General features: G+C 43.7%; 4 protein-coding genes across 8 annotated transcripts; 1 reads left to right on the forward strand and 3 right to left on the reverse strand.

Moving 5' to 3' along the window:
- The first annotated feature begins 6,281 nt into the window (after positions 1-6,281).
- On the forward strand, positions 6,282-10,150 carry LOC136513024 (hypersensitive-induced response protein-like protein 1). 3 transcript variants are annotated; one of them, XM_066507026.1, is made up of 5 exons: positions 6,282-6,427; positions 8,214-8,434; positions 8,888-9,008; positions 9,170-9,358; positions 9,501-10,150. In XM_066507026.1, the coding sequence occupies exons 2-5, from the start codon at positions 8,246-8,248 to the stop codon at positions 9,863-9,865; spliced, it is 864 nt and encodes a 287-aa protein (XP_066363123.1). In that variant the 5' UTR covers positions 6,282-6,427; positions 8,214-8,245; the 3' UTR covers positions 9,866-10,150. The 3 variants fall into 3 exon arrangements, with proteins under 3 accessions (XP_066363123.1, XP_066363124.1, XP_066363125.1); XM_066507027.1 differs by lacking the exon at positions 6,282-6,427 and adding an exon at positions 7,335-7,521; XM_066507028.1 differs by lacking the exon at positions 6,282-6,427 and adding an exon at positions 7,584-7,942.
- A 147-nt stretch (positions 10,151-10,297) lies between these two features.
- On the reverse strand, positions 10,298-15,638 carry LOC136513023 (serine/threonine-protein kinase PBL34-like). Of its 3 annotated transcripts, XM_066507024.1 has the most exons (7): positions 15,244-15,638; positions 13,728-13,748; positions 13,411-13,643; positions 13,190-13,325; positions 12,342-12,478; positions 12,118-12,241; positions 10,298-11,351 (listed from the first exon to the last, which is right to left on the reverse strand). In XM_066507024.1, exons 1-7 carry the CDS (start codon positions 15,416-15,418, stop codon positions 10,825-10,827), a joined length of 1,353 nt encoding a protein of 450 aa, XP_066363121.1. In that variant the 5' UTR covers positions 15,419-15,638; the 3' UTR covers positions 10,298-10,824. The 3 variants fall into 3 exon arrangements, with proteins under 3 accessions (XP_066363121.1, XP_066363122.1, XP_066363120.1); XM_066507025.1 differs by lacking the exon at positions 13,728-13,748; XM_066507023.1 differs by having other exon boundaries at positions 13,411-13,748.
- Positions 15,639-19,519: 3,881 nt separating this feature from the next.
- LOC136511362 (small RNA binding protein 1-like) lies at positions 19,520-20,032 on the reverse strand. The gene has a single exon (XM_066505448.1). The coding sequence runs from the start codon at positions 20,030-20,032 to the stop codon at positions 19,520-19,522; it is 513 nt and encodes a 170-aa protein (XP_066361545.1).
- An 11,289-nt stretch (positions 20,033-31,321) lies between these two features.
- LOC136512703 (cytokinin riboside 5'-monophosphate phosphoribohydrolase LOG-like) lies at positions 31,322-34,867 on the reverse strand. The gene is made up of 7 exons (XM_066506680.1): positions 34,406-34,867; positions 33,478-33,575; positions 32,817-32,847; positions 32,625-32,724; positions 32,454-32,524; positions 31,592-31,735; positions 31,322-31,457 (listed from the first exon to the last, which is right to left on the reverse strand). Exons 1-7 carry the CDS (start codon positions 34,661-34,663, stop codon positions 31,362-31,364), a joined length of 798 nt encoding a protein of 265 aa, XP_066362777.1. The 5' UTR covers positions 34,664-34,867; the 3' UTR covers positions 31,322-31,361.
- Between the last annotated feature and the right edge of the window lie 24,483 nt (positions 34,868-59,350).

The following is a 59,350-nucleotide window of genomic DNA, read 5'->3' on the forward strand; positions in this document are numbered from 1 at the left end:
TAATGTATATGGTAATATAACTAGCATGCATAAGTACATGATTTAAATTCCAACGAGACGAGTTCATATAACGGTAATGCTATTTGTCGAGCGGCTGGCCAGCCGGACGGGATGGACCCATCTACCCTAGCGCCTCGTGCCTTGCACGTCTCCGCGCCTCGTGCCTTGTGTCGCATGTGCATTGCGCCACTTACGCCTCACGCTGCGCTTTGCCGCACCGCATGCCTCCCGCCCGTATTTGCGCTCCGCACAGCCGAGGTCTGACCTCAGTGCCGTGGCATCGAGCTCCATGCTAGCGTCAAGCTCCGCGTCAACGAGCGTCCATTGGAGGACAACAATTAGATGATGAGCACATGTTACAACCGTATGTTTCATGTGTTTTAGATGTATGTTGCATATGTTTTATCTGGATGTTGCAAAAGTAGATCTGGTGTTGCATATGTTGCAATGACTATACACGAATGTTGCAAGTGTATGTTTTAGCTGTTTCAAACGTATATTGTAAGTATTTTATCTAGATGTTGTATATATTGCACTAGCTATACACATATATTGTAAGTGTATATTTCAAATGTTTTCAGCCATTTCAAACGTATGTTGTAAGTGTTTTATCTGGATGCTGCATTTGTTGTAGTACCCATACACATATGTTGTAAATGTTTTATTTGTTTCAGACGTACGTTGCAGCAAATGTTTTATGTTGCAAGTGTTTCGTGAGGAGGTATGGTAAGGGAGCACATGTGAAGGTGGTCCCCTCGAGCGCAGCGTGTAACAGAACCGACCAATTATACGAGATTAAGTAAGGAAATCTTCCGCCGAAGCAGATAATTTAGCAAACTTAAGCCCGTATAACCCGGTAGTCCATGAAACCATGAAGAATTTCAAACCAATCGACATACAAACTAAGATCGTACAAGTTTAGCAATTACCGTCATATGTTACATAAAGTTCGCAATGACAGTTGGATACATCAGAGTTTAGAACATAAAGTTATTACAACCCAAGTTCAAACTGAAATAGCAGAAGCAAATAGTTTTAAAGCCACACACACACTTTTGGTTCAGATACAGTGCCAGTAGGTAGTCATCTCCAACAAAAGCATCAGATGAGAAATACGGAGTGACCATTGCCCTTGGTCCTAGTTGTCGCCCATCGCCGGGTACAGGCAGTTAATACAATAGCCGTAGTACATTTGACCATCTGCAACAACAATGGAAACAACGCCCTGAGTACGAGAAGATACTCAGCTAGACTTACCCGTCTTAAACCAAAATAAAGCGACACCAAGGATTATGCAAGGCTTTCTTTAGTGGGTTAGCTGACTCGTTTGCGAAAAGCATAAGCTATCATGAAGAAACAATTTTAAGTACTTTGCATCATCTTTATTATGACCTATCCATCTAGGTAAGCACCTATACTATAGCAATCACTTGATTAACCAATAACATCCAGTTACCAACTTAGATTTAGCATATCCCATACCATCCAGATAACCATTAGTGTTCCATCATAATTACTATGATGCTGTAGCTCGAGTCAAGTGCTCACTATTTAGGAGCGATGGCAATTCGAATCGATTCCTAACCAGCTGGTGATTTATTCCTCACATAAACCACACTCACCGATCAAGTGAGCCACAGATTACCAATGACACTTTCCAAGTAGCCGCGGGATAGCAGTCATGGACCGCACTACCCAGGGACCGCCCAACAGCTAGGACACACCTTGGGCTCACTCTTCGCGTCCCCGTCATACCCCCTTCAGCACTAGTCTGTCAATCCAAGTTTATCCCAACTTGAATAGTGTCACTAGCTTCGCGGTCGAAAGGTACTTTATTCGGCCAGCTAAATATGAGGCATACGTTCAACATGACAAGAGGGACGAGCAACGATCGGTCCTTAATCAACATAGACGGAAAACTAACAGCACCCTAGAACCTTGTCTGGTTGCCTCCAACTTTTTCATCCGGTCTCCAATTATCCATCACACATGGTTAATTCTAGGATATCATTCTTTCCATAGCTAAATTCTTCCAGTAACCACCTATAAATGTAGGTGACTGGAAATCACCGATCGCTACCCGTCTAAGCAAGGCTAAGTAGTTATTCAATCCCGACCTAACAGGGTAAAAAAGTAATAAGGTAGGCAAGGATAGTAATAAATGCATCAACGGTTTCAATCAACTCCTACAACTTAATACAATAATATATAAACTCATATATATAAAGAATTACTTTTATAAAGTAGGAGACTTAGAATGCTCCGGGGATTGCCTCATTCGAACGAACTAGGTTGACGATCCACACACTTGGGCAAGTCCTCTCCTTGCTCCTCTTCCTCTGGCACCTCCTATGCCTGGATTTCTTGTGGATCTATCCCGGTCTGCTCTTCCTAAACTACTACTAGCAACTCCTCCTACGATCCTGTATAATGCAGATGTATAAGTGCTCATGCATAGGTGCATCGGAGAGATGACATGTAATGATCATGATGCATGGAATGTAGATGAACATGTTTAACTTTATTGGACATAGTAGAAGTAAAGCTCTTCTACAAGGTAGCCAACATCATCCAAGAACATGTACTACTATACTACTACTACAACCACTGTACTAATATGCCAAGTCACCACAGCAAGCTAAGATGCTTCAAAGATACACCAAAGCAAACATTATTAACTAAACATGCATTAAAGAAGATTATTTTATTTCATTTTAAACTAGGGCTACAACAGCAACATATATTTCTGGTGCTCATAAAAATCTGAGAAAATTACAGTAGCATAGTACTACTCTAAGTAGACTACCATAAAATTTTTATGGCATTTGGATAAGTAAAATAGCCTACACAAAAATGACAAGCTATGGCATAAATATGAGCATGAAAATACTTTGTATTATGAAAAGTATCAAACAATAGTTTTAATATTTTTCCTATGTTCTACATAGTAAATAATCACTGCACAAAAATTATCATACACATGTTTTATACATTTTTTGCTTTCTATTAAAATAACAAAATTCATCAATTAAAGGCACTTGAACTACACATCAATATTTCTCTACATAACATGCATGACATGTATTTTTCCTACAAAGTACATTACTAAAGGAGATTAACAAAACTAGAACCATATTTTTCTGATAATTATTCTATTTACTAGACATTTTCTAAGATAACAGCAAATACAAGAATTAAATAAAACCCTATACAAAAGTATCACAAAAACCACATGCAATATTTTTAACAGATAGATCTAGTCACACGAAACCTAGCAAAATTTGTTTCATCAAATTTGGAGTAATATTTTTTGATTTATGAATTTCCAAAGCATTTAAATAAAATCTGTAAATCATTTCTTTTAATCTTTCTGAAATTCTCGGTTCAAAATTGCTAGATCCACCCGGATCTGAACACACACACACCGAGCGACAGACAGGCGGGCTCCCGCGTCAGACAGGCCCCACCTGGCAGCCACACGGGACAGAGGAGGCGGCAGACCGCCGAGATCTCGCCGACGGCGAGGTCTCCGGCCCAGTGAAGGTGACCAACGTGCTCTACGGCTCAAGGCGAACTCAGCTGTGCAACGGGCATGGCCAGAGGTGTATGGAGGCGACCTCGCCGGCGTGCATGGCAGCACGTCGGCTCGGCTCTCCGGCGGGAGCGCGTCTCCAGCCCTAGGGTGGCGCGGGGAGTGGCGCGCGATCACCAGGAGACCGAGAGGGTCTGGATGAGTGCAAAAACGGGGCGATAGGGGGAGCGAAACGGTGAGCGTGTCGGAGCAGAGTCCTCCGGCGAGGAGGAGCTCAACTCCGATGAGCGATTCTCGGGCGGTGAAGGCTTACCAAGGCGAAAGGACGCGAGCACCAGCTGCGCGATGGCAAAGCAAAGCAACGGCGAAGACAGAGCTAGCTCCGGTGAACTGGAGCGACCGGAACAGCCAACTCCGGAAAGCGCGCGCGGCGGAGCTACGCGGCTACGGCTGCTGCTGCGTTGCAGGCACACGAGAGGCAGGGGGACAAGGCAGCAAGTGAGAGGAGCGTGGGGTGGAGCGCGTGTTTGGTCGGCTCTTGAGCCGAGCGCTGGTCGGTGCACCGCCCTTCGCCGCCGGTGTACGAATGCCGCGTGGCGGCCGGGCAGGCGGGGAAGGCGGGCGCGGCGCGTCCGCACGCGAGAGTGGCACGGCGTGGGCCTAGGCCGGTGAAGCGACGCTAGGCCAGACGCGGGGCGTGGCGTGGCGCGGGAGCGCGAGTGCGAGCGCTGCGGGCCAGCTTTGTCAGCTGGGCCAGAAGGGAGGCGGCGGCCTAGTAAGAAGCAAATCGAATTTTTTAATTTATTTTCTATTCCTATTACATTCAAATGCAAATTTTGAGCAATTTCAATCAGTTTCAAACTTTGGCCCAAAAATAAAAGTTGTTCTAAAATTTATTCTCTACAACTTTGTCAAAAGGAGCTAGGGTAATTCTCACTAGATTTTGAATTACAAAATAAAGGTCAATTTAATTTCAAAACCGTATTTTGGAAGATTATTTTCAAAAGCAAAATTTAGAAAAATTTGAATACCAACCTTGCTCCAAAATGCATGTGAAACATTTCTAAGTCATTTGTACTCCCAAACAATCATGTTAAACATCATTACAAGCACAAACACGACCCCGGTTCATTTAAACAGTAATGCAACATACATGTTTCACGAGCATGTTTCATATGTTTCAAAGTATTGTTTCAGTTATTATTTAACATGATTATGCATGTATGATTATGATGCTTGATGATGTATTATGTTCATGATTTGTAGTGCCTAAATACTTGCGTAACACCGGGGTGTTACACAGCGGCCCCCACATGCGCGTGTGAAGCAAAACGGGCACGACAACATGCACAGTGCACAAAGCTGTATCCATTGACGTGGCAGTAGGCGTGGAGCACGAAGCTACATCCATGAGCGGACAGCAGGCGCAAGAGCACGAGCCGAAGCAGAACACGAAGTTGCATCCATAAACGCTCTAAGGTATCATTATTGAAATCGAGCGGACAGCAGGCGAGGGCGTCCAAACGAACGCCGCGTCCGAACGTCCGGGGGCCGGTCTCTGGTTCGTATAATGTTTTTTTACATAACATGTGTACATGTGTGTGTGGTTGCATTTGACTTGTAGCATGAATGAACAAAGGCAATTTGTTACTTTAAATTTTTGTTGGTCGGTAACAGCACTTGTTGGCCTCGTTTGGCTTACCTAATATCCGGTTTGGTCGGCTTATTTTTTCAGCTAGAATAGTGTTTTTCTCTCACAACATTTTAGTCAGAACAGTGTTTTCAGCCAAGATTCAGCAAGCCGAACGGGGCCGTTGTGTGTGACCTTTTGATCGCCGACGATCCATGCACGTTCACTAGTTTCAGGCTACGTGTGGCGTGCAACGAACTAGCTTGACGAGACCCGTCGATCTATGATATGATGCAACGTAATCATCGGTCTGTTCGCTGATGGGTTTCTGGACTGATAAGCTTGGCTGATGCTGGTTTGTTGTGAGAGAAAAACACTATTGATTGGCTGATAAGCCCTGGCTAAAACCAACAAGCGAACAGGCTGCACATAGAATCAGGTTCCCGTTATCCCTTGATTCTAAAAATAGGGAAGCCTCGCTTGATCGTTTCTGTGGCTTATAAGCCGACTGATGCTGTTTTATTATGAGAGAGAAACACTGTATCATGACTGATAAGTATCGCTGATACGATCAAACGAACAGGGGCATATATGCGCGCTGTGGCGCTAAATCAGGAAACAAATTGGCCCCGTTAGCTTGACTGAATTTGGCTGAAAACACTGTTCCGACTAAATTGTTGTGAGAGAAAAATACTGTTCCGGCTAAAAAAAGAAGCCGAATAAGTCGGATTATAAGGTAAGCCGAACGAGGCCTTGAACCATGGTTTCTTCGTGAGGTCGGGCTGAATTGCTGTTCGACATTGTATTTTTTTTCTTGATACTCTCTAAAAATCTAAGAGCTATAATCTATTGTTCGTTAGCTTAAAAAATACTGCTGAAGCATCCTAGAAAATCTGATGTTCTAGGATTAAAAAGTGACCATAAAAAACTTTATGTTTTAGCTCATCATGCCTCCATACAATCGTTTTTAATGAGAGGCTTATTATTTAATTGATGGTATGGTTCACCTTTAACAAATGTGGATACATGTGTAATTTTTCATTAAGTTTTTATTTTAACGGTAGTGTCTACTCTCTACTGTCACTGAGAGGATCATCATCATGTACTACTAGTGTACTACTCCCTCTAAGAACTGGAGACAGCAGGGGAGCACTATACATAGCAGAGCACTCCGCCTTTGTCATTCGCACTCTGCTCCGCTCCTTCGTCTTCGTCCTCCTCTCTTCTGCCTGCCAACTGCCATCGACGACCCCCCGCAAGGCAAGGTAAATGGCCGCACTCGCCACCCCTCTCTCTACACCTTGTTTCCTTCTTTCTTAGGTTTTGCTTACTGATGAAAAGAGTACTGGATCGTTCCACTCTGCAATTCTCAATCTTTTTCTTTGGTTCTTTGCTGCTTGCCTTCTGCCCAATCTTGCCTTTTTCTTTTGGGTTGCCCTCATCTGTCATCTCCATGGATTACTTCTCTTCCTCTTCTCTAGGGCGGTGGCGGACCTCTCCAATTCTGAATCCTTTTCTCTGTTTCTTTGCTGCTTGCCTTCTTCTGCTTTGCCTGTTAGCAGTCTCACCTCACTTGCCTGCAATCTGTCTACTGCCAAGAAAACCCCAATCTGTTCCTCCAAGAAAACCCCACTTTGCCACCTTTTTCTTTTTCCTGTTCTATAGTTTCGTCCAGAAATATCCTAGCCGCATCCTCCTCCTCTTATTTGCCGCGACGACTCCAAAGTCTACTGCAAACTTGGATTCTATCCGCTGCAGTTTCTGATTCCGACACCATCCACCCAGTCATATCCTTCGGTGTCTGGGGCCTCAATTTCCCCCCGTTTCTCAAACGTGTGGAGGTGCCTGGAATTTGCCCCCAGATATCTTCCCCTAAGTTGAGGCCTAGCACCGGATTTTTAACTTATTTGATAGCTACTGCTACGCACCGAAATTTCCAAGGTTTTCCCTTCGAAAGAAAAAGGGGGCAAAGGAGAGGTTTTTGTGTCGTATATAAAAACTCCCCGCAAGTCTTGTGAATTTCGTCAACGTCGAGGTCGACCGCTTAGCACGCAATTGCATTGCTTGTATGTTTGCTCTAATTCTTCAAGTGGGGATCAGTCAACCTCCTAGATGATGCTGACCCACCCAGTTTGCTTCCTTTTTATGTGTTTATATATGATGAATCCGTCGTGGAGACAGCTAATAACGAGGGGATAATCGAGCAGGCTTTACTGAGTTTAGTTGCTATTTAAGGTGCCAAGTGCAGATACCTTCCCTGCCTCACAAACAACGCCACCCTGTCATTTAGGCATTTCGCCCTGTCCTGACATATACCATCAGGGTCTTCTCTCCTGCTTTGCCGTTTCAACGAGGGCAGGTTCTCTTCCTGCATTCTTCCAGTCTTCATTCTGCTTTGATGTGTGCTGTAGAACTAAGTCGCTATTTCCTTCTCTTTGTTCTATATATGGTGCGGTGGATCTAGTAACTGGTGTTAGTTTCATCTTGATAACGGTAGCTGGCCTTAGTTACCTTGGGCTACACAGCTCTCCTTACTTGTTCATCCCTGTTTGTGCATTAACCTATAGCCTCTGAAGTACTGAATGTTTACAGGCGATTTAAATTCTCTTGCTTTACAGCAAGGTTTTAGTTTCTGAAGAGAAAATTAATGCCTCATGGAGTTGGAATCGTTAGGTTCTAAGCTGCACACATCATTTAAGGCCGGCGGAACTTGAATTAAGAGTGAGACTGTGTTCTAGAGTAAAGTTTGAGTTTATGGAGATGGTTACGTATTTGTTCAGGTACTGTTATGCTGTTTCCTTAGTAATCATGGCCATGATGCAACTCCATTTTTTGAGGAAAATTCATGATGCTACTTTGGAAGCACAAGTTTAGATGGTGTCCTGCTTTTCTCTGAGGAAAGGGATGCTTGTTCTCTGATTAGTGTACCAATTTGGCTTTATGATAGGAGAAAAATTGAATTGAATCATTCTGGTGCTACAGTTCTATGTGCTGTCGTGAATCATTCTGATTAGTGTACCAATTTGGCTTTATGATATATGAAATATTCAGGTGCCAGCAGAAGTGATCCGTGGACTGTAGCTATGGGCAACCTATGCTGCTGTGTTCAAGTTGACCAGTCGACTGTGGCCATCAGGGAGCAGTTTGGCAAGTTTGACAGCGTGCTTGAGCCAGGATGCCACTGCATGCCTTGGTTCGCCGGGAAGCGTGTAGCTGGTCATCTCACACTCAGGCTGCAGCAACTGGATGTGCGCTGTGAGACCAAAACAAAGGTATGTCCTAAAGTCTGTCAAGATAAATGGCCGGATGCCTGCATACCCTTCATTCTTTTTATGAGCAAAGAGGAGAGCTGTCATTTTGATGCAGTATTAGTTTGAGAGCATGAAGTTAATGATGGCCTAGTCCTTTCTGGGTTATAAAGCTTGGCAAAAGTGTTATAAAAGTAATCTAGGACACTGTTCCAGGATAGGTAGTGAAACAAACTAGATCTTTCTGAAAGCTTGTACTCTGTTGATTTGATAAGTTCCTTCAATTTATAGATCAGATGCATGCTAACCTGCCTTGAGAATACAACAATGATATGAATACTGCATATGCAGAAGCTTTTTACTCTCTGCTCAAAAAATAAATGCAGAAGCTTTGCTCACAAGTCTAGTATCTGAATGGTGATGAGCGATATTGATTTGCCAGTTATGGTAACGCTGCTAACACCTGAAGTTGTGCAGGACAATGTCTTTGTCAATGTGGTGGCATCTATTCAGTACCGCGCTTTGGCTGACAAAGCAAGTGACGCGTTCTACAAACTGAGCAACACAAGGTCCCAGATCCAAGCTTATGTCTTTGACGGTAGGAATTCTTGGAACAATTGAAGATTTAACATATCAGACACCACTTTGTCTATATCTATGTGCTGTTTTTTTTCCTGTTGTTAGTTTGTGGAAGTATATATTTGGAATTGCTCACGCTATCGTATTGCTCATGGTGGTGTCTCTGGTTGCTGTCAACAGTTATCAGAGCTAGCGTTCCCAAGCTCCATTTGGACGATGCTTTCGAGCAGAAGGACGAGATTGCAAGGGCAGTGGAGGAAGAGCTTGAGAAGGCCATGTCGGCTTATGGATTTGAGATCGTGCAGACTCTCATCGTGGACATTGAGCCAGACGAGCACGTGAAGCGCTCTATGAATGAGATCAATGCAGGTTCGTTGGTTGACGCTTAACAGGTTAACTATTATGCTAAAAAAACAGGCTAAGAACTACTAGACATAGTGACCAGCTTTGTTTTCTATCATATGCTGACACTGACACTCTAGTGGTTGCTGTTGCCCTTTCGATTTGGCAGCTGCGAGGCTGAGGGCGGCTGCAAATGAGAAGGGAGAGGCAGAGAAGATCGTGCAGATCAAGCGTGCGGAGGGGGAGGCAGAAGCCAAGTACCTGTCTGGGCTGGGAATTGCGCGGCAACGGCAGGCGATCGTGGACGGGCTGAGGGACAGCGTGCTGGGGTTCTCCGTGAACGTGCCTGGGACCACCGCCAAGGACGTCATGGACATGGTGCTCATCACCCAGTACTTCGACACCATGAAGGAGATCGGCGCGGCATCCAAGGCATCGTCGGTGTTCATCCCACATGGCCCAGGCGCAGTGCGCGACATCGCCACGCAGATCCGCGACGGCCTCCTTCAGGGCTCCTCTGTCACCCAGCACTAGTTTGCTGTTGCTGACTGGAGCAGCATGATCATTTCTGGAGCTTGGTAGCAGTATACTATATGATACCGTCAGTCAGACCAATGTGATGCTTGTCTATATTGTTCGTCACTCATCAGTGTTTCTCTGGAGCTGGGGTGATCAAGGTGTGGAACATATATAGTGCTTTCAAGAACCATCTGCTACTGCTAGGATGGTTATCTTGATGCATGGGGATTGGAGAACCTTTATCTAATCTTTTAGGGAACCGATAATACCATAAATATAATGCAGCATGAGTTTGCAGTATGTTCTTGTGTCATGTATGTTGCCTGAATTCAGATGTTGCTGCCGGTGAACATGTTGGTCCAGAATGCAGAGGGGTGAATGGAATGTGCTCAATGTTGCCAGAACGAGAAGGACCTGCCACTGTTGCCACGAGTAAGAGTGAATGAGACACATGAACAGTAATGGGGCATCATAGCACAGCATAGAGTTGCTTTCGAACACCCTAACATGAACGGTGACGCTTTGCTTACTTGCTTTAACTCCTTTCTCCTTAATTCATGTCTAACCCCAAATCCAATGATATACACAGCCACCAATGCTGTGGGGCCAATCTCAAAAAGAGAAAAAGGTGAAGGGAAAGGAAAAGGAAAAACTTTTTTAAATCTAGGGGAGCCAAAATCTTGCCCAGCTGAGCTGAGCTCCACCGTCTCCAGCTTACTAACCACACCATGTACAACTCAAGTTAAGAGCTAGTAGTAACAGCTAAACCTCTGCCACAAGAATCTAATCTGTCCGCAGATGCAGGTAACTTCCCCATCGATATCACCGTGAAAAGTCTCTTGCCCGGTTGACTATGTCACAAGGTACAACACAGAAGCAGATCACAGCATCACATCCCTAAATTACCCGCCTCTCCAATTTCCCAATCTTCAGTTCAATCATATGGGGACGATGACAAGTCAATCACCGGAGCTCTACTTGCCATTGGTCCTCGGCATCGGCGACTGCAGATACGGAGAAGGAGAACCATGGCCGTGGCGGCCATGGGAGAGGCTCCTCACCTGCTGCTGTCCGTTCCGAGTTGCAAAGCTGCTGTGCTGGCTCATGCTCCGGCTGCCACTCGGGTAGCCAAACCTTGCAATCTGCTCTGCTTGCAAGGACAGGTACAGGCCGGGTGAAGATGCCACCATGTCTTTGAGGTCAGGGAGAGGCTTGAGGATCTCCACGACCTGGCTCATCAGAGGCCTGGCCTTGGGATCCCGGGCGAGGCAGGCGCGGGCCAGCTGGGTCACCTTGTAAACGCCTTTCAGGGAGATGTTCCCACCAAGTTTAGGGTCCATCAGGCTTTGGAATCCTTGTCTCTGTTTCAGATGGGTCCGAGCCCATTCCACAAGGTTGTGCTCCCCTGCTGGTCGGTTCTTGTCCATTGATCGCCTGCCTGTCATGAGCTCCAGCAGCACCACCCCAAAGCTGTACACGTCGCTCTTGGATGTCAAGTGACCTGGAAATGGTAACTAGTTTAGCAATGCATAGAACAGTACTGAAAACTAGGAAATTCTGTTTATGAATGCAAACTATGCAGTCACTTCAGTATGGCACTCTTCCATTATCTAAAAAAAACTTCAGTATGGTACTCATTTGAATGGTGTTTATTCTATACCAGCATGTGTACAGGTATCCATTCAGTTTGTTAGTTTGAATGGCATCCAACCAAAAATTTTGAAATTCAAAGCAGAGAATTTAATCCAACCCAGTGCCACCTCAGTATCATGCTTCTCTGACCACTTAATATAGCAACAAACTTGACAGCTAGTGCACAACCTAGAGTGCACATGGGAACCATAAATATCTGTAATCACATAATACAAAGATGGTGTGGCATAGTACATGCGATAAATGTGTCGTGCAGATATAACACCTCTGCATACAGACTGCATCTTTCTTGTCAAATCACTACAATGTTTAGTCAAGGACCACCATCTCTATGTTTTAGGAACAATATTTTCAACCTAGATGACTCTGGTGGTAAGCTATAGTTGACATACCAACGGTCACTAACAGCTTTTAATATAGCTGGAGTTTTTTTGTACGAAATTAATATAGCCAGAACAGATATAGATAACACAGTAATTTGCAAATAAGTAGACATCTTGGTATACAAATTTCAGCATTTGCTCAGTAGGATGACATCAATAGTTTGCAAGTTCAAAGTTACCCAACCAACAAATTCAATTATTTTACTAAAAAAAGAACAAAGATCACCTTACCTGTCATAACATATTCAGGCGCAGCATACCCATAGGTTCCCATGACTCGCGTTGACACGTGGGTCTTATCACCTATGGGACCATCTCGAGCAAGCCCAAAATCAGAAAGTTTCGCATTGTAGTCCTGGATGGAAAAATATGTTGAACAAAGGACAAGCATGAGGATCTAAAAAAAAGTAAATGTGTTTCATTAAAAAAAGGTAAGGTATAAAGAAGATATATACTGTGTCAAGTAGAACATTGGAAGTTTTGAAATCCCGATAGATCACAGGTCTTTCAGCTTCTTCGTGAAGAAAGGCAAGGCCCCTTGCTGCGCCCAGTGCAATTTTCATTCGAGTGGACCATGGAAGTGGCACTGACTCTATTTAATCATGGTTATTGCACAAAACAACAAGTTAACTGACATCCACCATAAATATAAAAACCAAAATGAATTTCAGTGGATCAAGCATTAAACAGTACCAATATTTGGAGAAATAACACAAAAAGTCGAAAAAAAGAGTGTGTAACAGCTAACAAGTCACAACCAGCAAACTTCATGGGTCAACACATTTCAAGACCTTCCCCACCAAAAGAAAAGGAAAAGAAAAGAAAATGCGTTTCAATACCTAGCCAGCAAACTTTTTTGAGTATGATAACCAGCAAACTTCAGGGGTCATGAGCTACCATCATTGTAGCTGGCTGCAGTCACAAAATGATTTTGACAAGAAAGGGGCATATTTTCATCTGAAGTTTGTAGTCTATGACAACTGAGGAAAGAAAAAACTGTAAAAAAATATCATAAAAAGGCATATTATAAGCTCTAGTCTCAGGGTCAAAGATAGCATGATACGTGCTACTCTGTCCAGGTCAATAGATGCCAATTTTCTGAAGCAACAAATTTTCGGTCTAGCGGTGTGATCTGGCCAGTTACACGTTCCTCCAGATGGCACTTTGCACAATGCAACCATTTGTAATATAAGTTCTTCCACAATACATTGACTTTTCAAATGACCAATTCAGATAACTCATCGACTTAGGAAGCTAGCAACATATGCTTAAAATAAAGATGTAACAGATGCCAGATGCTTACTCCTGAAGAGATGGTGCTCTAAACTTCCACGGGGCATAAATTCATATACTAACTGCCTCTGGTTATCCTCAAGACAATAACCAATCAATTTCACCAGGTTCGGATGTTTCAGATTTCCTAGAAAGTTGACCTCTGCCTGAGAAAACAAAAGGTCCATTTAAGATTTGAATACAAAGAATGTTAGTTCAAACCTCTATGTATCAAAGACAAGTAAAACATACCACCCACTCTTTGTGCCCTTGCTGCCCATCGCGATTGAGAGTCTTGACAGCAACAGTTAACCCTGTGCCGGGCCTCCCAGGAGCAGTTCTGTTCTCTCCAATCCAACCTTTGTAGACACGGCCAAACCCTCCCTCACCAAGAAGACTCTCAGGACGGAAGTTTCTGGTGGCGATCCTCAATTCATTGAAAGTAAACTTCCGCAATTGGAATGATACCGTCAGCCCATCTGCAACTATAGATGGGAGTGAAATATTTTCAGAGTTGCTAGGCAATGTCGAAGCAGGAGCTATCTGTTGAACATGTTGGTTCTGGATACCATTATTCTTTCCTCTAGTTTCTGCATCCAAAAACATAAATATTAAACTACGATAATCGGCAAACCTTTGGCAAAATGAACCAAAAGACATAACTTGGACTGACTCAATGGGACTTAAAACAAAATAAGCATACTGTTTTCCAAGCATGAGGCAACAAGCTAAAATAGATGCTTTGTGAAGCTAAACAGAAGGAAATATGCCTTCATTCGTGTCATTAATGGCTTGAAGCAAAATTATGGTGCCCAGTGCTTCCTACACGTACATTCCAATTAATTCCCAGAAAATGCAGGTCCTAGCATGAGCTCGTGGATAAATGTCACAAAAGTCCAATGTTCCGTTAGTTTTGTACAGCTGCAAATGCACATCATATTTAGCACAAAGCGTAACGTATGAAGAAATCTTGTTATTGCAAATTCTACGAGCATGCCACACATTTACAATTTTAGCAATATATAGTACAAGTTGGCGAAACATAACCAATCAAAGAATAGTTCCCTACTTTCTTGTTCTTTCCATAGAAAATATAAACCTTAGAACAACATTCCAAACCATGCATACATCCCAGAAAAGCAAATCAGCATCGCCCTGCACATGAAACAGTTCCAAACCTACAGCATTGCAAAAAGGCAAGTGAAATAGACACATAGTTCAGCTTGAGCCGCCAAAGCAATAATTTACAGGAGCAGTCCAGCATGCCAGGAATGTGATAAGCACAACATTACCATCCCCTAATAGCACAATCTACGAGGCTTACACCCTAATTCCTCCAACCCAAACACCCAAAAATCACATAGGGATCATTCAACGGCACACATGGGGCACAAACACCCATGAAACACATAGGGATCATTCATCAGACAACAAGACAACAGGACACAGGGCACCCAAACCTGGAGGCCTGGAGCACAATGACCGGGATTCATACACCTCAAAACACTAAAAAATTACTGTGTGCCTGTGTCTAAGCAGTAAGCACACTATGTCACTATCATCGTGTACAGTAAACAGCAGTTCCAATGTTACATTCAGCATTGCAAACAGGTGACAGAAACAGGCCACACCTTCAGCTTGACCATCAAAGCATCAACCAACAGTACGAGACTAGCTTGCCACACATTGCGCACATGCGCAGAGGATGGACAGCTCTAGGCTCTAGCACCACAGATGGCACGTACATGGATCATACACATTGCTAACCTGGGACACAGACACAGAGATGGCATGTATGGATCATACACACACACATTCCTACTTTATAGGCCGCTGGCACACATACAAAGTATATGGATCATACACATTCGTGTTTTGTCCGTGGCAGAGACACAGATGGCGTGTATGGATCATACACAGCACAACACATTTACCGAGCTCCCAATCCCAAACCCAAAGCTGCCGCGATTCCCTCACACCGAGCGGCAACCGGCAGGCACAAAATCTACAAGCGGCACAAGCATACATACGTCCCCCGAGACACGCTGGCAGAGGAGGAGAGCGTGAGGATCGGAGAGGCATTACCGGAGACAGCACGGGCGGTCGCGGCGGCGGTGTCGACCTTGGCGCGGGCGGAGGAGGAGGAAGAGACGCAGAGGCGGATCCAGCAGGACACCGCGGCGGAACCCTGGCGTCCTCCGGTCCCCCGCTCGCTCCGCGGACTCCCATTCGGCCGGCCCGCCGAGCTCCCGACGCCCATCTCTCCTGCAACCGCTGAGCTCACACCGAGACAAACACGCCACACTGAACCACAGCAGGCACGGAATACTCCGAATCGCGAGGAGTCCGCGGCAGCCGGACAGGAATCGGAATCTCCGGTGCGGGGGAAGCGGCGTGAGGAGGGTGGCAGCCGGCGTGGTGAAGAGGAGAGCGGCAATGGCAGTGGCAGTGGAGAGCGTCGGAATGGAATGGAAGGCACAGGGTGACAGGGAGAGAAGAGAGGAGACAGGGGGGAGACGGGGAGAGGGTGGTGGATGGGACCCACCGATGTGTTGTGGGGGCGCTAACACAGACAGGCAGGCCGGGTAGGACCCAGCAGCGTCTGGGCAGGGCTGCCGGAAATCCTACGCATATGCATTTGCATTTTGGTGTGCGGGTAGTGTGAAAATGAAGGAACAAGGTGCCCTTCCTAGCTCTGGTTACGTGTTATATACACAGGAAAAAGCTCTCTGCGTGGCTTTGTATATCACGATAGAATTTACAACAAACTATACACGAGATTTCTATCTATGCATGCTCACATGCACAACCAATCGACGCCCCCAACAAACTGAGGATTGCACCGTGTTACAATAAACCTAGACATATATATTTTAACACCCCCACTCAATCTCAACCGGCCACTAGATTGAGATTGTTCCTGAACTCTTCTACTTTAGCTGTAACAAGAGGCTTTATAAAACCATCAGCTAGCTGATCAACAGAATTAATAAAACGGATCTCTAAGAGTTTCTGAGAAACCCTTTCTCGAACGAAATGAAAATCAATCTCAATGTGTTTAGTGCGAGCATGAAAAACTGGATTAGCAGATAAGTACTTAGCTCCAATATTATCACACCACAACCGAGCTGCACGAGGGTGTTGAACCCCAAGTTCATCAAGTAACTTCTGAATCCACATCACCTCTGCAGTGGCATTGGCTAACGCTTTGTATTCGGCTTCAGTACTGGACCTAGAAACGGTGGGCTGCTTCTTGGCACACCATGAGACAAGATTGCACTCGAGAAAAACTGCAAACCCGCCTGTTGAACATCGGTCATCAGGGCATCCGGCCCAGTCGGCATCACTAAAAGCACTGACCATCATGGACTGAGAAGGCCGAAGCTTAAGACCCAGGTTCAAAGTCCCTTGGACATACCGCAGAATGCGTTTAACGGCGCTCCAGTGCACCTTAGTCGGTTGATGCAAAAACTGGCACACTTTGTTCACCGAGAACGAGATGTCAGGTCTAGTCAGCGTCAGGTATTGCAAAGCCCCCACTACACTCCTGAATCTAGTAGCATCATCAGGGCCTAGCTTCACACCATCTGTAGCACTTAACTTCTCAGAGCTCGCAAGAGGAGTATTGATCGGTTTGCACTTGCCCATACTAGCTCTCTAGACAACATCAGTAGCATATCGCTGTTGAGACAATAGGAGACCGTCCCTTGATCTCTTGACTTCGATGCCCAAGAAGTAATGAAGATCACCTAGATCCTTAAGTGCAAAGTCCCGTTCCAAATCTTGGAGCAAAGCATCAGTAGCATCTTTGGACGAGCTAGCCACAATTATGTCATCAACATAAACCAAAACAAAGATTGTATGCCGACCTTTCTGATAATAAAACAAAGATGTATCTGCCTTGGATGGAACAAATCCCAAGGTTTCAAGCTTACCACACAACCGAGCATACCAGGCGCGAGGTGCTTGTTTGAGACCGTAGAGTGCTTTATCGAGTTTACACACCCAATTCGGCCGATCCTTGTCAACATATCCAGGGGGTTGACGCATGTATACTTCCTCTTCAAGAACTCCATGCAAAAATGCATTTTGAACGTCAAGTTGCCTGAGGGTCCACCCCTTTGAAATAGCTATGGACAAAATAAGACGTATGGTTGCCGCCTTGACAACGGGACTAAAAGTATCTTCATAATCAATTCCATACCTCTGCTTGTAACCTTTAGCAACAAGTCTTGCCTTGTAACAATCAATGGATCCATCTGCTCGTCGCTTCACTTTATAGACCCATTTGAAGTCAATTATATTTTTGCCGTGTGGTGGATGAACCAAATGCCAAGTCTTGTTGCGACGAAGTGCTTGATACTCACTGTCCATGGCTGCACTCCATTTTTCATCTTGAAGAGCTTCACTAACAGTGGAAGGTTCCTTAGACGTAGCTGCCAGCATGCACCATCTCACCGTGCCATCGGTGTACTGCTTGGGCTGACTGATCCCATAAGAAAGGCGTGTGATCGGGCGAGGTGGCACAGTAGGAGCAACCAGATCCACAACCATAGAAGATCTGGAGGGGAGAATCTCCATCGGTAGAAGATTTCCAGCAGCGACAGCAGACTGCAGCTGCAGTCCTACACCTGTCGGCGGACCCGTGGCCGCAGACGATCTTCCTGCAGCTGGCGGCGAACTTGTAGTCCTGGATGCTGCCGCAGACGATCCCGCTGAAGACCCGACCAGAGGTGTTGACGCGCCTACGCGTGAATCTACTAGCGATCCCGAGGCAGATTCGGCGACAGGATCAGCTTCGGATCCCGCATTCGCATTAGCTTGGTCTCCCCCGCTGAGACACATGTGATGGTGAGCGAACGACGCCATTTTTCCATCGTTTGATGCCAGATTTGTTCCTGCATCCAATTGACAACCAGGGGAACTTGACACAGTATTAGGCACGGAGTTAGTAACATGTTGATCATGCAATTTTGCATCCCCAAAAGAGGTGGAACTAAGAAGGGATTTAGGAAGAAGAGACATTTCTGCTCGCAACTGTGCACCGGCGTTAGGATGAAGTTCAGAGAAGGGAAACACATTCTCATCAAACACAATGTCATGAGAAATATACACACATCCTACAGAGGGATCTAGACACTTAAACCCCTTGTGTGAATTGCTGTAGCCAAGGAAGACACACCGTTTAGAGCGAAATTACAATTTCGTGGTGTTGTATGGATGAAGGTTGGGCCAGCAGGCACAACCAAAGACTCTGAGGAAGGAGTAGTCGGGTTTGTGACCATGGAGGTGCTCGTAAGGTGTGTCACTATGGATGACTTTTGAAGGAAGGCGATTTATAAGAAATACAGCTGTAAGAAATGCTTCATCCCAAAATTTTAATGGCATAGCAGCATGAGCAAGTAGAGAGAGTCCTATCTCAACAATGTGCTTGTGCTTGCGTTCAGCGGAGCCGTTTTGTTGATGTGCATGGGGACACGGAATAAGATGTTCTATGCCTATGCGCCTAAAAAAGAATTCAAGGTTTGATATTCACCTCCCCAGTCTGTTTGTACCTTCAAGATCTTGCGACCAAATTGTCGCTTGACAAGGTTTTAAAAATCACGAAAACAAGAGAATACTTCTGATTTATGGCGCAATAGATAGACCCAAGTAAACTTTGAATAATCATCGATAAAGCTTACATAATAGCTGTTTTTGCCAACCGACATAGGTGCCGGCCCCAAACATCAGAGAAGACTAAATCCATGGGACTAGTAGAAACACTAGTTGACTTGGGATAGGGTAGCTGGTGGCTCTTGCCCCGCTGACAAGCATCACAAATTTTAGCTTTATTCGAGTTTCTAACAAAAGGAAGATTATGGTGGCTCAGAACTTGCTACACCACAGCAGGAGATGCATGTCCTAGCCTAGCATGCCATAATGACGATGACAACTTGGATGCACCAAGTGCTTGCTTATTGTAGGATGACTTGAGGGGATAGAGGCCCCCTTCACATCTGCCTCGTAGGAGAGTCCTCTTGGTCCCCTATTCCTTGATGGAAAAATGATTTGGATGAAATTCCAAGAAAGCATTATCATCACGAGCTAAACGATTTACAGAGATAAGACTTTTACTTGCTTGTGGAACATGGAGCACATTATTAAGATGAATATGGGTATGTGGGGAATGCAAAATGCTATGACCAACATAACTAATCTCCATACCTGTTCCATTTGCCGCATGCACTTGCTCGTTGCTGGAGTACTTGTCATGAATGGTTAGCTTCTCGAGCTCCCTTGTGATGTGATCAGTGGCACCGGTATCCATATACCAGTTGGTGTCCATGCCATAGTTGGAGGTTGCTGAAGCAGCTATCTTCTACTGGGGGCCGGTGTAGGAGGTGTCAAACCTCTTGAAACAGCGCACCACCGTGTGCCCCTCTTTGCCACACAACTGGCAAAACACGCCAGATTGGAAGCTGTCGCGACCGCCTCCGGTGCCACCATGGCCTCCCTTGTGACCACGACCGAACCCACCTCGACCGCCTCCACCACGGCCATTGCGAGGGCTATTGTTGGCGTTGCTGCCACCGCAATCGTTCTTCATCACCATGTTGGCCGAGGATGGAGCTCCCCCGCCTTGCATCTCCACACGCTGCTCGAAGCTGACGAGCTGTGCGTAGAGCTCTGGTACGCTGATCGGCTCGACTCTTGCCATGACCGCCGAGACGATGAAGTTGAAGTCATTGTTGAGTCCGGTGAGGATGTAGGAGACTAGCTCCTCGTCCTCCAGCTTGCGTCCCGCCGATGCCATCTCGTCGGTGAGACCCTTCATCTTGGTGAAGTACTCCGCCACAGTTGACGCTCCTTTAGATGCTGTGGCGAGCACCATGCACGTAGCGATCACATGCGCTCGAGACTGCGAGGCATGCAGTGCCTGGATCGCAGCCTAGAGCTCCACTGCGGTAGATGCGGACGATACCTAGGAAAAGATTTCCTTGGACAGAGACGAAAACAAGTAGCTAAGCACCTGGCTGTCCTTGGCTACCCACTTCTTGTACTCTGGATTGGGCAGCGGGTCGACCTGCTTGTCGTCCGCCGTGTCGTCTGTAAGGAAAATGGACCCTAAGCCCATTTACTTTGGATTTTGGTGTTTGATGACCAACACAACCAAATTGGACTAATGAATGTGCAAGTGTTTGTTTTATAGTCCAATAGGGTACAAGACGTGACTTGGATGAAGGTGACGTGATGATCTGATGATCAACACCTTAAGCAAGATCTTTAGAGCACAAGAAAAGACCTAAGATAACAAGCAAAGTCCAAGCATGAAAATAGAAACCAAGCTGTACGCAAGATCATGAAGAAACGAGCTCACAGATGTGACTGGACGCAAGGACCAGACGTTGGAAGCGCGACTGGACGCTGGACCGATGGCTCAACAGACAGGTGACCGGACGCGAGGACCAGACGCTAGCGGCAATCGACTAGACATAGGAACACAGCGTCCGATCGAGTACAGAAAGGTTCTAGAGCGGCATATCTGCGACCGGACGCGTCTGGTGGTAGACGACTGGATGCTGGCTAGGGTCCGATTAGCATATTGCTGGCTCAACGGTCAGGACGACCGGACGTGTCTGGTCAGGACGATTCAGCGTCCGGTCAGTAGCAGTTTCATGGGAATTCGACCCTAACGGCTACTTTCTCAGTGGGGCTTATAAATACAACCCCCAACCGGCCATTTGAGAAGTGTGGAGCTGAGGAAACATACTAAAGGTGTTGATACATCATTTTAGTGATCTCCACATGCATAGTGCTTAGTGTTTTATTAGGTGATTAGCATAAGTGCTTTGCGAAGTGCTTAGATTGATTAGACCACCGCTTATGCGCTTGCTCTAGGTTTATGCCTAGTGTTTAGTAAGGTTTGCATACCTCTTGCCACCCCGTGCTTGCGAGCACAAGTGTTGTACATCAGAGGGGCTTGAAGTCTTGCGAGATCACACCAACCGCGTTTGTGGTGTGGCCGCCACCGTGTACCGGAGGGAATAAGGCCTATGGCGTTTCGACCGGAAGCTTGATAGTGAAGACGGTGGGGAGCATCCGGGAGATGCTTGCCGAAAGGCATGTCGGAGACCCACTTGCACGTGGGGAAGGCCCGAGGCTATCCATGGAGTTACCCGACCGAGAGCTTAGCCCTTGCGAGGGATTCCTTGTGAGGGGCTCCAACGAGGACTAGGGGGAAGCTTGCGCGTTTCTCGATACCTCAGTAAAAATACCAGAGTCATTGACGGGAGTTTGCATATCTCTACCTTGCTCTTTAGCTTCCGCATTTACATTGATCACTTTACTACGTTTGAGGTAGAGATAGCAACATACTAGTAAAATCATAATTGCACATCTAGATAGCTTATCTATTGCATATGTTTTGCTAGGGTTAGAAAAAGAGGCCATAGTTTAGAGTTAAAATTTTAAGTTGTCTAATTCACCCCCCCCCTCTTAGGCATTGTCATAGTCCCTTCAATTGGTATCAGAGCCGGTTGGCTCATTTTTGGACCTTTGGCTTAACCGCCGTTGAGCCGATGCTATTGTAGAGTGGTTGGGATGGATACCGCTAGGCCTCCACAATTTGATGGCACTAACTTTCTCTACTATAAAGCTAGAATGGCTTGCCACCTTGAGGCGGTTGATTTAGATGTATGGAGAGTCACTCGTGATGGGATAAAACCCATTAAAAATCCCAAAAAGCCCACAAAGAGTGACGAAAAAGAAATGTATTTTAATGCTAGAGCTAAAAACTGCTTGTTTGAATCATTTAGCATGTATGTGTTTAATCAAGTATTCACCTTAAATACGGCACATGAAATTTGGTTAAAACTCTAAGAGCTCCATGACAGCACAAGTAATGTCCATAAGCAAAAATATTATCTAGCTAAGCAAAATTATGATTCCTTTGCTATGAATGATGATGAGCTTGTTCGTGATATATATTCTCGATTGAATCTAATTATCAATGAGCTCCATTCAATAGGATTATTAAAGCTAGATGATGCAGACATCGTGAGGAAGATCATCTCCATTCTACCACAAAAGAAATATACAAGCATCATCACCATCCTTCATAACATGGAGAACTTGAGCACCATGACCCCGGGCATTGTCATTGGCAAGCTAGTGGCATTTGAAATGTCACATAAGATGGGTCAAGGAGAAGCATCTTCATCAAGCAAAGGCAAAGCTCTCGCTTGTAGTGAGAAGAAAAAGATGAAGGGCAAGAAAGTTGAGTCAAGCTCAAGCTCAAGCTCCTCAAGTGAAGAAGAAGATGATGATGATGATGATGAACAAGAATCAAGTGATGATGATCAATCTTCCTCCTCCACCTCCGACCTTGATGAAGAATCAATCAAACTTATCAAAAAGGTGGAGAAGATGATCGTAAGGCTCAATGTCAAGGGTATGCCCATCCAAATTCAAGACCTCGTTTTCACTAATCAAAGAAACGAGCAAAGAAAGAGAGGATGCTATGGATGTGGCGAGTTGGGGCACTTTGTGGAAGTTTGTCCAAACAAACCCACACCCAAGGCAAAGAAGAAGGCATGCAAGAACAAAGCCCTCACATCAATAAGGTCATGGGATGATTCTTCAAGTGAAGAAGATCATCACAAGAGGCGAGGGCGCAAGCACTCATCATCAAGCTCTTCTCGTGTGTGCCTTATGGCATGAGGTAATGAAAGCTCATCCTCTAGTGAAAGCAATAGTGATGATGATTTGCCTTCGTATAATACAATTGTGCAACAAAATCTTAAATATGCTAAAGTTTGCACTAGTCAACAAAAGAAGCTCAAAAATTTAAAAGAAGAGCTAGGTAGTTCACAAGAAGCATACAAGAATTTGTTTGAACAATATGAAAACTTTGCAAATCTCAATGTTGAACTATCTACTAAAATTGAGCAACTTGAGGCTAGTGCAACAACAAATGAATGCACAATCAATGATAAGCAACTTGAAAAGAAAAATGAAAAATTAAAAGAAAAGTTAGCTAGCTCACAAGAAGCATATAATAGTTTGCTTGCTAAAATGGAAACCATGTGCAAACATTATGATGAGCTAACTAATAAAGTTGCTAATCTTAAAGCCGTTAATTCAACCCTCACCAAGGCATCTAAAAAGAAAAGTTCTATCTCTAACATGTCTAAAAAGGATGCCTCTACTTCTTGTAATGATTTATGTTTAGACTCACCTTTGTGCAACCAAGTTTGTGTTAAGAAAGTTAGTGTAGATACATGCACACAAGAGGTTGCAAAGGAGAATGAGCAACTCAAGCAAGAAGTAGCTCGCCTCACCAAGGACTTGACTCAAGTGAAAGGCAAGGCGAAGCAAACCCAACTTTATCAAGATAACACCGTCAAGGGAGTGAAGAAGCTTGATGAAGGACAAATCATGGTTTGTTATGTGTGTCACAAGGAAGATCACAAGTCCTATGAGTGCAAGGTGAAGAATGGGGGAGGAGCAAAGAAGAAGGAGAAAAAGCAAACAAGCAAGCTCTCCAACACCTACACCAACAAGATGGACAAGAAGGCCTCCACACCTTATCTCTTGAAGAAGAAGAAAAATGACAAAGTGGTGGCCATCAAGGTGAACAATCAAGCCAACAATGAGGTCAAACGCTTTTGGGTGCCAAAGGAAATCATTTCAAACATGAAGAGCACCAAGAAGGTTTGGATCCCGAAAGGGAAGTGAGAAGTCCGTCGGACTCGAGGAATTTGGAGACTTGGAAAAGTTTGAGTGCATTTCATGGGGTGCATCACGATGGACAAAGTCATTGCCAAGTAGGTTAGTAAATACTATGGACCCAAATTCCCCTTCCCATGTTAGGTAACTAGATGTCATTACTTTCAAATTAGTATTCATTTCAATTGGTTTTGTTTTTCAACTGATATACTCTTAAAGCATCTAGTTATATTTCATGCCTATGATTGCATTTACATGCTTAATCTTTTGTCATGCATTCAATAGGTATATCATATGGTAGGCTTGCTCGGTTTCATTATCAACCCTTGGAGCAAACCTACATGGTTTAAAATTGTTTAGAAGCACGGCACATAGCTTGCTTTACCATTATTTATCAAATATGTGCCAAAGTCCAAATTATAGATAATCTCTCCCAAATATCATCTTTCAAGTGGTATTTTAATTCTTAAATCAATGTGCACAAATGGTACAAGTATTCAACACTTGTGTGCACATATTTAGGGGGAGTAATTCTACAACTTGGATGCTTTGAGACTATCACTTGTTCAAATGGTATCAATTTTTCAAGCCTGTCACATGTGTAGTAGTCTTATTGTAAGGAAATTGGAGTCCCCAGAGTTAAGCATCATTCTTCAATTGGCATAATCATGTTGATCTCATTTCATATTTATATGCTTTCTCCATGCATTATATAGATTAAACTCTCTTGTACAATAAATTGCTAACTATGCATATGCCTTGCTTTCTATCATATGTATGCATATATTTAGGGGGAGCTTAGTCTATATAATGTGAGAGTCAAATTTTGTGATCCATTTTACTCAATATTCAAAGGATCATGAAATTTGACCCTCCCTTGTGCTACTAATATCTTCCTTTTCAGTGTTTGATGCCAAAGGGGGAGAATTTGAAGGACCAAAGGCAAGCATCAAGTAGATGTCTATAAGTGGTAATGGTCTGAGAAAGAGAGGAAAGTGAATTATGGATTAGTCTAAGTAATAGGGATTAGTCTAAGTAATGGGAGAATTTTTAGAAAGCTAGGCTTTAATCCATAATATCACATGGGGACATTTGCAAGGGCAAGACAAGCTTTTAAGTAAAGTTTCATTTGGTATCTATCAATTAGTATCATATAACCTTGCTCTTTGTATTGCATCCTAGCAAGTAGGTAGTTTTTTTTAAATATCAAAATCTCTATCATTTGCTTGCTTTGGTCGTGTTGTCATCAATCACCAAAAAAGGAGAGATTGTAAGGAAAATGGACCCTAAGCCCATTTACTTTGGATTTTGGTGTTTGATGACTAACACAACCAAATTGGACTAATGAATGTGCAAGTGTTTGTTTTGTAGTCCAACAGGGTGCAAGACGTGACTTGGATGAAGGCGACGTGATGATCCGATGATCAACACCTTAAGCAAGACCTTTGGAGCACAAGAAAAAACCCAAGATAACAAGCAAAGTCCAAGCATAAAGATAGGAACCAAGCCATACGCAAGATCATGAAGAAACGAGCTCGTAGATGTGACCGGACGCAAGGACCAGACGCTAGAAGCGTGACCGGACGCTGGATCGGTGGCTCGGCAGATAGGCGACTGGACGTGAGGATCGGACGCTAGCGGCAACCGACCAGACGCAGGAACGCAGCGTCTGATCGAGTACAGAAAGGTTCCAGAGCGACATATCTGTGACCGGACACGTCTGGTGGTAGGCGACCGGACGCTGGCTAGCGTCCGATCAGCATATTGCCAGCTCAATGGTCGGGACGACCGAACGCATCCGGTTAGGACGATTCAGCGTCCGGTCAGTAGCAGTTTCGCGGGAATTCGACCCCAACGACTACTTTCTCAGTGGAGCTTATAAATACAACCCCCAACCGGCCATTTAAGAAGTGTGGAGCTGAGGAAACATACCAAGGGCGTTGATACATTATTTTAGTGATCTCCACATGCATAGTGCTTAGTGTTTTATTAGGTGATTAGCATAAGTGCTTTGCGAAGTGCTTAGGTTGATTAGACCACCGCTTATGCGCTTGCTCTAGGTTTATGCCTAGTGTTTAGTGAGGTTTGCATACCTCTTGCCACCCCGTGCTTGCAAGCACAAGTGTTGTATATCAGAGGGGCTTGAAGTCTTGCGAGATCACACCAACCGCGTTTGTGGTGTGGCCGCCACCGTGTACCGGAGAGAATAAGGCCCGCGGCGTTTCGGCCGGAAGCTTGATAGTGAAGACGACGGGGAGCATCTGGGAGAGGCTTGCCGAAAGGCACGTCAGAGACCCACTTGCACGTGGGGAAGGCCCGAGGCTATCCATGGAGTTACCCGACCGGGAGCTTGGCCCTTGCGAGGGATTCCTTGTGAGGGGCTCCAACGAGGACTAGGGGAAAGCTTGCGCGCTTCTCGATACCTCGGTAAAAATACCGGAGTCGTCGATGGGAGTTTGCATATCTCTACCTTGCTCTTTAGCTTCCGCATTTACATTGATCACTTTACTACGTTTGAGGTAGAGATAGCAACATACTAGCAAAATCATAGTTGTATATCTAGATAGCTTATCTATTGCATATGTTTTGCTAGGGTTAGAAAAAGAGGCCATAGTTTAGAGTTAGAATTTTAAGTTGCCTAATTCACCCTCCTCTTAGGCATCATGGTCCCTTCATCGTCGTTCTTGCCGGCGGTGTCTAGGAACTCCAGCGACGGTTTCGTGGTGGGCTTGATGAACCCCGCGAGTTGGGCCCCTTTGAGAGCCGACGACACCTGAGCATGCCACATGCCGTAGTTGCCTCTGGTGAGCTTCTCCGTCACCATGGGAAGGAGACCGAAGGAGAGGGCGATGGTGGCTGGTGTTTGCGCCATGGGTCCCTAGATTAGATGGCTCTGGTACCATGTGAAAATGAAGGAACAAGATGCCCTTCCTGGGCTCTTGGTTACGTGTTATATAGGTAGGAAAAAGCCCCCTGCGTGGCCTTGTACATCACGGTAGAATTTACAACAAACTATACACGAGATTTCTATCTATGCATGCTCACATGCACAACCAACCGGCGCCCCCAACAAACTGAGGATTGCACCGTGTTACAATGAACCTAGACACATATTTTAATTGGTAGGGCCCTGCTCCATTGGTGGCGGACTGGCGGCGGTCCTGTTACGGCGACCTCGTCGGCGGCGATGATGACTGGGGGTATTAGGGACGTGGCAGTAGGGAGTCGACCAAAGTGGGTGAACCGGGGGGGGGGGACAAGATGATGCGATGATGACTGAAAGTATTGTTGGCTGGTTTGGTGTGAGAGAAAATTACTGTTCGTTGGCTGATAAGCCATGATTTATAAGCCAAATACGACCAAACGAACAGGCTGCTTAGGTGTACGTGTACTTCCTCCATCCACAAAAGAATGTAATTATAAAAAATGTATAGCTGAAACTAGTTCAAGTTTGACTAAGTTTATTTTAAATAATATTAATATTTATGTCTCTAAATAAATTTGTTATGAAAATATATTCTATAACTAATCTAATGGTACTTATTTTGAATCTTGAATGTTAATACATTTTTATATAAATTCAGTCAAAATTTAAATAGCTTGACTTCTCGAAAAACGAGAGTTGCATTTTTTTTACCAAGGAAGTGCAACGTTTCAACTCTGAATAGGAGAGAGTGTCAGGTACTGCACCGTCAAATGCCAGATAGATCATTGGAGAAATGCAGCATGTTCGCTTGTTGGTTTCAGCCAGCCCAAACCAGCCAGCCAACAGTGTTTTTCTCTCACAATAAACCAGCACCAACCAGTCCAAACTAGCTCAGAAACTAACCAGCGAACAGGCCAAAGATCCCTATAGGTGATGGTGCCACACGAGATGATACATCTGAAAATGTGATGGCCGGAGCAGAGCTTAAGGATATACCATAGGAGGAATCCACTAACTACCAAAAATGTGGTGGCAATAAAGATACGCTTTATTCTCAGTTTACTGGGAAGACAGAATCTCCATTAACTATGCGAATGGGCCTGTAGCTAGTGGTAGGGTTGTCAAGTAGGATACTATCAAGGTTTAAATTCTGGTTGTCATATTTTTTTTTTGATTTTTTTTAAAAATTTACGGTACACGTATGCATGCGCCTATTTTCCGTGCACAAGTGTGTGTGGTGTGAGTGTGGAATGTGGCAGGGTGTGTGCGTCTGCAACCACGTGTGTGGTGAGTGTGAAGTGTACGCGTCCAAATCATACCCAATAAAAAAAACTATACCTGATAAAAAAAACTGTCAATTGTTCGAGGCTTTCAACTTAAGTAAGGGTGCGTTTAGATCAAAAAAAATTTGGATTTTGGTTCACTGTAGCATTTCGTTTGTATTTGGTAATTAGTGTCTAATTATGGACTAATTAGGTTCAAAAGTTTCGTCTCGCGATTTCTCGACCAACTGTGTAATTAGTTTTTTTTTCGTCTACATTTAATACTCCATGCATGTGCCGTAAGATTCGATGTGACAGTTACTATGCAAAATTTTTTGGCAACTAAACAGGACCTAAAGTTTGCAAAGTTCATGACTGCACTGTTCGTGAAAAGTCTTACTGTGCTGGGTTGGAACCTGAACCGGAGCAGTCCAACAAGCAAGCTCTTGGTGCAGAAAACCATGAAGGCTTAGTCTGCGTTTAGTTCACGAAATGAAAATTTTTATATGTCACATTGGATGTTTCGAGGATGTCGGAAGGGGTTTTTGGATACTAATAAAAAACTAATTACATAGCTCGCTTAAAAACTACGAAACGAATTTATTAACCCTAATTAACCCATTATTAGCGCATGTTAGTTACTGTAGCATTTATAGCTAATCATGGACTAATTAGTCTTAAAATATTCGTCTCATGATTTTCAACCAAACTGTACAATTAGTTTTTTTCATCTATATTTAATACTCCATGCATGTGCCGCAAGATTCGATGTGATAGTTTGGGTTGAAAATTTTTGAAAACTAAACCAGGCCTTAAGAAAGAGTTAAATGCACCGTAGGTCCATTAACTTTTGGTGGTGTATCATCCAGGTTCATCAACTTTCAAACTGTATTTTTTGGTCCATTAACTTTTGGTGGTGTGTCATCCAGGTCCATCAACTTTCAAACTACATTTTTTGGTCCATTAACTTTTGGTGGTGTGTCATACAAGTCCATCAACTTTTAAATTGCATTTTTGGTCCCTAAACTTTTTAACTGGTTCACTGTAGATCCATACCCTTTCGTTTAGCGAATAGATCTGACATGGTATGCCAAAAAAGCAGCCACCGTAGAGTAAGTGATGAGTCCATAGCGTGCCATAGGGTACCTACTCTACGGTGACTGCTTATTTGGCGTGCTATGTTAGATCTATTTGCTAAACGACGAGGTATGGATCTACGGTGAGCCAGTTAAAAAGTTTAGGGACCCAAAAATATAATTTGAAAGTTGATGGACCTGAATGACACACCACCAAAAGTTAATGGACCAAAAAATACAGTTTAAAAGTTGATGGACCTAGATGACACACCACCAAAAGTTAATGGACCCAAAAATACAGTTTAAAAATTGATGGACTTATATAACACACCACCAAAAATTAATGGACCTACCATGCATTTAACTCCCTTAAGAAATTTGCCATGCATGCCGGCAGTTGACAAAGGGATTGAAGATTGGCACTTTCAAAATTTATGAGTTGAATTCTATCACCAAAATATTCTAAGATTTTGTCTCTATCAAAAATTGGAGTGATTGAAATTTTGACGTGACTGATCCTCGAGTGTACAGTACACATTGCAATGGCGGCCTCCAACCGAAGCATTTGCAGACAGAACTAGGCAATCGGCTTTATCGCATTCAACTTGGTCTGCTCGATTTATTGGTCTGGCAACTGCTCATTTTCTTGATTGAGCGAATTAAATGCTTACAAACGTTTCGAATTTAGAATTCGCGCAACGATTTTGGATTTGTGTTTGTCACAGCGTGCCATCTTCCTGGGCCAGACGCGTTGACGCAAAACAGGCCCAATTTCTTAACCTCGTGGGTCACAGTCACAGGCCTCTCAGGCCCAGAAGAGTTGTGGGTGGCACATTTTCCTGGTTTCAGAAAAATGGGCTAGCCATTTTCCTGCTTCAAGAGAAATGTGTGGGGACAAAGGAAGAAAAAAATGCTTTACACATGAGTTTGGGCTTCTAGAAACACTTGGAAAGTAGGAATTTTGGGCAGATAATAATGCTTTGTCTGAGGATAATACAAGAGCATACTACCAATCACGCAAATTGGTTATTATTATTACAGTACCTGGCAAGCTCAAAGAGGCACATGCATGGTCAATCATGCGTGTGCAAATACAAGCGCAATCACAGCTGGAGCTCGTTAGAAACCGTTGCGCCCAATCAGGATGGAAATGGACACGCACGGCACGCAGCATAACTAACACCACGTGCAATACAAAATTCAGCAAAGACCCAAACACCATGGAGACGCATCACGTACGACTTGCTAATACCTGGCTATAGCTTCGACGACAATAATTAATAAGTATATAAATAATAATGTATGTACTACATATTTTTTTTTTCTTCCAGGATCAAAATAAGATGTCTACAGCACTAGTGACTGGACTGCTTGCTAATACTCATCATTCTAGAAAAGCAAGATCTACGCCACTGGACTGCTAATCATGATGCTATGCTAATACGCCACCAAAACGCGCCAGCACATAGAATAGAAGTCACCAGCACAGCACGCTGGTGTCCCCTTGATTCCTTCCAAGAATTACCCTTTGGTTAGACTTACAGCCTGTCCGTTTGGCCGTGGCTTGTCGTAAACAATCGTAAATTTTCAGCCGGAACAGTATTTTTCTCTCACACAAACCAGCCAACCGTACTTCTTCACGAACCAGCAACGATACGAACCAGCCAACCGAACAAGCTATTAGAAGATGAACAAAATATTTGTGGCAGGCTACGGTTATATATATATATATATATATATATATATATATATATATATATATATATATATATATATATATATATATATATATATATATATATATATATATATATATATATATATATATATATATATATATATATATAGAACTACTATCCTGTAGCTGGCTACAGAATAACTTATTCTGTAGCCACTTTGAGTTATGATAATTACTATGTTAATTTACGAGATTATAGTAACTCCTTACTAAGTGGTTTAATATAACGTTATGGTAAATATCCCCATGTGTTATAGTAACCCAACTATCGTAAATATGTATTGACATTATGGTAAATTAGTATATAAAATTATAGTAAATGGAGGTGGCTACAGAATAACTTATTTTGTAGCCGGCTACTGAATAGCCTCTCCATATATATATATATATATATATATATATATATATATATATATATATATAAAATATGTATATGTATGTGACACTAAGATATGACGCAGCAGGGTGAGGCTGGAAGGTGAGATGGATCATCAGGATGAGGTGATCCCAGACTCCAGCTCAGGGACCAAGCTGTTGGGCTTCTGCTCCTCCCAGACCAAGCCGATGTCATACTCCGGGACATAGTCCTGGCCAAAAACAAAACCGATCGATTGAACTGAACAATCAGTGAACTAATAAGCAGTTTCATATTATCACTCTAGGAAGTAGGAACGTTGGATATAAACAAGAGCGATGTAGCTAGCTAGGGGTTGGGTCAAACCTCCAACTTCATAACTAGCTCCTTGGCTGTTGGGGCTGAGATGATGATGCGCCTCGCTGCCTCCGTGATGAAGCCTTCGTTGACAGCCAAGTCGATGAAAGACAGAAGAGGGTCATAGAATCCGTCAACGTTCAGAAGGCCAACCTGGTGATGACGAGATTTTCAAGAAATTACATGAAAGCAGTAGTAATATTGGACATGATTGGTGAATGATCCATCATATACCAGCAGAATCGTATCTGATGATATCACCACATGAATAAATAGCAACTTTGCGTGGGGGCCATTGAGCTCATAATAGAGACGGATAAGGGATACAAGAGAGAAGCATAGACTTGACCGTTCTAATCCTCCCACAACCCCACCCATTTTGTATCTCACTAGCCAATTATTTAGCATACAGAAGACCAAACATTGCCTTGTGCATGCAACACGTCATACAGTATTAAGATCCATCATTCCATTAGCCGTGTGGGAATATTCATAAACTATGATGAATATCTTATTAGAGTGCGATATAAAAGATGGAGAACGCAGATCGCATGCCCTAGGTCTCGACAATATTCCGATGCAGTGACGTCCACAACATGTTGACTAAACTATCGTTTCAATAATTTGATGGCTAGCTGTGGCGGTAAGGATGAAACCCTTTTAGTCACATGTGAACAAAGCAAGATGGGAGCATCAGATCACAACGGCTCTAACGACATTTTAGTAAACAAATCTGCACTTATGACACCTACGAAAGCAAAATGTGTCGACACAACACATACAAACAAGTGGATTGCCTCCAGATGAGTAACAATGGATGAATTTTATTCTAGAAGCACCTAGAATGGACGAAAGAAGGTTCGGACTTTACCGGCTTCTTGTGGATCCCCAGTTGTGCCCAAGTGATGATCTCAAGCAACTCCTCTAGAGTTCCATAGCCACCTGCCAGTTCAATGGAAGGGAAAACAATTACACACGCATAATCAGTTTTTCTGAAATGTTAACTAGAGAATAAAATTGGGTAGGACTAGTATATATATACCTGGTAAGGCAACAAAAGCATCGGCAAACCGAGCCATCTCAGCCTTCCTCTCGTGCATGCCAGAAACGGCTCTAACTTCGCCAACAGGTTCTCCAGTAACCTGCAAATCCAGCAATAGAACACAGTAGTTAATTAAAGTGTAATGGACTAGTAGCAACAAAGTACATATGTAGGCTTTTGGACTAAACTCACCTCTCTGGGCATCAGTGATTTTGGAATGATCCTGCCAAAGAGAAGAGGGGAAACAGAAAAGGCTCGTTAATTTCTGGCAAAAGAGGTCAAACAAGTACAGGAGCAAGCAGCTGATCCTTTTCCGTGTAAAGAAACTAAGCCCGGACAGACAGAAACTAAGCCCGGACAGACACTTGAAATGGGCTAGACCGCTAGAGAGACGGTGTGCAATAATTTGACTCCACAACGAGAGGGGCAAAGAGCCGGCTTGCATGCAGCCGAGCACCCTACCCGCCCATTTGGAGCATGGAACCAACTAGCCTTTCGAAAAGAAGAGCGAAAAGTTGCTTCCACTTCGGTGAAACGAATGCAATCGGCATGGCTTGCCCCCTGCTCCCCCAACGGGCAATGGAGCGCCCAGACGACCCCAACAGCTGGCTGACCGACGAAATAAAGCTGGCATTTCTGCAGCCAAGGCTGCCGTTTTGGTGCAGTGAGTTGGTGCCTGGAAACAAAGCGCCCAGACGGGCAGACCCCAGGACCAGAGAGCGCCATGGCATGCAAAGACCACCACAAAAGCACCAACCAAACAAGAACGGCAATGGCGGGATAGCCGGATAGGAAGGGGAGGGGAGAGAGATGAGAGATGGCGATGGCGATGGCGATGGCGATGGATACTAACCCCATGACATGGCGACCTCCGGCGTGTACTGCGTGGGAGACCGATCCCATGAGGCCGATGGAGCCCCCGCCGTAGACCAGGTCTATGCCCCGCTCCACCTGCACGGCCATTGCATTGCATTGCATTGAATTCATGGTGAAACAGAAGGAAAACGCAATCATCATCAGGAAGAAACAAAGCTCGCTCTACTGCTTGCCTAGTCAATTCGTTCACGTCCATCGAAGAAACAAGACGAAATTGAACCGTGGTGCAGGCAAGCGATGCAAATGCAATGCATGAGGGGAGCCATGGAGAAATTTGTGCGCTCGGGCAAGCAAGCGATGCCAGGGCCACCACAGGGTGATGACGCGAAGCACAAGCCCCAAGGGGAGACGGGAAAGGAAAGGAAATGCAGATGGCAAGGCGTCGCACTGGCTGTCGGTCTCGTCATTGTGGAGCAGCGATTTTCCTAGCTAGTACTAGTATAGCTGCAGGCTTGCTAGCGCGTGAATCGGCGGGGTGGTGGGATGCAACGCTGCTGCACGATTCCATCACCCCACACAGGCAGGCAGGCAGGCAGGCAGGCAGGCAGGCAGCTCATGATGAACAGGCAAGGCCAAGTAGTAGTCGATGACATGAGGCCACGACGTCGATGATGCTCTCACGCACACACAGCTCATCCTCATCGACGAGACTCCCAAATTAACAAGTACAATAAGCTCTAACATGCATATTAAAGAGAGGAACAAATCGTGCGCCTCCAAGCACATCGCAAAGAAATCGATAGGCGAATGGAAGCGCAACACCCTCCCACCCTCCCATGGAACTGAACACAACGGGAGCTAGTGAAACACCGCAAAACATGGCTGCGTTCGTTCTAGTACTGCTAGTACACGAGGAGGAGAAGTGGTGTGGATCATGCACGGCACGGGATGGGCGTACTACGTACCAGCTGGTTGCCGAGTTCGATGGCCGCGTCCTGGTAGCTGGGCTTCTTCCCCTTTGCGCTGCCGCAGTAGACGCAGATCCGCCGGAAGCGGGACCGGCGCTCCGCCCCGCCGCCGCCGTTGCCCGACTCGGTCGTCACCTCCACGCCCGCCGCGGCGGTCCCGGAGGCGGTGGTGGTGGACGACGCCGCCGAGGCCGCGATGACCGGAGCCGGGGCGGGCGTCTCCGATGCGACGGCAACCGCCGTGGCTGGCGTCATGGCGACGGGACGCGCAGCGAGCGACTACTAGCTACTAGCTAGGTCCCAGTAGCGATCTGCTGCTCCCGATCGACCGGTGCTGGTGAAGGTAGCGGCGGGTTGTCGGAGAGACTAGACAGAGATTGGACCGGGAGGCGATGCGCGACGCGAGTCGGCGGTTGAGAGGCAGCCGTTGCTGCGTGGTGCCTGCAGGAGGGAGAGGGAGTCGCGAGGGGCGCCGGGAGGACACTGGAGACACAGGCACGTCTCCCCTCCTCCGATTTATAGGCGTGCCGTGCCGTTGGCGCCGCACGCCGTTTTGCTTTGGGTGGGCTTGCCTTGCGGTTGCCTAGGGTTGCTTCTCCTTTGCTTGGTCCGTGGGACCCACACGCTTGTCCTATTTTCTTTTTTGTTTCCTTCTTCTTCTTCTTCTTGTGCGTGCGTGTGTTTCATTCTTCAACCACAGCAGCATGTTTCATGTAGGAGGAGTTTTCTTTTATATTAGTTGACATGTGCGATGAATCAAATAAACATAATGGTATACATTTTTTTTTATTTTCCATGTTTATTATATATAAGTACTACTAGTTCCTTTCAAAAAAAATATATATAAGTACTAGTACAAAAGATTTAGCAATACGGGCCAAGAGTTTAGTTACTACTCACTCCGTTCTAATTTATAGATAGATCGTTTTGTCTCTTCTACATACACAATTTTTATTATATATATCAAGATATACTGCCGCATTGGAAAAGCTACGTACCTGGAGTATGAAAGACAAAACGTAGTGTCACACGGTCCATAGACTATTTTTTGCCTTATAACATAGACTATTTTTTGCCTTATAATTTGTACACATGGTCCATTTGTGGTTTGTGAACTAGGTAAAGACACAAATGATGCGGCGAGGCATTTTCGCAGAACTGACAAAGACACAAATGATGTGGTTTGTTTTTTCATAGGCTATTTTCATTTAGGTTGATTTATTCAGGGACCGAGCGGCAGGGAGTATAATCTTGTGATGCAGTCATTAATTTCCATGGGATTAAGTGACATGGAGCGAGACTGAACTCAAAGGCAGGGCAGGTCAATCGATGGGCTGCCATGTGAGGAATCGGAGTTGGGGGTAGGCAGCAAGAATTGGGGATAGTTCAGATGAATGATTGGAATTAGGAAATTAGGGTTCATACGAATTGTTCATGCCCTCTTCTCACTACTCTTTCCTCTCATATAGTCTATCGCCTACTTGCTCCAGGATGGGCCGGCATAGCGGACACTGGGCTTCGGGTCGAAGCGGAGGCAGCTGTGGGATGGACCTAGCTGCCTGCTGACATGCCATTGTCGTTGCTGAAAAGTGCAGTACAGTCGATCATCCCAACGATGGTACGTACTGCTGCTCGATCAAGCTAGAGGCCAATTGCATGCACGCAACGCGATTAACATCCAGAGATTATAGTAGCACAGCACGTAATAAATAAACAAACTCTGTCCGAAGCAACTTGGTCGTGTTCGCTTACGCTGAAATTTGGCTTACGCTGATGTCTATACTGAAATATTGTAAAAGAAAAACTTTGTTGCATGGCTGTGAACGACGTCGGCCGTTACGAGCGAATGAGCCAGTAACGGCAATGATCCTGATGCTGTCCAGTGTCCACCAAAGAAAGGAAATGCCTGAATCCGGCCCAGCCGAAAAAGACGGACCTTGCGGGGGAGCACGAGGGCTCCTCTGCCCCTATGCATGCATGCGCACATTAGTTAATTACTTAATCATATAATTATGCATGCACACTAGGGTTATTTTAGCCGTAAATAAATAAGTGAACTCAAGTCAATTACTGTTCCAAACTTTAACTGCACGTCGTCACTTGTGTGTTCAAGTGTTGCCTTTACACAGTAGTATAATATATATTTTTTATAGTACATTTATAAGCGATACGAGTATATATATTTTTCTTGAAAACTGGTGTCACGAGACTAGTACGCATTTGTTACATAGTGGACAATATATACTGTAATTAAAAATAGAAAAAATTTGAAATCTATATAGCTGACTACTGATAAGCTCAGAGATCGATCGAGCAAGATTAGCACGCATCTTAGTATATATATAGTACGTACTCCTCCTCCTCTATGGCTGTACTTTCTCATTGTCCCATTATCATCAATCAGTTCGAATTGAAGCTACTCATACTTTTGAGCCGCCCTGACCCGGATGGGAGGTGGTTAGTCCAGTCAATGCAATGTCGTGCAAGATCAGGATTCAATCATACATCCATGGTTAATTAATTATAAAAATAAAATTCAGATCGGCTGGGGTACGGTGGCTGGTATAACTCCGGCACCCCATTTCTTTTCTTCTTTACTAGTAGAAGATAAAATATAATAAAAACCCTCTGCTAGCTGCTTCTCCAGACGAAACCAACGCCTACTTGCAAGCGCTTGCTTGTTGGAGTTTCCTGCTCGATCAGGTGTTGTTGGCCTGGTGTTGGTCATCCATCGTCCCCGTACCCCATCCCCATCCCCATCCCCTGACCAACTCCCAAGAGTTGGGAGTCTGTCTCAGTCCAATGCAACTCAACTGCTGCCACTTGCCTTATCATACTCCACGCCGACTTCCCCAACTTGGCGATTCATCAGCAGGTTCAGTTCCTCCCCCTGAACCCTGAACCAAACAAAATCATGCTCACGGTCCCGGCTACATATATATACTCCCACCATCCACAAAAGGATACAACCTAACTATATATGAAATCCACGCCGGTCAAATTAGTTCAGATTTAATCAAGTTTATAGTAAATAGTATTAGCGTTTATGTCTCTATATGGAAATATATTCTAGGGGTATAACGAATCTAATGATACTTATTTTGTATCATGAATGTTAGTACTTTTTTTATATAAATTTAGTCAAAATTTAAACTCGAGAATTTTATTCTTTTGTGCACAGATGGAGTACTCAACATGCTACCTAGTGCTAGTGGGCTAAGCCTCCTTTGGAACAGAAAGACCCAATCCACGGGTTCCCCCCACCTTTTCCATGAGCAACCCCCTTGGCTCCGGGCCAAACTAGCTCGACATTATTTGGAAGACCTCATGGAAGGGCCGAGCGACCCGACCCACGTGATATCTCCGGGGCAATGCTTCCCCATCGCTGTTAGGGTTCGGGCGTGGCTTCCTCAATCGGCGTGTATAGACGCTCGCAAGTTGCAATGACCAACACGCCACCGCCCTAGGAAGCACCGCCGCTGTTGTCTTCACCTCCAAATAGCTAACAGGGGAATGCCATTCTAGGAAACAATTGTCCACTGAAATCCCGGTGCGGGGCGTCTCTTCGCTGGGCTAGCCCAGTTCTGCTTCCAAAGGAGGCATGAGTTAACCAACAATGTTTACCATAGTAGAGTAGCATATACAATGTAAAAGTTTAGTTTTCTGGTTCACGATGACGACTAGGCCTCCTAAGGCCAGTTAAGTTTGTTTGGAACCCAGGATGAGTGCTTGCATTTTTTTGGCTAATTATTCTTCATCAGCAGGCGACGTGCCTCTTGAAAATGATGCACGTGGAGTTTAATTTGGCATCGCCACAAAGGTACACAACTGTCTATGTGTGGGGAGCGGTGAGCTCGCGCCGTGGCAACGCCCTAATAAATTGCTCTTGCATTATGTGATCTTGGCTTGGAATTTAGAACTCAAGTGCGAAATTCTTGTACGAAGATTCTAAGATGCAAGGACACACATTCCGTGTATATACGTACTCCCTCTGTCCCGAGAAGAATGTAATTCTAGGTTTCAGACAAGTTAAACTTTTCTAAGTTTGGGTAAGTTCATAGGAAAAACTATCAACATTTCTGTTTTTAATTAGATTTACTATAAAGTATATTCTAGAATTAATCTAATGATATTTATTTAGTGTTATAAATGTTAATAACTTATTGCATAGATTTGGTTAAATTGAAACTCGTTTGACTCCTGAGTTTTTTTTTTTTTTTTTGGACCGAGGGAGTATAGTTGAGTGGCGCGTCGACAAAATTGAAGTGCAAGAGAGACAGTGAGGGAGAGGGAGAAGAAGTACGTAGTTGGTCCGGTAAATAAAGCTGACGTACGTACTTGACATCATCACCATCACAAGTAGAGGTAGTGAACGAACGAAAACGGATCCGTGTTCACATCGACGTATTAGGAGTAGGAGTAGGAGTGTACTCCATGTACAAGTGAGGTTGGCACTTGGAAGGTGGTATTTTTAACCAACACGGATTGGCCGAATCAGACAAGGTACGGTCGCTGTCAGTATCGGCCTACTCTATCAGTGAAGGAGCTGATGAGCACGCACGTTCTGGAGTATACTCCGTATACTAGGGTCTCGTTTAGTTGGCGAAATTTTTAGAAAATGTTATTGTAGCACTTTCGTTGTTATTTGGTAATTAGTGTTCAATCATAGTCTAATTAGGCTTAAAAGATTCGTCTCATGAATTTCGTCTAAACTGTGTAATTAGTTTTATTTTTTATTTATATTTAATGCTTCATGCATGTGTCAAAGATTCGATGTGACAAAAAATCTTAAAAAAATTTGTAAAATTTTGAGAACTAAACAGGCACTGGTTGCCGGTTGCTGCTGCTTCGTAGCAGCATGCATTGGCAATGCTTCTAGTCTAGCCGACCCGGCCTGGCATTAGCTAGCAGCTCGCGATAATATAATGAGCACGAGATTACATGTTTATTACCTCATGCATGGCCTCATGCTAATAATAACAATAATCATTCGCCACCTTACATAACTTCTCCCTCTCTTTTTTTTCTTTTGTGCGACGAAGCTTACATCTCTTCTTTTTTGTTTGTTTGTTTGTTGCAGGTTACGACTGTCTCTGTTCTAAAAATGATGTAATTCTAGCTAGATTTGTAGTATCTACTAAAACTATCCAAAAGAGAATTTACAGTAGTTCTAAATTCCAAGTCAATTTATTTTTTCTATGTGCATAGATTTTGTTATATGGCTAGATATAGTACATCGTATGTAAACATATATTTAAAACTAGTACGAATCTAGGAAAACCAAAACAACTTAAATTTTGAACGTAGGGACTAGAAGGTAGTATTAAGATTGCCTAAATTGAAGAAATAAAAAGAACTATGTGGCAAATTTGTGAAACTAACGTTGAAAATGACAAATATCCGAAGTCTACTCTTAAGCATGGCAGATAACCAATTTTCTCTAAACCTACTCAGGCTAACGCTTCCATTGCTTGCTTACTAGTAGGTCGCCAAATAGTGCTGTAACGTAGTACTCCTCTGTCCGACGAAGAAAGATCTTATAGCATTCAGTATTTCTGAGAAAAACACATCATAATACTGTGTTTGACACTGTATTTGAGCTGTTGAGGGAGCAATGGTTATCACTATCCACTCTAGTACTTTTGAGGGGTAATTTACTTGGTCGGTGAACAGTTGATCAAGTTGTTGATGAATTTCGTTGCTGTAGAGGAGAAGTATGTAGGGAGGGAAACTTGTGCGTGCGGTTTTGTCTCAACGACTCTCCTCTTGCGATTGCGACAAGACAGATATAAATGAAAGCTCTGTTTGGCAGGATTTATTGCTGCCGCGATTAATTTGTTATGAGAGAAAAATACTGTTCCATAATTAAAAAAAAAGTAAAATTAATTATGGCTTATAAACTCAAGCGAACAGATATGTCTCCGCGAGCACGCTACTAGTAGTCAACAAGCAAGTCGTCCAAGCAAACAGCTAGCGTGGGCGAATTACTTTTTAATTAATTAGTATATTCGCATATACTGATTCAACAATGCTATCTGCATCTACTGTACATACTCCCTTGGTCCCATGGATTTTTTTTTTTTTTTTTGCTTTTGGAACAAGTCGAATTTTCTTAATTTTGGCTGGTTTTATTGAAGAAATGATATCAACATTTTTGTCTCCTAGCTAATAAGATTATATAGTACAAAAATATATCACAGAATTAGTCTAATAACCATATACTAGTAGATGTACCTTTTTATATAAAATTGGCGAAATCTAAAATCATTGAACTGGCCTCTTATTCTTAATAAAAATGAGGAGGACTCGTAGTGAACACGGTGATGGTACGGTAGCTGATTACGACATGTACGTGCTGATGATATATATGGTGGAGAAATCTCCATTGCATAAATAATTAGCTAGCTACAGTATATTACTATATATATTAAGCTGAAATGGAGGAGCACGTGCTGGTGTACTCCTCCTAGTCGTAGAGCAAGCAGAGAGCAGAGAGCAGAGAGCAGAGAGAATGCTGTGCTTGCTCGTCTGGTGTGTTGGCTGTTCCCACTGCATCTGCATGCCCATTGCCGGTGAAGGTGATAGCGATAGAGTATAAAATATTAATCTTACGACGTCTAACAAGTATCATTATATTGATCATGAAGAAACTTTTATAATAAATTTATTTATTGATAAAAATATTGATACTTTTTTTTAAATAAGTAGTTCTTTTTTTAGAAAAAAATGATTCAACGAGAAACATGACGTGCGTCTATTGTTGAGTTCTATGGACTAGAACTACTTGTTAGTCCATGATAGTTGGATTAGATTCACTAACAACTAGTTAGGGCTTTGGTCAAACTTTAGCCCATCCTTTAGTCGTGCCTTAAGGACTAAAGTTTAACTAACTAGTTGTTAGTCCAAGAGATCCAACTATGACCTTATTTCACCACGTCCTCCCAACCAAACAACTTCAACAATGGAAGATGATGAGTGAGGTAGTACGAGGACTGGAGATCAGCAGCTAACAATGAAGCGAAGCGAAGCGATTGATCCAAAACACTCCCACCCTAGTACGTACCAGCGGCAGGCGACCTTGCTCCATTGCTCATCAACCCCCAAGCAAGCTCCGTAGCCATACGTGGCACCAGCACAAGCATATTGCTGCCTCGTCTGGTCTGGTCTCGTGCTGCACCTGCATGCCTCTTCCTTCAGCGCCCGGCCTTAAATGGCTCGGAGCAGAAGAAAAAGGTCCCAAAAATGGAAATGGGTGACGCGGTCCAAATCTCTGGAAAAAAGTGTATTTTGGCAACAAAGGAGACGGTACAAAGGCCGGGCCCATGTTGTGGGCCATAAGGCCCGGTACTTCATCGAATATGAGTAACGACTAACGGCCCACTTGCAAAGCAAAGAACAAACAGAGAACCAGCCCAACAATATCTCTGTCGACCTTCGCTTTTCCCACTACCCAACCTTGCTATGTAATCCCTCCGCGTCCTATAATTACGGCCCATGTCGGTTCTCTCTCCCTCTCTCAAAAAAATTACATGTCAAAAACCGTGGGGGGATCCCCGCCCATCTAGTATTTTACGTAGATTAACAGTGGGATATATTAGTACCAAACAGCACATGATTCGTGCAACATGGCCCACAAATTTACCTTTCTATTCTAGCTTGCGCAATATGGCTCACAAATTTAGCATTCTATTCTAGCATGTGCAGTCAAGCAGAATTGCGCAAGAACTAACAATTTTGCTAAGCCCAATCTTTGTAATGGCAAATAGCCAAATATCTCCATGTACTCTGGGGCGAACCTAGGAGAAAATTTGACTGGAGGCACATTAACGTTGAAATCTCAGGCTAACCTTACATTTCTTATTGTGTGAGGTCTTTAGTATTCACCTGTGTGGGGGCACCAATGGTGACAAGTAGTCTCAAATCACTGACAACAATTTTTGAGTGGCGGCCCGTGCCTTCACCCAGTACTACCTAGGTCCGCCCCTGCATGTACTGCTTATTCTATCAACGTCATGTTCGTTTCGCTGAAAAGTACTACTGAATAGTGTTGAAGAATATGGCGCAAATATTAGCATAAAAAGATATGAAGACACTATGCACGTTCCATCATATCCATAATCCATAAATTTTGAAAACAGAAACACAAGATGCAGCGACCACGTAACTTATACAGCATAAACAAGGAGGAAGTTGTTCAGTCTTTCGCTTTTGTTGCATCCAATCTTGATGCTCTTGCACATGCAAAGCCACAGGAATGCAAGGGGACAGATGCATTTGCAGCTCCAAGACATGTCAATGGTGCTCCAGCTGGAAACAAAATCGTTATTTCATTTAACAAAGCACACCTAGATTACAAACGTTTGAAATGAAAACCAATTTTGGTACATCTGAAAGAAAATCATCAATACTCCTATATAGAAAAACCACCTGCAGATGGCATTTGCACCTAACCTGAAGAGAGATTTCGAAGACAGCGAAACTGACTGTTCATACACGAAAGTATGTTCAGCTACCCAACAATCCGAAGAGACTAGAACAAAGCTAAATTACATTTGATCAAATTCCAAGATAGTAGTAAACATCATTTCACGTCTTCTCTTTTAGTTGGCATGCAGCAACACCCATCACACCTTGATTTTAGGTCCAAGGACTTTGTGTATGTGTAATAATTCAGAATAACAGGGGCTCCTCCAATTTGATTTCACTATACAAAATAAAATAAAACATACATATAAGAAAACCGTCTAGTCAAAACAGACTGAAATTTTGTTGAGTGACATTTGTTTTAGCAAAATCCCAGCCTATCCAGATTATTTTTTTCTTTTGGCTAAATTAACTACATTTTTTTTTCTAAACAGTGAGGAGATCCAGTTATTTTCAGGGAAAAATATCAATGATAAAAAGCGCAATATGTTGCCATGTTCACCAAACATTTGCTTCTGTGACTTACATAATTGGGAAAGATCAACTCATAAGTATCAAGGTGAATTAGCCCATCAATTCCACATCCTGTGAAAATAAAAGCGTTCACATGCATGAAACTCAGGTGCCCAGCAACTGATCGAACTTCACTCACTGCAGAATAATAGATAAATCCTAATATAGTTAGAGGCTGACATAGACAAGCAAACTCAGAAGAACTGCCAATCTAATATAAACGCACTGCTGAACCAAGCCCAAGTTTACATGATGCAATGGAGAGCCCCCACGCTCGGTACTCGGGTATGGATCAAGATTGCTGTTTACAAGATTAGTTCAGAATTAAGCATATACCAAAATTGGCATCTCTAAATCAATTGAGAGGGGAAGGAACCAACAAGTGAGAGTGGAGGAAAAATGTCCGTACAGGCTGCATGGCAAGGGTTCCATTTTTATATCATCATACTCCTGCCACCAACGATGGTAGCCCAGAGGCTAGTAGTAGTACACACAAATGATCAAGTTGAAAGTGCATACATACATGACCGATGACCCATGCGAAACTAATTAACGACAACATAAATAAAGCACACTTCATAGTCTAATAAAACACTGACGGGTACTACAGTACAAGACTAGCGGCAGCATGTAGCAGCACCGAAGTGCAGGTGCAGGAAATTCATGCTCATGATCTCTGAATCCTTCCCAAACATAAGATTGTCCCAAACCGCTTTTTCGGCTGCGTAAACACAGGTGTTTCCAAAGGTCATGGCGTACAAACAAGTGTCCTTCTCCGTGCAATTGGCAACCATACTTGATGATATAACACTCTTGATATGCATTTGGCACGCCGAAACGTGGTGGACTTGGTTGGGTCAAAGATCTGACCAGCCTCCTATGATTGGACGAGAAGTGACATAACCGATGTACTGTATATTGATTTTAGCTAATATTTGAGCTTATCGTCTTTTGGGATCCGCAAACTATCCTTTCTATGTTGTACATCATCTTGACTAACTGACGACTTTAGATTACTGAACATTCTCTGTTCTTGTTCACCTAAGGTTCATATATACGTACTTGTGGACACAATATTGTCGGCAGTCCTTCGAGGGGTATCCCACGAAGGTAGATTGATCGGCAGAGGAGCGTAAGATCAAGAACAAGAAGGCAACAGAGACACACGAGTTAGATAGGTTCAGGCCGTTAGTATGACGTAATACCCTACTCATATGGTCTGTTGGTTTGTATTAGCTATCGTATGATATTGCGTGAGTTTGGAGGGGGTCCCTGCCCGCCTTACATAGTCCAGGAAGCAGGGTTACAAGTTAAAGGCTCGGAGGCTACACTCAATGAGTGCACTTTTTCTGAAAAGTGCACGTTACCCGGAGGCTTTACAGAGCACCTCATGGCTTCAGTCACGAAAGCACTCGAATTACACTTGTTTCTACTCGGCAAGACTAGGAGGAACAAGAAGGCTTCTGAGTTCAACCATGACACGCTCGGGGGCTTGACGGACCAGGGTCCTAGGGGTTCTCCACGGGGGTACTACTTGGATGGGCCCTGTGATGGCCCACGATATGTTGAAGGATGCGAGACAAGGAGGCGTGGACTTCAAGCTATTCCAGATCGTCTTAATCGGCTTACTATGAAAGCTAGATTCTATAATTGGACTAGGACTCTTCTCTTGTAACCGACTATAACTAGATATGTGCCCTCACCCTCTCCCCTATATAGAGAGAACTACGACGCATCCCCTTATAACCCTAACAATCATACCAATCAATCCAACGCAAAAGGCTACACGTCGACTGGACGTAAAGGCTATTACTCGATTATGAGGGCCTAAACCAGTATAAACCGTTCGTCTCTTTGTGTTTACTGTTGAGTTCTGCGTACGCCGAAGCCCTTCGAACATCGTTCCAAGTAACCCCGTGACGAATTGCTGGTCATCAAACACCGACAATGGCCTTAATAATAACTAACTAAAGAAATAAACATGCTAGATATATATAGCTCATGTTGATTGTCTGTCTCTGGTATGTATACATGCCGGTGTACTGGTACCGCGGAGGCAAACTTGGAGTCTGGTCGTCGTTGTTGGATTTCTTTTAGTTATATTCATCAGATCGGGATATTTTGCATAGGAATAGAATACATGTTCAAGATTTACATGAGAGGCAGAGAGAAGGGGAGTGGGAGGTAGCAGACCATCGAAGGCCGTAGTGGTCGAAGCACCGGCCGAGATCTCGTTGGCGGACGCCATCTGCGCGTCGGCAGCGATGTTCGGTGGAGAGGGAGAGTCGGTGCAGTGGTGTCCTCGGCGGCGGCGTGTGCGTCGGGATGGCGTTGCCGGCGTCGGTGGTGCCTCCCGTCGCTGGCAACGCCCCTTCTCAAGATCGGGTTAGGGTTAGGATATCGGTGAGGTGACTGGCGGCGCGGTGAACCTCGTACTGCGAGCCCCGGCCCCCACCTTTCCTTTATAGCGCTGTGCGACGGGGGCCCACCAACCATGTAGGGTTGGACGCCCCCGATCAGGGCACGAGAACAAGGCCCAAAAAGGCCGTTGGGCCTAACTGGTGGGAGATCAAACCTAACATTCTCCCTCTTGATCTCTCATCTATTCTTCGTTCTTTAATTTCATACTCAAAACTTTCAATTCATATTTTTCTTGCTTCCATCATATTTCATCATAGATTAGTGCATAGAACTGTCCTATCGTCACAGCAATTAGTGCCGTTAGACTAACAGCCACAATACACTTCTCCGTTTTGAAATGTAAACTTTCTTTGGGCCCTTCGTATGTTTGGGAATCATAGGCTTTCCCTTAAACTCATGCCGGCTACGTGTTCTCTGAACACGTTGGGTGGTAAGCCCTTTGTGAGCGGATCCGCGAGCATTTTCTCTGTACTTATATGCTCAAGATTTATTATATGATCCCGAACTTTATCTTTCACAACATAGTACTTTATGTTAATGTGTTTGGTAGCACCACTTGACCTATTGTTGTGAGCGTACTGTACCGCTAGATTGTTATCACAATACAATCTCAGTGGTTCATTTATATCATCAATCACTTTCAATCCGGGTATGAATTTCTTCAGCCAATTCACCTGCCCCGTTGCCTCATAGCATGCTACAAACTTGGCATACATTATCGAGGATGTAGTTACGGTTTGTTTGGAGCTTTTCCATGATATAGCCCCTCCTGCGAGAGTAAATACATATCCTGACGTGGATTTTCTTTCATCTCCTGCATAATCAGAATCTAAATACCCCTCTATCTACAGGGAATCAGATCTTCTATACGTAAGCATGAGGCCTTTCGTACCCTGCAAATAACGCGGGACTTTCTTCACTAATTTCCAATGTTCAATTCCTGGATTCTTTTGATATCTGCCAAGTAACCCGGTAACAAAAGCTAAGTCAGGGCGTGTACACACTTGAGCATATTGTAAACTTCCAACAGCTGAAGCATACGGTACCGCTTTCATTCGGTCAATTTCATATTGGTTCTTAGGACACTGATGTTTTCCAAACCTATCACCCTTGACTATAGGAGCAGGCGAAGGACTGCACGCATGCATACTAAATTTCTTCAGGACCTTTTCTATGTATGCCTTTTGCGATAATCCTAGAACCCCTTTTCTCTTGTCTCGGTGAATCTCTATTCCCAAAACGAACGAGGCCTCACCGAGATCTTTCATATCAAAGTTTGAGGACAAGAATTTCTTCGTTTCCATTAGTAGATTGATATCACTACTAGTAAGCAAGATATCATCCACATACAAAATTATTAATATGTACTTTTCATTCTTGAACTTTGCATAAACGCAATTGTCCTCAACATTTTCTTCAAACCCAAAACCTTTTATCGTTCTATCAAACTTCAAATACCACTGTCTTGAAGCTTGCTTCAATCCGTAGATTGATTTCTTCAGGCGGCATCCCATTTTTTCCTTTCCTTTTACGACAAAACCTTTCGGTTGTGCCATATAAATATTTTCTTCCAAATCCCCGTTTAGGAAAGCCGTCTTTACATTCATTTGATGTAACTCCAAATCATAGTGGGCTACAAGTGCCATTATAATTTTGAAGGAATCTTTATATGAGACTGGAGAAAACGTCTCATTGTAATCAATCCCTTCTCTTTGCGTGAAGCCTTTCGCCACAAGTCACGCTTTAAATCTTTCTATATTCCCTTGGGAGTCATATTTCATTTTGTAGACCCATTTATAGCCTACTGTTTTGGCTCCTTTAGGAATATTTTCTAAGTCCCAAACTTTATTGGTACTCATTGATTTCAATTCATCTTCCATGGCCTTAAGCCACTTTGATGAGTGGTCGCTTCTCATGGCTTCTTCAAATGAGGTGGAATCATCCCCCATCTGACATTCTTCTGTTTCATAAACTTCATAGTCATCAGTAATAGTTGATCTTCTTATTCTTTGAGACCTTCTAGGTGCCTCCGACACTTGTTCCACATTGGGCTGTTGTTGTTCTTCCTCATGTGCAACATTTGGTTCTATAGGTTCCTCAAGGACAGGTTCCTCATATTCATTCATTGTCGCCACAGGAGAACTTGCAATAGGTGTTGGCACTACAGTGTCCTGCACTGTCGGTGCAATAGCAGCAGGTAGCGTGAAGAATGGTTCTTCAATCATCGGAGTGGGTACATGTACACGCTTCTCCTGTAGGCTGATTTCTCGTGCTACCATGCTCCCCCTGATCATGTTATCCTCTAAGAACACAGTGTGTCTTGTTTCTACAATCTTCGTATGTCTGTCAGGACAATAGAAGTGATATCCTTTTGATCTTTCTGGATAGCCAATAAAATGGCAGCTGACTGTCTTGGAGTCTAACTTTTCTATGTTTGGGTTAAACACTTTTGCCTCAGCTGGACAGCCCCACACATGCAAATGGTTAAGTGAGGGTTCCCTTCCTGTCCATAATTCATACGGTGTTTTAGGCACCGATTTACTTGGTACTCGATTGAGTATGTGAATGGCGGTTTTCAGTGCCTCCATCCATAAACTAATCGGTAATGTGGAGTAACTCATCATACTTCTTACCATATCTATTAAGGTACGGTTACGTCTTTCAGCCACTCCATTCTGCTGAGGCTCCCTCGGTGTGGAGTATTGAGCAACTATGCCATTTTCCTATAGGAACCTTGCAAATGGTCCAGGAATTTGACTATATGGGGTATGTCGCCCATAGTACTCTCCACCTCGGTCTGATCGTACTATCTTGATTTTCTTATTGTGCTGATTTTCAACTTCAACTTTAAATATTTTGAATTTATTCAATGCTTCCGATCTTTCTTTAATTGGATAAATATTGCCATAATGAGAGTAGTCGTCTGTGAATGTTATAAACAAGTCATAACCATCCACACTTTTCACAGGAAAAGGACCACATATGTCTGTGTGGATTATTTCTAAAATTCCTGTGCTTCGTTTGACATCTTTCTTAATTTTCTTGACATACTTTCCTTTGATACAATCAACACATTGTTCTAAATCCGAAAATTCTAAGTGTGGGAGAATTGATTCCTTAACCAATTGTTCTATTCTCCCCCTCGAAATATGGCCCAAGCGATAATGCCATAATTTCGAAGAGACAGTATTAATTCTCTTCCGCTTCTTAGTTACATCCGCAGATGGGGAATCATTCACATTCTCATCGTATACATTGTTCGCATTCTCAGCAAGAGATAATAAATAAAGCTTGTCTTGTCGGAAGGCAAGACCAACACATTTATTATTAACCAGTATCTTACACTTGCCATCACCAAAATGGCAATCAATTCCATCATCATCAAGTTTTGAAACACTTATCAAATTTCTACGCAAAGAGGGAACATAAAGTACTTCTTTAAGTCTAAGTACAAAACCATTATTCAATTCTAAAGAAAAAACTCCAATGACTTCAACATTGGCTTGCACTCCATTTGCAACTTTAATCGTTCTTTCTCCTCTTTGCAAAGTTCTCGTCCCACTTAACCCCTGTAAGGAATTTGCAACATGAGTAGTTGCACCTGAATCAACCCACCAAGTGGATTTATCATAACATAAATACAGGGATTCATCTACAGATGTAATAAATTCATCACCTTTCTTTAGTAGAGATTTCAGGAAGTCTGGACAATCCCTCTTGTAGTGTCCCTTCTTGAAGTAGTGCTTGCACTGATCCTTTTCAGCTCCACCATACTGCTGATTCTCAGAATACTGAGGTTTCTTTCTCTGTGAATTGGAGGAAGAGGCCTTATCCCACTTAGGTTTCCCTTGTGGTTTAGAATTCTTGCCATTAAAGTTTTTTCTTTTGTTATCCTTCATAAAATGAGCGGATTCACCTTGTGAGGACTTTATCCTCTCCTCTTCTTGAGCACACATTGAGATGAGTCTTTCTATGCCCCATCTTTCAGGCTGCATATTGTAATTCATAATAAAGGTGTCATATTCTTTTGGCAAAGAAGCAAAAATCAAATGAATTAGGAAATCCTTCTCCTTCAAATTCATTTCTTTTAGCTTAGATGCCGTAGTGTTCATCTTCAAAATGTGCTCTCTTATGCTACCACCAGTGAATTTCTCATTCACAAGCTTCTTAATTAGTGAACTTGCTGTGGCCTTGGTAGACCCAGTAAACTGACTCTTAATTTTCTCAAGATATTCTTTGGCAGTAGCACATTCAGGGATTGAGCCCCTTATCTGTTCTTCTATGGTGGCTTTGGCTACCAACAGGCACTTGCGGTTGGAGAGAGTCCATTGCCTATGTTCAAGATCATATTTCATTCTTATTTCAGCATGATCACGCTTTCGTGTAGCGAAATCAGCGTCAGATTCATTTTCATCTCTCACCAGGTCCTCTGGCTCAGTAGGACACGGTGAGGTGATGGCAAAATCGACCTCTCCCAATGCAAGTTCCAATTCATACTTCTCCTGCCACACACGATGATTGGTCCCATTAAGTGTCGGGATGTTGGCAATGTTCACAATGCATTTGCCTCCTGAAATCACACCAGAGTAAGTAAGAAACATTTATACATAAAATTTCATGCTTTTAACTCAACGTCGGTCAAATTAAAACTTATAATTCATCCATGCAAAACATTTTACATCACCGTTGGGCAGAAGTAAAATTAATGCACAATTTCTCATGGATCAAAAATTATAATATTGTTATTAACAATGTTGGTCAGAAAATAACAATATCATAATCGCATCAAAATTATCAGAAATTCATTTCTCTTAAAATTAAATTATCCCGTTGGTTCAAATTTAATCAAAGAGAACAATAATTATCATGCACAGCGGAAACATTAATAATCTTTTCATATTATTATTTTTCAGAAGCACTAAAAATTTACTGTTTTTCTGAGCAAAATATCGTTGGATAAAATTTGCACAGAAAAATTGTATCAAAATCATTCAAATTCATCAAAAATATGCATTAAAATTGCTCCTGGAAAATAACAAAATTTTTCTTCTTTCATTTCAGCCCAGCGCGGCCCAAGACGGCAAAAGCCGGCTCGGCCCAGTCCTCCGCGCGTGCGCAGGCCGCACCCAGGCCGCAACCTGGGCCTGGGCCTGCAAAGTGCTGCGCGCGCTCGCGCCCGCCTGGGCCTCGAGTTGGCCCATCCAATCTCGAGCGTCCGTCTTGATCCGACGGCCAAGCGTCCGTTTCGGCCGGATCAAAAACATCGCCACGCCGGTGCCCTAGAAAACCCTAGCGCATTCGCCCCTGCCCTTTCTCTCTCTCTTCTATGCCGCGCTCTCTCTTCTCTCTTTAGCTCAGCGCAGCCGCAACCGAGAACGAGCGACGACGAGCTAGCGGGCAGTGGAGCAAGCCTTGGCGCCGTCGCCGGCCCCCTCGCCGGCGCGCGTGCTCCCCAACGGGTGAGCACGCCGCCGTCGAGTGGCCTGGCCGCGGCGCTTCCTTGGCCGAGCCCGGCGAGCCGGCGCCCCCGGCTCGGCTTCTTCTCCCGCGCCGGCGAAGGTTCATCCGATGCACCCTAACCCTAACCCCACTTTCCCCTTTCTGATTTGAGTTATTCTTTTCGGGTTCATCCGAATGGGAAACTAGGGTTAGGGTTAGGGTTCGTTCTTGCCGATTCGGTTTTCTGTGCTTTCGATTTCTTTCTTTTTCATCCATCTGAATGGGAAACTGGGGTTAGAGTTAGGGTTCCGACCCTTCTTTTCTTTCTTCTTCCCCTTCTTCCCTCTTTCGGATTTGGGTCTAGGGTTTTCTCTTATCCGAAAGGATTTAGGTCTAGGGTTCTTGTTTCTATTTTCTTTTCCCAATCCGGTTTCTTCTCGGAACCTAGCTCCGGTACCATTGTTGGATTTCTTTTAGTCATATTCATCAGATCGGGATATTTTGCATAGGAATAGAATACATGTTCAAGATTTACATGAGAGGCAGAGAGAAGGGGAGTGAGAGGTAGCAGACCATCGAAGGCCGTAGTGGTCGAAGCACCGGCCGGGATCTCATTGGCGGACGCCATCTGCGCGCCGGCAGCGATGTTCGGTGGAGAGAGAGAGTCGGTGCAGTGGCGTCCTCGGCGGCGGCGTGTGCGTCGGGATGGCGTTGCCGGCGTCGGTGGTGCATCCCGTCGCTGACAGCGCCCCTTCTCAAGATCGGGTTAGGGTTAGGATGTCGGTGGGGTGACCGGCGGCGTGGTGAACCTCGTACTGTGAGCCCCGGCCCCACCTTTCCTTTATAGCGTTGTGTGACGGGGGCCCACCAACCATGTAGAGTTGGACGCCCCCGATCAGGGCGCGAGAACAAGGTCCAAAAAAGCCGTTGAACCTAACTGGTGGGAGATCAAACCTAACAGTCGTCACTACAGAACCCACTTTGAGGGCTGAGGCTGACGGTGAGTGATGTGTGTGAGTGCACGTGAGGGGACGGACTACATGCTGGTACCAATCGGTACATTGGTAACCACCCAGTATCCAATGCCCAGCCGTGTTTCAGTATCTTTATTTATGTTCAGGTCAGGAGGAGGTAATCCTGTCAGCGTCTTCTCATTTGTGCTGTACTATGTCATTTGTGTGAACTACCTCTCACACTAAATTACAGTTCATTTGACTTTTTTACCCTAAATTTGATCACTCGACTTATTCAAAAAAATTATGTCAACATAGTCAAATTTAAGCCATCCTTAAAGAACTTTAGTTAATAAAGTAAGCCACAACAAAAAAAAAATAATATTTTGTACAAATTTTTAAATAAGATGAGTGGTCAAACTTGAGGTCAAAGAACTCAAACGAACTATGATTTGGAAGCACCTTATGTGAACTCTGAACTTGATGATGGTTTGTAGCGTCTGAGGTAGCATCGGCGGTGGTATCGTAATCCTAATCGTAATGGAACATTCAATTCCCTTGACCTTGATAGCGTCCGCATGCACAAAATACTTTGCAAGATACGTACTTGGGGCGTTAAGCTGGGTGCATGCGTCATCCACTACTATACGATATGATCGTTTATATATATATATATATATATATATATATATATATATATATATATATATATATATATATGTGTGTGTGTGTGTGTGAACTCTCAACTTGCCGTCTGATTGTTTCGGCTTATTCGTTCGTATCTGACTTATAATCCACAACTTAAATAGTATTTTTCTCTAACATCAAATTAATCCGCAGTACTTTCAGTCATGGCCTAATTTAGCCGAAAGGAACAGGCTGTTGATCGTTTCTCCGTCTGCTGGGACATCACCTCACTGTCCGTGGGCCGGAACAACGAGATGCTTCGACGATACCGGGGCCCCATGGGCCATGGCCCCGTACACACTACACAGGTGTACAAGAAATTAGACTAAACACACATGCATTCTCCGGCCGATGGATACGCACCTGTCTTGGTCGTGCATGCCGCGCATGCATGCATGTTACAACACACCAAGTTCCCTCCCATTCTCACGTATGGATAGCCATCATTGGGATTTCCGTGCAAATCTTAGGACGGCATCTTTGAAATGCACCCTGCTGTCACGTCGTCACAGCTTCACGTCCACCTCTCTGTCACGAACAGGCCGGTACTACACAATTACTTCTACATCCCACACAAAACAATGCACTTATAGGTTTCGTCGCATCTGGATTACTATTATCTAAAGTATTTCTAAGTAATTAAAGTGTTTGAATTATTCTTGGTTCAAGTAGCAAGCACTTATATGATCGCCAGAAATTAGTGTCACACCCAATTTTAAGGATAAAATTGAATGCACTAACTCATGTGTGCCCAGGATCAATCACACACATAAGCTGACAAATTACATAAAGTATCATCACGATGTCTCTTACATCAAGAATCATAATATAACTTAGTCTTATACATCACAGCGGAAAATAAAAGGTAACTCTCTCACGTGGAACACCATCACAGGGAAGGTCAACTGGTTGACCACAAGCCTAAAAATCCTCAGGAAATTCTCCATACCCGTTGTCATCTGTTACCCATCCGGGATTTTTATCCAAATAAAGAAAATAAATAAGCGTAAGTACATCCCGTACTTAACAAGTTAACATGGGGTTATGAAGCTTAAAAAGTTTGACACTGGTTTACTGCAGTTAGCATTTTTTGTAAGACAAGCTTTTATTATCAGGTATTATCAAATTATGCTTAAGCTCCCATTTAATCCCATAAGAACATATATCAGGGTCAAGTGTATCATATATCATCATAGAACATCTTAAATGATCATCAACAAGTAACCAGTTATTCTGTGAGTTTTCCGGGCCGCTCGTGACCGTGAGCACGGCTGTTATAATAGTTTGTTACCCTCTGCAGAGGTGGTGCACATTCACCGCGAGTCGTGATTCCCATATGTCCGGGTTAATTACTCCTATGTCACTGCCAAGGTGAGCGGACAGGGTACACTATGAAGCCATTTCATAGGTTTCTCTAACAAGTTAGGGCCGCTAGGTTTCCTCGGCAGGCAGATGTAGGAACCCCCTTTCCTATGGCACATATCCATCGTGGCTATACACATAGGAACAGAGGCAACCCTATACCCAACGTGGCAAGCCCCATTTGCGCCAAAAAGGTAACCTCTAACTAGTTAGAAAAGGTCCTATTACTGAGCTAAAGTCAGAGCCATATGACTCTCCTGGTTGCATTGTCAGTCCCAGCTTTTGCCGACAGATAAGTCCTTATGGAGGACCAGAAGCAACATGATCAAAAGTCATTTGCACCTTCGCCCTATGGAACAATTGTTATAAATCATGTTATACTTTTGGTTCCATAGAACCATTCATCATCATGTAGATCATGTTCAGTTAGAGCACTAGCAATCTACCCATATGCAATTACCCCATAGGAGTCAAGGGAACAAGTCATCAACTGTCTAGAATGTCCTTAGGGTTATCAAAATTAGACACATGCACATGATAATTGATTAAAGTGAAATAGGACATTAAGGTAGGCCCATGCTATACTTGTCTTGGTTCACAAACTCTTGCTGGTCCTGCTGGTCATTAAAGAATTCTTGGTCTCCAACGTTCTCCTCACCGTATGAACGCGACCAACACGGCAACATACAACATTCCAAAGGCATTTCATGCAAAGCAAACATTCCTATAATTAAAACAGTACACCAACAGTATAGAAAACAAAATAAAATATTTATGAAAATAATCCACGTCTCGCTACGATCACGTCAACGCGAAGTTCACGAAAAATGGAGCTAAAATGCGAAAGTTATGATTTAAACGGGATTTCCTATAGCAATATATTTAATTAAATCTAACCATGAAATTTAAAAGTTTCAAACTTGACTAACAATGGTTCTAACATGTAGATTATGAAATTACGAAGCTAACGCGATTTGAACGGATCAATTCGGAGCTAAAACGACGATTTTATAAGCAAAACAGGTCAAATGGCATTTCTGTAAATACTGAAAGCGTACTTTGAACTAAAACAGTTAACTTTACGCTTTCAAAATGAGAAAGCGTACACGGGGAAATACGCTAAGGACGACGGGTTCTAATTCGGGAAAAGGGAGGGGCTCTTTAACAAATTTGTCATGGCGAAAGGGTATTGGCCATCCTAGGCCGTAGATCACGCGATGGACGGTTGAGATTAAACAGAGGAGAGAGAACAAGGGGGGGCTGGCCGGAACAGTGTTCCAGGCGGCCAGGCACCATGGCCGATGGCGAGGACTCGTCGACGAGCACGGTTAGGGCCCCACGGGCCACGGAATGCGTATCCGAAGGCGCCGAGAGATGGAGGGGGAGCAGGCGAACACGTCCAGGCCAAAGAGGTGGCCGAAGGGTGCGGCCGTGGCGGCGGTCGCCATGGCCGGCGGCCAAGAGCTATCGACGCATGCGGTTAGAGCCCTAGGGGCCACGAAACTCGAATTAAATGGCATGGGGAGGTAGAGGGGAGCATGGCGAGGCTCACAATGGGAAAACTCGAGGTCGGAGACGGCTCGGGGAAGGCGGGCGACGCAGACGGCGGACGGCGATCCTCGGAGCTTCTCCGTGTGGCGGTGGTGGTCTCGGCAGCGCTCGGCGATTGCGAAGAAGAGGCGAAACTGGAGCGGGGAGCGAGAGGGGGACGCGCGGGGGTTCAGCTTTGCTTAAAAAGAGGCCAGGGCGCGGGGAGGGGGCGCTCCCACGACGCACGACGTGGGCGCGGGCAGCGGTTGCGGCTGACGCGCGCTGCGGTTGCGGGAGGAAGGGGGAGGAGCTGACAGGCGGGGCCAAGTTGACAATCGCTGAAGAGGGAAGGAGGGCGGTGGCAGTTGCTGAAAAACCGCTCGGCTCGGCTGCGGTTGGGCTGGCGCGGAGCTGGGTTGGCACGGTGCTGGGCTCGCGCGGGGAGGCAAGGAGGGCCGAGCTGGGCTGGCGCGGCTATTCGGTGGGCCTCGGCCAGAAATGAGGAGAAGGGGGAGGGGAGAGGGAGCTGGGCTGGCGCGGTTGAGCGGGCCGAAAATCAAGGAAGGGAGGGAGAGAAAAAAAATAATTCTTTTTCTTTTTCCAACAATTTTCCAAATCCATTTTCAATTAGATTTTGAATTCATTTGGACTTTGAATCAAAACCATTCATCTCAAAAATAAATATGCAGCAGCATGTAAGCATCACTTGTAGCTAATCTTATATTTGATTTTAGTTTTAGAAAAATTATTACTTTCCTATGTTTGAATGCTCACATAATTTGCTTAATTAAATCAATTTGACTATTTTTTTTAGAAAATGCAAGATTAGGGTGTTACAATCAGATCTGAGGTGGATTATAGGATTATTAATTGCAATATGTTCTGGTTATAATAATCCTCCTCATAATCTAGCCGGTTTGAATCACAACTCGATTATTCTTAGCTGATTATTATAGTCACAGCGGATCCAGACATACCCTAAATTTATGGAAAATAATATTACTATTTATGATTTCAAATAATAAATAACTACTCCTGCCATTTGAAATTGTAAATCAAATTAACTTTGTCCTTAGTCAAACTTGTCTAACTTTGACTAAGTTAACGAAAAAGTATATTAAGTCTGCAATATCATAAAAATGCACTATCAAAATACATGTCATGTATAATGAATCTAGTTTGATTATATGGATGTTTGTGTTTTTTTTTCTATAAAATATGTTAAAGGTAGAGACAGTTGACATATGACAAAGCTAAAATGACTTTAATTTGGAGTGAACGGAGTATAAACTTAAAATAGCTAGATGGGGGGAGATTATGTTATTATAGAAAGCTGAGAATGGGTTGCTGACAAATGCCGAAATTAATTTGAATGAGCGAGAGTTTTTTTTTTGTTTAAGTAATTGCTTTGCTCTAGCTAATCCCAACATAGGCCATACGCATGGCTTGCTACTTGGAAAATGTACATATAAGATATGGCAAAAGCTAAACGGAAAGGCCTTTCAGCTTAGCTTAAATCGAGAGGCTCCAAAACGTGGAAATCAAATCACTATTGGAGTCAAGAAGATCCCAAAAAGGAAAGAAAATTGGGTGAAGAGGAGGTACGTGTCACGATGGTATGACCGCGAAGAAAACGATGAACAGGAGAGGGAAGAGAGAAGTAGGAAATCAAGATCCGATAGAACAATTCTAGTGACTCTACCGCGACAACCTCCTCTTCTTCTACGATGACCATCTCCTCTTCTCCGAGGAGCTTGGGTTAGAGCTAGGATTTCGTGGTTTGGGGTTTGGGAGGGATTTAGTGGCTTTCCGGATCTAGATGGTAGTTGGAGGAGGTGGCGGGTGAGGTGGTCCGGGACATCCGATTGGGTGGAGCTAGCGGCTAGAACGAGAGGCCTAGCATTTTCTCCTCTTACGAGGATTAGAGAGAATGAGGATAGACGATGAAGGGGGTGTTTGGCTGGTATGGTTGTGGAGGAATTTGGATGATTTAGAGGAATTCTGAAAAATTTTGTGAGAGAAAATCACTATTTTAAATAAAAAAATGGATAAGCCAAATTTAATGGTCCGCGAACGGGCCGAAGTGATTGTGGGGGTGGCGGATGTGGCGAAGTGATTGCGAAGAAGGAAACAAATGTGTGGACAAGGAGCGAGAAACAAAGTGATTTTTTTTCTTTTTGGAATGGGTCAGTGCCTAGCTAGGGTGAGGGCTCTAGTCCTAGAATTATCCGCAGAGGGAGAGGCCACTCCTCCCTAGGGCTTGTTTGGATGCCAAAATTTTTGGCAAAGTACTACTATAGCATTTTCGTTGTTATTTGGTAAATAGTGTTCAATCATAGTCTAATTAGGTTTAAAAGATTCGTCTCGTGGATTTCGTCTAAACTGTGTAATTAGTTTTATTTTTTATTTATATTTAATACTTCATACATGTGTCTAAAGATTCGATATGACGGAGAATCTTGAAAATTTTTGCAAAATGGGGTGGAACTAAACTGACCCTAGACGACTCGATAGGATATATCAACATCTTAAGCCTATGAAGTACGGAGTAGGAGTATGATGGATCAGTGAAATAGAGGTAGCATGGAAAGCCAGCGCAGATGAATAATTGACATCGACAAGACAGAAAGAGATAAGGTGTTTCTTAATTTCTGGAGTCACATCGCCGCCAAATAACTGCACTGGATAGCTGCAACAGTTGGAAGTACGTGGTTCACGGTTTGACTAAATTCCTAATGAATAGTATTCAGATTTATGGTTCAAATTAATTTATTATAAAATACATTTCGTTACTAATGTAATGATGATATTTATTTGATATCATAATTATTAATATTTTTTATCTATAATTAGTCAAACTTAAATACTAAAATATGGTACGATGCTAGATTTGTATTTTTTTTTGGAAGGAGAGAGTAGTTGCTCGACAGCAACGTTAATAACGTCATCTCTCCTGTATACGGTTCTCGCTAGTACTTCCGGACATTCAACTACACTTAGCCCTAATCTAATATTCTAATTGGATATTAAAACCCCTAGCTTGGCTACACATCACTGCAGCACATCACTGCTCATGCTTGGAAGGAGAGAGTAGATGCTCATGCTGTCTAAATCAAACCGGGCTCTTAATTAAAACCCCTAGCTTGGCTACACATCACTGCAGCACAGTTATTAACGGGATTTTTCTAATTTTGCCCATAAGGCCATATTAATTACTAGATTATCTTTGCGAAAAAAAGCTTACTAGGTTTTTTTCTAACTAAGAACTGGACTAGTAGTTACTGGGCAGATTAATTAAACAGACGATGAAATTTTATATTTTGATTCGATCAGTGCAACTGCTCTCGGCAGACTAAGTGCATATATACCTCTGGTTGGGGTCGGCCGGCCGGCAGATATATACTACACATGATTGCATAACTGGGTAACATTCATTGATTTGTTTTTTGGTTTCGCAAAAAAATAAAAGTTCATTTTTTTTCCAAACAAAAGGCCCTCTTTTTCTATTGGTTTCGTTATTTATACGTACTGCTTCTTCTATTAATCTGGCTGTCACGAGCTAGTGGTAGTCAAGTCATGCATGTCTCACTCGTGACGACATGGACCACAATTG

Source organism: Miscanthus floridulus, chromosome 16 (assembly GCF_019320115.1).
Source record: "Miscanthus floridulus cultivar M001 chromosome 16, ASM1932011v1, whole genome shotgun sequence".
Classification (NCBI taxonomy): Eukaryota; Viridiplantae; Streptophyta; class Magnoliopsida; order Poales; family Poaceae; genus Miscanthus; species Miscanthus floridulus.

Bases quoted from the DNA above. Each gene is read 5' to 3' on its own strand.
- LOC136513024 (XM_066507026.1), top strand. From the start codon at position 8,246: ATGGGCAACCTATGCTGCTGTGTTCAAGTTGACCAGTCGACTGTGGCC. The intron at 9,009-9,169 runs GTAGGAATTCTT...TGCTGTCAACAG, and splicing joins CCAAGCTTATGTCTTTGACG to TTATCAGAGCTAGCGTTCCC. The intron at 9,359-9,500 runs GTTCGTTGGTTG...TCGATTTGGCAG, and splicing joins TATGAATGAGATCAATGCAG to CTGCGAGGCTGAGGGCGGCT.
- LOC136513023 (XM_066507023.1), bottom strand. From the start codon at position 15,418: ATGGGCGTCGGGAGCTCGGCGGGCCGGCCGAATGGGAGTCCGCGGAGC. The intron at 13,749-15,243 runs GTAATGCCTCTC...TTTTGGATGCAG, and splicing joins GACCGCCCGTGCTGTCTCCG to AAACTAGAGGAAAGAATAAT. The intron at 11,352-12,117 runs GTAAGGTGATCT...TACCATTTCCAG, and splicing joins GCCTGAATATGTTATGACAG to GTCACTTGACATCCAAGAGC.
- LOC136511362 (XM_066505448.1), bottom strand. From the start codon at position 20,032: ATGGTGCTCGCCACAGCATCTAAAGGAGCGTCAACTGTGGCGGAGTAC.
- LOC136512703 (XM_066506680.1), bottom strand. From the start codon at position 34,663: ATGACGCCAGCCACGGCGGTTGCCGTCGCATCGGAGACGCCCGCCCCG. The intron at 31,736-32,453 runs GTAAAGTCCGAA...CGTCATCACCAG, and splicing joins TGGGGATCCACAAGAAGCCG to GTTGGCCTTCTGAACGTTGA. The intron at 31,458-31,591 runs GTTTGACCCAAC...GTTTTTGGCCAG, and splicing joins AGCTAGTTATGAAGTTGGAG to GACTATGTCCCGGAGTATGA.